We start from the raw sequence: 67686 nt of genomic DNA, 5'->3' as shown, positions 1-67686 counted from the left end.
TTAATGTTGTCGTTCAGCCACGGCTCTGTATATCATTGTGTCCTATGTCATATGTGTCAAATCATTCTGGTAGACAAAGAATAGAGTAACATGTGATCCATCTGTCCATAATGCATTATAAACATGATTTATATAGGCTGCTGTTAGCTACCATGAGCTGTTAACAAGCATAGAATGATAGAAGATACTTCCCTTCATATCATAATGTTGACACGCATTGCAACATAGTGAGTCTCAATCACAGGTCAAAGGTCAAGGGAATGGCGTTATGTTCAGTTCTCTTCAATGCATTTCACATGACAGCTCCAACACCAGTGTCACTACGGATATAAGCTGTGTAAATACCACCATGTAAATATGGATGCTCCTATCTATGTAAATGATGACCTGGGAATTCTGACTGGTGGTATCATTTTGATATAATTTTGACAGACCATATCACTTCCACAGTAAAACCTGTCCCCACAGCCTACAGCTTCCCAAGATAATATTACATGCAAACAGACATGACTCAAAGGAAAAGATGGTGAAACAACATTTTACAGTAAATAGAGTATGTTTTTACAGTGGATATAGTAAGTGGCTTTATTACTTTTACAATGGTGTATGTTTGATCTATGTGACCTGTCCTTCCACCTGGAGAAGAGAGGTGTGTGTATGTTTGAAAGTAAACTACATTTTCGGCAGATGTGAAGAAAGAGAGAGACACGCAGAGAGAGAGCGAGTGTGTGAGTGTGACTGTGACTGTGTGTGTGAGTGTCCCCAAACACTTGCATGTGTGGGGTGCATCAGCTAGAAAAACGAAACCGCAAGGGTATGTCTGCGCATGCAGCCAAGTGCGAAAGGCAATTTGGGGAAAGAACTATTACCTATTGTCAACTGTGCAGAAATTGAACTGGGTTATAGCTCAGTGGGTCCATCTTGAGGCAGAGAAATTACCTATTTTCGTGTGTAATTGCTGTAGAACAAGCTAAACCAAGCATGTCATTGAAAGCGTGCCTCTTCCACCAGGAAGCCAAACGAAAACACCCTCGAAAAGGCCTTGCTTTGTGAGTCAGAAGAACCGCAGAGCCACCGCTGTGTCTCTCTAAGCCACCAAAACATCTGTCAAGTGAATCAGCCACTTAACTCAGATAGGGGAGTGTGTGTGTGTGTGTGTGTGTGTGTGTGTGTGTGTGTGTGTGTGTGTGTGTGTGTGTGTGTGTGTGTGTGTGTGTGTGTGTGTGTGTGTGTGTGTGTGTGTGTGTGTGTGTGTGTGTGTGTGTGTGTGTGTGTGTGTGTGTGTGTGTGTGTGTGTGTGGAATGAAATGGACGGGAATATAGAGTTTATGTATGCTACTGGCACCTCAGCAAAAGCCATTATTTGTTCCATGTGATTAGCTTAATTCTTGTTTTTCCCTGCTGTTGTGCCTTCACCTATATTACACGTACCATGACAAGGTGCGTTTGATGGACACCTCTGCATGTTTCTACAAAGGGATTGGATACTTGTCGTGGTGTTAACCCCACGAAGGGTCCACGTCTTTAATCTGTTTTTTAGATGCTTCCATCTAAAAAGATTTGATGCATCACGCTTATACGTTTACACACACACAAAGACACACACACATCATCACCACCTCCATCACCACCACCATCACCACCATCGCCACCAACACCTCCACCAAGATACATAAAGAAAGCTAGCATACGTGGTAAGGACTATAGCCTGTAAGTACATTGGTTTTTATTACACTGATGGTTATTGTGGTATAAGACCCACCTTATGTAAAGTGTGACCAAACCAGCAAACCCCCTTCACCCCATCTCCTTTCCCCTCTTCTTCCTCTCTCTCCTCTTTCCCCTTCAACCCATTACACTCTCACCTTCATCCCCATTCCCCCGTCCCCCCGTTCCCCTCTCACCTCCAGTCCCCTTTCACCTTCATCCCCCATTCCTCCATTCTCCTCTCACCCCAGTTCCCCTCTCACCCCCGCCCTCACCTTCCCCTCTCACCCTCGTTCCCCTCTCACCCCGTTCCTCCAGCCTCCCCCCCATTCCCCTCTCACCTGTAGCAGTAGTTGACGCAGGCAGTGATGGAGAGTAGTGGAATGAGGACCAGCATGCCCAGGGCGAAAGCCATGTTTCTCCTGTTTGGCCTGCTGCAGCTCCCACCACTCCTGATAACTGAACTGACAGCGCTCGCACATGTAGCCAGAGACACAGCTGGGATCACCACGCACAAAACTCACTGTTAGTATAGCTCGCACAGTTTCACCTACTTGTGTAAACATAACACAACTTCTGAAAACAAGAAGCTCAAAACCAGTGTTGGCTGATTTATGAGAAAAGTCTACTGAGGACGTCCTGTATATCTTGCAGATCCATGCAGATTTAAACTTTAGAATCCTAAATATTACTGTTTTACCCTACAGCTCACGTTGTTACCATAGCTACCAAGGAAAGGCTTTACACATGGAACAATAGTGCCACCTACTGCCATTGTCTAGACTGGCTTACTTGAAAATCCCTATCCAGAAACAATATTCAACCCCAACTCCAAGGCACTGTATCTGGGTTAGTGTAATAAAAACAGCATTTTTGCCCCCTTAATGTTGTAGACTTGTCAGTCATTAATAGTGTTGATCTATGTACAAGGAGGTAGATAGGGGGACTTGGTTGCAGGTGTAGGACTCTATCTCTGGGAAGTAAAAGCAGAATCCCTCATAGAGACCGTAAGTATCATGAGATGAGGGGCAGCTCTCCGCTGTGTTGGAGTTCAGCCACCGGCTGGTGATGTCAATATGGCTACTGGTGGTCACAAACAAGGACATAGTTGTCAACTCTGCAAACACGCAGAGGGACGGAGAGTGGAGAAAGAGAGGGAGCAAGAGAGACAGAGAGAACTAGAAAGAGGGAGAGAGACAGAGAGAACTAGAGAGAGGGAGAGAGACAGAGAGACAGAGCGAACTAGAGAGAGGGAGAGAGACAGAGAGACAGAGAGAGAGACAGAGAGAGGGGGGGAGAGAAAGAGAGACGAAGGAGACACAACAAAAGAAGGGAGGAGAGACAAATGGGATTATGGTGATTTAAAAAACTTAAAGCAGAAATTGAACATAATTGTCTTTCTAGAGATTGTTGCAGTAGTAATGTTTGTTATGATACTTACTGTATGTAGCGCTGCACCTTCCCACTGTAGCCAGTTTGACACTTGCAGCGCTACCCCATAATATTCATGCATTCAGCTCGCTTGTCACATTTGTGTGTTCTCATTTTACACTCGTCAATATCTAGACGGGAGTGAAAACGGCATGAAAATTAAGAAACTCATATCCACCGGCTGTGTTGACACACTGAGCTCTGGCTACTACACATGGCCTTCCTCAACATGCACTCATCAAGGTCTAGAAACACAACACACAACATTACACATCAACATATACAACCTGACACTTACCTTTTCCCCTTTTCGAGTTCAGGAATTATCCTGAATAGGAATCGATCAAAACGAGTTCATAGATACACACACGTGCATGCAATCACCCACACACAGCTCTCTATCCCTAGTGAAGCCTTCCAGGCAGTGGCAGGTGGGGTTGCATCCATCCAGCAGACATTAGTCATCCTGGTCTGTAAGTGCAAGGATGTTGTCAACACTTTTTCAAAAGACTAGTTTCACTGGGACTATAATATGTACAGTATCTGGACAAAATCAGAGTGGCAGCCATTTTGTGCCAGTGGGTAATCCCCAGTATTGATGTTATAGAGGTGTGGTTTTTATCTGACACCATCTTTTCAGTGAAGAGTGTGGGCTCACACCCTTTGTCCATGTTGTCCTCTGCCTCCTCCCCATCAGAGGAGAGAACAGGCCCTACTACTAGCCTGTTCAACCTCTCTTTCGTAATCGTCTGAGATTCCAAAAGATTGGAAAGCAGCTGCTGTCATCCCCCTCTTCAAAGGAGGGGACACTCTTGACCCAAACTGCTACATACCTATATCTATCCTACCCTGCCTTTCTAAGGTCTTCGAAAGCCAAGTCAACAAACAAATTATCGACCATTTCAAATCCCACCGCACCTTCTCTGCTATGCAATCTGGTTTCAGAGCTGGTCATGGGTGCACCGCAGCCACGCTCAAGGTCCTAAACGATATCGTAACCACCATCGATAAGAAACAATACTGTGCTGCCGTATTCATTGACCTGGCCAAGGCTTACGACTCTGTCAATCACCACATCCTCATTGGCAGACTCAATAGCCTTGGCTTCTCAAATGATTGCCTCACCTGGTTCACCAACTACTTCTCTGATAGAGTTCAATGTGTCAAATCGGATGGCCTGTGGTCCGGGCCTCTGGTAGTCTCTATGGGGGTGCCACAGGGTTCAATTCTGTCGCTCTTGCTGTTGGTGAGTCTCTGATCCACCTCTACGCAGACGACACCATTCTGTATACTTGTGGCCCTTCTTTGGACACTGTGTTAACAACCCTCCAGACGGGCTTCAATGCCATACAACTCTCCTTCCATGGCCTCCAACTGCTCTTAAATACAAGTAAAACAAAATACTGTACATATTTATTTTGCTCCTTTGCACCCCATTATTTCTATTTCTACTTTGCACTTTCTTCCACTGCAAATCTACCATTCCAGTGTTTTACTTGCTATATTGTATTTACTTTGCCACCATGGCCTTTTTTGCCTTTACCTCCCTTATCTCACCTCATTTGCTCACATTGTATATAGACTTATTTTTCTACTGTATTATTGACTGTCTGTTTGTTTTACTCCATGTGTAACTCTGTGTTGTTGTATGTGTCGAACTGCTTTGCTTTATCTTGGCCAGGTCGCAGTTGTAAATGAGATCTTGTTCTCACCTTGCCTACCTAGTTAAATAAAGGTGAAATAAAAAAATAAAATAAAATAAAATGAAGAGCGGCATGCTCTCATCGTTCAACGGTTGGTTTTTCAGAGAGAACTGGTCTGCAGAATCACCATCTCAAGAGTCTGTAGGAAAAAGCATGAGCAGAGCAAACTTGTATCTCTTAATACCAAATGCCTGCTCTCACACACCTGCGCACAACCCTAATTTTGATAGACAAACATTTGCTCCTGTGGAAGAAATAAAAAAATAAAAAAAGTGTCATAAGTACAACTTAGGTCAAAGACTGTGATAAAACTAACATAGGTATTTAACAATATGGAGTCTCTCTCTCCCACTCTCTCTTGCCACCTGCCTTGGCAAGTGAGTTAACCACCACTATGGATGCCGGTTGGAACGCTCTGGGTCTGAAGAAGAGGAGCCTGGGAGACCCATACACACACAGGGAGAGATTTAGTGGCACAGCCTCCAATCAGTAACAGCAATAAACCATCCAATCAGTAACAGCAATAAATCCTCCACTCAGTAACAATGATTAACCCTCCACTCTGTAACAGCAATAAACCCTCCACTCAGTAACAACAATAAACCCTCCACTCAGCAACAACAATAAACCCTCCACCCTGCAACAACAATAAACCCTCCACTCAGTAACAGCAATAAACCCTCCACTCAGTAACAACAATAAACCCTCCACTCAGTAACAGCAATAAACCCTCCACTCAGTAACAGCAATAAACCCTCCACTCAGTAACAGCAATAACCCTCCACTCAGTAACAACAATAAACCCTCCACTCAGTAACAGCAATAAACCCTCCACTCAGTAACAACAATAAACCCTCCACTCAGTAACAACAATAAACCCTCCACTCAGTAACAGCAGTAAACCCTCCACTCAGTAACAGCAATAAACCCTCCACTCAGTAACAGCAATAAACCCTCCACTCTGTAACAGCAATAAACCCTCCACTCAGTAACAGCAATAAACCCTCCACTCAGTAACAGCAATAAACCCTCCACTCTGTAACAGCAATAAACCCTCCACTCTGTAACAGCAATAAACCCTCCACTCAGTAACAATGATTAACCCTCCACTCTATAACAGCAATAAACCCTCCACTCAGCAACAGCAATAAACCCTCCACTCAGCAACAACAATAAACCCTCCAATCAGGAACAGCAATAAACCCTCCACTCAGTAACAGCAATAAACCCTCCACTCAGTAACAGCAATAAACCCTCCACTCAGTAACAATGATTAACCCTCCACTCTGTAACAGCAATAAACCCTCCACTCAGTAACAATGATTAACCCTCCACCCAGTAACAGCAATAAACCCTCCACTCAGTAACAGCAATAAACCCTCCACCCTGCAACAGCAATAAACCCTCCACTCTGTAACAGCAATAAACCCTCCACTCTGTAACAATGATTAACCCTCCACTCTGTAACAGCAATAAACCCTCCACTCTGTAACAGCAATAAACCCTCCACTCTGTAACAGCAATAAACCCTCCACTCAGTAACAATGATTAACCCTCCACTCTGTAACAGCAATAAACCCTCCACTCTGTAACAGCAATAAACCCTCCACTCTGTAACGGCAATAAACCCTCCACTCAGTAACAATGATTAACCCTCCACCCAGTAACAGCAATAAACCCTCCACTCAGTAACAGCAATAAACCCTCCACTCAGTAACAGCAATAAACCCTCCACTCAGTAACAGCAATAAATCCTCCACTCAGTAACAGCAATAAACCCTCCAATCTGTAACAGCAATAAACTCTCCACTCAGTAACAATGATTAACCCTCCACTCAGTAACAGCAATAAACCCTCCACTCAGTAACAGCAATAAACCCTCCACTCAGTAACAGCAATAAACCCTCCACTCTGTAACAGCAATAAACCCTCCACTCAGTAACAATGATTAACCCTCCACCCAGTAACAGCAATAAACCCTCCACCCAGTAACAGCAAATAAACCCTCCATTCAGTAACAGCAATAAACCCTCCACTCAGTAACAGCAATAAACCCTCCACTCAGTAACAGCAATAAACCCTCCACTCTGTAACAATGATTAACCCTCCACTCAGTAACAGCAATAAACCCTCCAATCTGTAACAGCAATAAACCCTCCTCTCAGTAACAATGATTAACCCTCCACTCAGTAACAGCAATAAACCCTCCACTCAGTAACAGCAATAAACCCTCCACTCAGTAACAGCAATAAACCCTCCACACAGTAACAGCAATAAACCCTCCACTCAGTAACAATGATTAACCCTCCACTCAGTAACTGCAATAAACCATCCACTCAGTATGTCACATCCTGACCAGTAAAGGGGTTATTTGTTATTATAGTTTGGTCAGGACGTGGCAGGGGGTATTTGTTTTCTATGGTTTTGAGTTTGTGTTCATGAAGAGGGGCGTTTGATTTATGTATTCCGGGGTTTTTGGTTTAGTTCTATGTTGTATAGTTCTATGTCTGTTCTAGGGTATTTAGATCTATGTTTAGGTCATTGGGATTGGGGCCTTCAATTGGAGGCAGCTGGTTATCGTTGCCTCTGATTGAAGGTCCTATATTTAGGAGTATGTTTGTTATGGGTATTGTGGGAGGTTGTTCTTTGCACTGCTGTATTTAGCCTGCAAGACTGTTAGTTAGTTCGTTTCTTGTTTTGTTTAATAAGTGTTCACAAATAAAGTTAAGATGAGCACTTGACCCGCTGCGCCTTGGTCCACTTACTACGACGATCGTGACACAGTGATTAACCCTCCACTCATTAACAGCAATAAACCCTCCACTCAGTAACAATGATTAACCCTCCACTCAGTAACTGCAATAAACCATCCACTCAGTATGTCACATCCTGACCAGTAAAGGGGTTATTTGTTATTATAGTTTGGTCAGGACGTGGCAGGGGGTATTTGTTTTCTATGGTTTTGAGTTTGTGTTCATGAAGAGGGGCGTTTGATTTATGTATTCCGGGGTTTTTGGTTTAGTTCTATGTTGTATAGTTCTATGTCTGTTCTAGGGTATTTAGATCTATGTTTAGGTCATTGGGATTGGGGCCTTCAATTGGAGGCAGCTGGTTATCGTTGCCTCTGATTGAAGGTCCTATATTTAGGAGTATGTTTGTTATGGGTATTGTGGGAGGTTGTTCTTTGCACTGCTGTATTTAGCCTGCAAGACTGTTAGTTAGTTCGTTTCTTGTTTTGTTTAATAAGTGTTCACAAATAAAGTTAAGATGAGCACTTGACCCGCTGCGCCTTGGTCCACTTACTACGACGATCGTGACACAGTGATTAACCCTCCACTCATTAACAGCAAAAAATCCTCCACTCAGTAACAATGATTAACCCTGCGCTCAGTAACAATGATTAACCCTTTACTCAGTAACAGCGTTAAACCCGCCACTTAGTAACAGCAGTAAACCCTCTACTCAATAAGACTGATAAACCCTCCACTCAATAACAGCAATAAACCCTCCACTCAGTAACAGTTGGAGAGGACTGCCCAGAACAGTGGAGTGAGTTGGAGAGGACTGCTCAGGACAGTGGAATGAGTTGGAAAAGACTGCTCAGGACAGTGGAGTGATCTGTCAATGGCCTATGTTCCCTGAGTAGCTATGGGCCTAAGTAAGTAATGTATGGATGACAACATTACTCTCTTGCCTATTTTTGGCAACAACTTCGTCTTCTCTGGACAAAGCCAGATGGTTAGTGGACAAAAATGCTCCTAACCCCTACCCACCTCAAATCCCTTTTGAAGTCAGCTGTAATCCCATCCGAAAGGGTGAAAGCGTAATTAGAATGCTTTCCAAAACCAAAGCCAACCGCCACCAATAGTACAGGGGTCAATAGTCCAGGTGGCCATTTGATTAATTGTTCAGCAGTCTTATGGCTTGGGGGTAGAAGTTGTTAAGGAGCCTTTTGGTCCCAGACTTGGCACAATGGTACCGCTTTCCATGCAGTGACAGAGAGGACAGTCTATGACTTGGGTGACTGAAGTCTGACAATTTTTTGGTCCTTCCTCTGACACTGCCTAGTACATAGGTCCTGGATGGCAGGAAGCTTGGCCCCAGTGATGGACTGGGAAGTACGCAGTACCCTCTGTAGCGCCTTACAGTCAGATGCCGAGTAGTTGCCATACCAGGTCGGTGATGCAACCGGTCAGGATGCTCTCGATGCTGAAGCTGTAGAACTTTTTTGGGGGGGAAAAGTTGCTGTCATGCCCTCTTCACGACTGTCTTGGTGTGTTTAGACCATGATAGTTTGTTGGTGATGTGGACACCAAGGAACTTGAAACTTTCCACCCGCTTCACTACTGCCCTGTTGATGTTAATGGGGGCCTGTTCAGCTCTCCTTTTTCTGTAGTCTATGATCAGCTCCTTTGTCTTGCTCACATTGAGAGAGAGGTTGTTGTCCTTACACCACACTGCCAGGTCTCTGACCTCCTCCCTATAGGGTGTATCATCATTGTCGGTGATCAGGCCTACCACTGTTATGTTGTCAGCAAACTTAATGATGGTGTTGGAGTCATGCTTGGCCGCGCATTTGTGGGTGAACAGTGAGTAAAGAAGGGGACTATGCACGCACCCCTGAGGGGCCCCAGTGTTCAGGATCAGCATGTCAGATGTGTTGTTGCCTACCCTTACCACCTGGGGATGGCCTGTCAGGAAGTCCAGGATCCAGTTGCAGAGGGAGGTGTTTAGTCCCAGGGCCCTTAGCTTAGTGATGAGCTTCGTGGGCACTATGGTGTTGAACGCTGAGCTGTAGTCAATGAACAGCATTCTCACAAAGGTTTACCTTTGTCCAAGTAGTTAATGGCCGTGTGGAGTGCGATTGAGATTGTGTCATCTGTGGATCTGTTGGGGAGGTATGCGAATTGGAGTGGGTCTAGGGTTTCCTGGGATGATGGTGTTGATGTGAGCACTTCATGACTACCGACATGAGTGCTACGGGGCGGTAATCATTTAGGCAGGTTACCTTCGCTTTCTTGGGCATAGGGACAATGGTGGTCTGCTTGAAACATTTACAGTGGGGAGAACAAGTATTTCATACACTGCCGATTTTGCAGGTTTTCCTACTTACAAAGCATGTAGAGGTCTGTAATTTTTATCATAGGTACACTTCAACTGTGAGAGACGGAACCTAAAACAAAAATCCAGAAAATCACATTGGATGATTTTAAAGTAATTAATTTGCATCAATCTCCCTTAAACTGCTTCCAAATGCAAACGTTTTAGCCATTCATGTCATGTTACCGGTATTAGCATTTTTTGCGCAACATGTCCGAATGAACCCGAAATAATCTAAAATTGATTGTGAAGTTCAACAAAGTCCCTTACAGTATAGATAATTTGATAATTCGAAAAATGTAAATACTGGTACCATGACTTCAATGGGATTTGCGTCACAAATGTTTTAACTTCTGCATCTATGCCAAAATAATTAACGACTGGTCGCATCTGACTGTGACAGCCACATTTTGGACCAGACCATATCTTCTGGTGGAATAATTATATTTTATGAATAACATTTTCTAAATAACGGGTTTAATTAACATATGTAAATCATTGGTATTTAAAAACAAAATTGTAGCCGTTTTATAAAAGCAATAAGGCACGCAAGTCACTGCTGTATCATTCCAATTCATAAACTGGGTGGTTCGAGCCCTGAATGCTGACAGCCGTGGTATATCAGACCGTATACCACGGGTATGACAAAACACTAATTTTTACTGCTCTAATTCCATTGGTAAACAGTTTATAATGGCAATAAGGCACTGCTAATAAACTGCCAATATACCACTGCTAAGGGCTGTGTCCAGGCACTGGGCATTGTGTCGCGCTTAAGAACAGCCCTTAGCCATGGTATATTGGTCATATACCACATCCCCTTGGCCCTTATTGCTTAAATATAGCACTCTCTTGTGCCTTATTGCTTAATGGTTAGATTTCACTATTGTTATATATTCTAATGAGACCATGTTGAAAATTGTTACAGTCCCATTTCTCATTTTATTATCCCATTCTTAGATATGGACCTGGAATCGAAAAAAATATTTATGTTATTTTAAGACCCTTAAACGATGTAATTACAATGTAATTACACAAAGAGAGAAACACTGTAACCACTATGCAGGTTGACACAGTTACCAGGTGTAACGGCCGTCGAAAGGAGTAGACCAAGGCGCAGCGTGGTGAGTGCTCATCATTCACTTTTAATAGAACACTTTCAACAAAACGAACGACAGCTAAACAGTTCTGTCAGGAACATGAACTAAACAGAAAGTAACCACCCACAAAACCCAAAGGAAAACAGGCTGCCTAAGTATGGCTCCCAATCAGAGACAACGATATACAGCTGTCCTTGATTGAGAACCATACCCGGCCAAAACAAAGAAATACAAAACATAGAAAAAAGGACATAGAATGCCCACCCTAGTCACACCCTGGCCTAACCAAAATAGAGAACAAAACCCTCTCTATGGCCAGGGCGTGACACCAGGTACTTAACTGCTTTGCAGCTGACTGCAAACAAACTCTCACTGCAGTGCTTATACAGTACCTATACCCCTTCTTGTGTCGTCATAATTCTAGGAAGTAGGTTAAACCAATTAACTTGGGTTTGTTTGTAATCTAGTAATGCAATTTTCTCATGAGTAATTGAATGCATCGCTGAAGGTTTGAGCGTTGCCAAGCCATTGATGCAGAGTGCCTACATACACTAGCATTTAAAAGCTATTAAGCTACCATATACCCTACATGTAAATACACATCTACCACACAATAAGAATTCAATTTCTGAGTAGGAATCAGTCATCTCCATGATGATTAAGACCACTTTGGCACAAGGTCTCCTTGAAAACAACATATTCTGCATCATCTTAAAAACAAGGTACGGCCTACATTCAACATTTTGTACCTTGACCTTTCTTCCTCTCTTTTCTCTGTCTACCTTACACCTTACTCTCCAGTGACACCCCCCATACTCTTATTTACAGCCAGTCAAAAGTGATTTTACCTATATAACCTGAGTGAGAGTTGGCACCTAGCCTCTGTCTGTCTTTTCTCTTTTATTAGGCCTCAGGCCTAATAACAGGGCTTTGATTAGGCTTTTATTAGGCCCCAAACAGGGCTTTGATACCTATTACAAAGGGGACCCAAACAGGGCTCTGATACCTGTCACAAAGGGGCCCCAAACAGGGCTTTGATACATGTCACACAGGGGCCCCAAATACCACAAAAGGTTGTGTAAGGATGGATGTGTACAAATACCACACCATATGATGTGGAAACTACTGATGTTGGTTGGAACTAGTGATGAGTACTTCTATATGAAAACTCCCATTGCACACAATCTCAAAGTCTAAAAACACAACATGTACAACAAAGTGTTTGTCGCTTATGTGAATGAGTATAAATAACCACACTTTCCAAATCAACAAGACAATACCACTTTTGGTCAAGGAGCAGCACAGGATCATCAGTAGTTCAGCAGCACTGTCTTACCTTGGCAGGTCTTCCTATCAAGCAGCAGAACATAACCCTTGGGACATGTGCAGAAGTAGGAGCCTGGAATGTAGGAGCCGTTGACATCTAGGATGTGATTATTGTGTGTTTAGTCAAATGATTTATTAGTAATCCTAGGTAATCATCCATTCCACACTTAAAAATTTATAAAAAAAGTATGTTATACTGAAATTTCATAACATCATACAGCATAGCACAGCATAGGTGCTAAACTAATGGATATCATACCATCACAGTAGTTCCCATGTTTGCTAAGGGCAAAGCCTTCAGTGCACTGGCAGATCTCCTGCTCAAAAGGGTTGGAGCACACATTCACACATTCTCCTGTGCAACCAACGTACTCTGCATTGAAGTTCAATGTTTTATAATAGAGTTCAAGTGTTTGGAACTGAGTTGTAGAACAGAGTTCAGAGTTTTCGAACACAGTTTTTAAACGGAGTTCAAGGTTTTAGAACAGAGTTCAAGCATTTGGAACATATTTGTAGAACAGAGTTCAGTTTTAGAACATCATTTTTAAACAGAGTTCAGGATTTTAGGAGAGAGTTTTAGAACAGAGTTCAAGGTCAAAAGTGGGAGTGTCATTCACTTTAGGTTGACGTTCTCTGCCTCACCCCCTGAGTACTTATTGACTTGCCGTATGGTCTGTGATTTCACATGAGTGTAGTAGACTTGATCCAGGAACACAGACATCCCCAAACATTGAGACCTGGTAGGAAGAATATTGAGAGGTTAGCAATGATATACACCTGATCTACAAGTGATATCTAATTATATACTACTCTAGTGCCAAACACAGATAGCTGCCCTAATGCAACATGGTCTCAATAGAATATGTCAACACAGTGAACCATTGTGTTGATACCTTTGTTGAATCAATGTTGCTGGCTAAAAGCTTCTTCATATGGTTCTATTGGGGTGGAGTTCAAGGCAGCTCTGGCTTTCCCAATTAAACAGTCATCTCTTAGCAACATGTGCGTTCACACTCTCCTTTCACATGGTGAACATCCTCATATGTTAGTGAAGACAGTCTTGGACAGTCTGGCTTGTACGATTTCTTATGTGTGAGATCTTTTGTATCTTTCAAGCAGAGTAATATTGATTCAAATAGTCGAAAATTTAGATTTTTTTCTTTAGCATGTAATGTTATATTACACTAAAATATCAATATGTCATGTTGTTTGGAAGAGAAACTGTTAACTGGGTGATTCCAATATATTATTTTTAAGTGGCAAAAGAAAAGCTGAGACAACCGTTGTCTTGCCACCCAGTGAAACGGTCCAAAACATGAACACTAGTTGTGTTGTATTTTGGTGTGTTGTGTCAAATCAATCAAATCAAATCAAATTTATTTATATAGCCCTTCGTACATCAGCTGATATCTCAAAGTGCTGTACAGAAACCCAGCCTAAAACCGCAAACAGCAAGCAATGCATGTGAAAGAAGCACGGTGGCTAGGAAAAACTCCCTATGAAAAACTCCCTAGAAAGGCCAAAAACCTAGGAAGAAACCTAGAGAGGAACCAGGCTATGAGGGGTGGCCAGTCCTCTTCTGGCTGTGCCGGGTGGATATTATAACAGAACATGGTCAAGATGTTAAAATGTTCATAAATGACCAGCATGGTCAAATAATAATAATCATAGTAGTTGTCGAGGGTGCAACAAGCACGTCCGGTGAACAGGTCAGGGTTCCATAGCCGCAGGCAGAACAGTTGAAACTGGAGCAGCAGCATAGCCAGGTGGACTGGGGACAGCAAGGAGTCATCATGCCAGGTAGTCCTGAGGCATGGTCCTAGGGCTCAGGTCCTCCGAGAGAAAGAAAGAAAGAGAGAAAGAGAGAATTAGAGAGAGCATATTTAAATTCACACAGGACACCGGATAAGACAAGAGAAATACTCCAGATGTAACAGACTGACCCTAGCCCCCCGACACATAAACTACTGCAGCATAAATACTGGAGGCTGAGACAGGAGGGATCAGAAGACACTGTGGCCCCATCCGATGATACCCCCGGACAGGGCCAAACAGGCAGGATATAACCCCACCCACTTTGCCAAAGCACAGCCCCCACACCACTAGAGGGATGTCTCCAACCACCAACTTACCGTCCTAAGACAAGGCCGAGTATAGCCCACAAAGATCTCCGCCACGGCACAACCCAAGGGGGGGGCGCCAACCCAGACAGGAAGAACACGTCAGTGACTCAACCCACTCAAGTGACGCACCCCTCGCATGGACGGCATGGAAAAACACCAGTACGCCAGTGACTCAGCCCCTGTAATAGGGTTAGAGGCAGAGAATCCCAGTGGAGAGAGGGGAACCGGCAAGGCAGAGACAGCAAGGGCGGTTCGTTGCTCCAGCCTTTCCGTTCACATTCACACTCCTGGGCCAGACTATACTTAATCATAGGACCTACTGAAGAGATAAGTCTTCAGTAAAGACTTAAAGGTTGAGACTGAGTCTGCGTCTCTCACATGGGTAGGCAGACCATTCCATAAAATTGAATGGTCTGCGTCGTGTCGTGTTATCCACTTCCCTCCATTTTCTCCACCAGAGACAGTCATGTAACCTGTTGTCCAGATAGTGTGTGTATTCAGATTAGAATGTGTACCCTGTATGTATGTCTCTCTATCCTGTATAAGTGTCTTCCTCTCCCTGAGTGAAACAGGCTGGATGAGTAAGCGGGGGAACTTGGAAAAGTGGAGAAGACTTGTTTTCTGCTTACTCAGGAGAGCCATCATCAGACTCCACCAACCAAACCACTATTCATACCCAGGATGACTAGCATATTGTTAGCAGCAGTGTCACAAGTGGCTTTGTAAGTAGCTGTAGGAAGGCTAACAAGGCTTGGAAGGGCTCAGTGTCTCCAGCTGTAGTTGAGTTGAGTTAGAAATGTGCCTGCTCACTGGCTTTTGCCCCGTGATTTCACCCCTGTTGACAGCATTTGAAGGACGTATATCACTCCAGGTCACTCTAGGTCAATCTAGGTCAGTCTAGGTCAAATACTGCACACATTGAACTCTCGTTGTCATCGGAACACTATGATGTATTGGGAAATGTCATGGAGTGCACCTTGGAATACTGCGACACTGTTCACTGTTTTGTTTGTATGTAAACAATGTTTACATGTAGACCAAATTAATCATACATTAATCATCTACCTAAGATTTTTAAGTATGTATGTGGGACATGGTAACAAATGAACTAGGGTTCTTATTACTGTGTTACTATAACTACTGTTTAACTATAAATATTATATGTTACACGGATCCTTCAAGAATGCAGAAGTAATAACACAGTAAAGTGTTCAGGGGGGTTCAAGACTAGCAGGTCCCACTAACTCATCCCATCTGTTAGTCAAACAACTTGGGTGTTGTCATGTTAATAAAATAGCTGGTATGACGGGTAGCGCCCAGACACGTGCAGCGGGTGGCATAGGCCAGGGTATCCATGGGAATGGCTTTCCAGCTCCACACATGTTATCAGGATTTACGGCAACGCCTTTTCAGGCACACATTAGGCCTTGACCCATTGATTATGGTCCCGCTCTCTCACTGTGCAGCCAGCCAGTGGGGCTAAAGGATCGGAGAGGAACACCCATGGATCATAGCGGATACATTCTGAAATGTACATGATCAAATACACAGTCACATGCATGTTGGTGGATACACAGACATCCACATAATCACTAAGTAACAACTGTGAGACAGTGGAAGTGGAGATCAGGGTGGGATCGACAGAGAAGGCAGAGGAAGGGTTGTAATGTTGAGAAATACACTACCGTTCAAAAGTTTGGGGTCACTTAGAAAGGTCCTTGTTTCTTAAAGAAAGCACATTTTTGTCCATTAAAATAACATAAAATTGATCACAAATACAGTGTAGACATTGATAATGTTGTAAATGACTATTGTAGCTGGAAACAGCTGATTTTTAATGGAATATCTACATAGGTGTACAGGGGCCCATTATCAGCAAACATCACTCCTGTGTTCTAATGGCACGTTGTGTTAGCTAATCCAAGTTTAGCATTTTAAAAGTCTAATTGTTCATTAGAAAACCCTTTTGCAATTATGTTAGCAAAGCTGAAAACTGTTGTCCTAATTAAAGAAGCAATAAAACTGGCCTTCTTTAGACTAGTTGAGTATCTGGAGCATCAGCATTTGTTGGTTCGATTACAGGCTCAAAATGGCCAGAAACAAAGAACTTTCTTCTGAAACTCGTCAATCTATTATTTTTCTGAGAAATGAAGGCTATTCCATGCAAGAAATTGCCAAGAAACTGAAGATCTCATACAATGCTGTCTACTACTCCCTTCACAGAACAGAGCAAACTAGCTCTAACCAGAATAGAAAGAGGTGTGGGAGGCTCTGGTGCACAACTGAGCAAGAGGACAAGTATATTGGAGTGTCTAGTTTGAGAAACAGAAGCCTCACAAGTCCTCAACTGGCAGCTTCATTAAATAGTACCCGCAAAACACCATTCTCAACGTCAACAGTGAAGAGGCGACTCTTGGATGCAAAGAAAAATCCATATCTCAGACTGGCCAATAAAAAGAAAAGATTAAGATGGGCAAAAGAACACAGACACTGGATAGAGGAAGATTGGAAAAAAATGTTATGGACAGAAGAATCTAAGTTTGAGGCGATCGAATCACAAAGAAGAACATTCGTGAGATGCAGAAAAAAGGAAAAGATGCTGGAGGAGTGCTTGACGCCATCTGTCAAGCATGGAGGAGGCAATGTGATTGTCTGAGGATGCTTTGGTGGTGGTAAAGTAGGAGATTTGTACAGGGTAAAAGGGATCTTGAAGAAGGAAGGCTATCACTCCATTTTGCAACGCCATGCCATACCCTGCGGACGGTGCTTAATTGGAGCCAATTTCCTCCTACAACAGGCCAATGATCTAAAGCACAGCTCCAAACTATGCAAGAACTATTTAGGGAAGAAGCAGTCAGCTGGTATTCTGTCTATAATGGAGTGGCCAGCGCAGTCACCGGATCTCAACCCTATTGAGCTGTTGTGGGAGCAGCAGTACGTAAGAAGTGCCCATCAAGCCAATCCAACTTGTGGGAGGTGCTTCAGGAAGCATGGAGTGAAATCTCTTCAGATTACCTCAACAAATTGACAACTAGAATGCCAAAGGTCTGCGAGGCTGTAATTGCTGCAAATGGAGGATTCTTTAACGAAAGCAAAGTTTGAAGGACACAATTATTATTTCAATTAAAAATCATTATTTATAACCTTGTCAACGTCTTGACTATATTTGCTATTCATTTTGCAACTTTTTTCATGTATGTTTTCATGGAAAACAAGACATGAAAAGTGACCCCTAACTTTTGAACGGTAGTGTATATACACCTGTTGCTCAAGTGAGGAAAAGGCACAGAATCCTATTCCTCATGGCTAAAGACCAGAGATGATCACATTGGGAAATATCATAGATAATATTTGAGTTGTTGTACAGAGAGCTAATGACAGCACTGTAAGGGGTACTTCACATTGACCAACACCGCCATATATACCCAAATGCTTATACGAAATATGAGGACATGAAATACACAAAGATTTGTTTTATTAAAAAGAAGAATATAATACCATTGTATGTACAAGTAAAAACAATACATTACACAGAAACTGTTGCATTGTATGTAGGGCAGGTCAAATCCTCTAATATACTAGGGTTCGAGAAAACTTTTTTGAAAAGTAAGGCAACAATTAGCTTGAAGGTTTGACTTTTGAGTGAACCATTGCTAGCAGTTTAAATCAACGTGTTGTTGGACTAGGATAGTCGGCATGTCTATTTATACCATATTGAGATCAATGAATGTCTTATCTGTTTAATAAACCTGGTGTGGTGTATAGTGACAAAAAAGCAAGACATAGTGAACACTGTGGCAGATGATTTCATTATGGTATTATGGAAAATTGCATTAAACTGAGAATAAAGGTAAGTGCTGAGCTGCAAAGACAGCAATCATAAAATTGAGTTGTCATGATGCTGTTTGTTTCCAGCATTAGGGCTGTTTCCTCAAGAAATTAAAACGTTTTCTTTCTTGCCATGATACTTCTGAATTTTGCGATACTGGTATTGAGACAAACCAAATCTCAAAGTGTGATTAAAAAAAAGAAGAAATGAAGGCTTCAACAATCAGTGATGTTATGTAGAGTCTTCATCTAGTGCTAGCACAGAAATTCTGACCTGGAACTGTCACTCCTGTATGTCATGTGTGAGTCAATGCTGGACCTGGAGAAGAGGAGCATCCTCTCTTGGGACTCCTCGGTCTGCCTGTGGGCCCACAATTCACTGGGATTAGCGTTCAAGGTCCTCTGCTTCATCGACAGCGTCTCGAACTTCACATACGTGTCTTTAGACAGCTCGTCGTCCAAACCTGGCACACTGCTCTGGCAGTAGAGTGAGAGGATCTTGTAGACCAGCAGACCGATGACAGGTAAAGCCACGGCGCAGGCAATGCCGCTGATGATCATTAACAGCTGGTTCTCGGCATCGTCCTCAACAATGTCCAGGGTGAAGAAGTTGATGCAAGGGTCTATCCCTGCCGCACTTCCCTTGGCAACCAGACAAACCTGGTACCTCATTCCAGAAGTTAAGCCTTCAAGGAGGACCTTGCCACTCCCGGCATCGGTATCCATTGTCCTTTTGGAGTCATCCTCATCGTCGTAAGTAGAGTACACAACGGTGAGAGGGGCATCGCTCGGCAAACCATCGGCGGTCCAGAGTAGAACCGCGCTGTCCGCCGTTTCCTCCACGATCTCGAGATCTTGGACAGACTTGGAAGCGTCCTTCTTTTTGCTCTGATCCGCCGCCAGCATCCTGTCGCTGCCTTGCTGGATCTTGGATGGTTTGGGTGGGGCTTTCTGCTGCACATTGCTGGGCATGACTTTCTTCTTGGTGGGAACGGGTGGCAGTGTGGTCATGGCTGGGGTGGTGGTGGTGATCAGGGTGCTAGGGGAGTTGGGGAAGTCAGTTGCCGGAGCAGAGGACGTTGTGGATGGGCTATTCCCTCCAGCCTCTCCATTGAGCCTCTGTGGGGGCATGGTTGTAGTGACATAACCTGCCACAGACAGGCTGATGGCAGCCTCTGCATTACCGGCGAAGTTCTTAGCCTTGCAGCTGTACTCCCCATCGTCTTTGTACGAGATCCCATTTAGGCTGATGATGGACCATCGGACACCTTCACCCGGAGACTCCTGGACCACTGTAGGTAGATCATGAAAATGCCAAGACTTAATAATCACCAAGATGTAGACTTTCGTTAAATAAAACACAAAGATCAACTGTAGAGTAAAAGCAAATCCTATCAAATCAATTTTGAAATCTAAAACTATTTTTGATAACCATGTTGAATAAGACACTGTATGCCTTTTCTTATAATAAAATGTCTCACTGTTGATACCTGTGTTGTTGACAGGTAAGCCATCTGAAGTGGTCCAGATTAGGGTAGGTGTGGGGTAACCCGTGGCATCACAGCGCAGAAGCACATTGCTGCCCAACGAGGCAGTAATCTTGGTGGCTGACATCATGACAGACGGCTTGAGACATTGGTCCAGCTCCGCCCTTTGGAACATAACCCCGGCCAGGTTCTCAGGCCCACTGCAAGACAGGAACTTATCCATTAGTACTACTGATGTGTCAGACATTTTGGAGAGCTCGATCAGCTTGGAGATCCTGCAGTCGCAGATCCACGGGTTGTCCTGAAGACCTGGAGGGGACAAGAGAGGAAATGTTTGTGATAGTTATGCTAAATATAATGTACATGAATGTTTGTAAAAAGGTTAGGAATGTGCAGTGGTTCAGAGATGACGAACATGCTAACAATTATCAATGCTAATAGTAATGTGGCTGCGAATGTAAACAAACTCAAAGAGTGGATTCCAGTCTCTCCTAGCTGATACGCAAATTATACAAACGGTAGCACTTTATTATAACTCCATGTAACAAATCATTTAGAATGGATTAGTAAAAAGTGTATTCATAATTTACTAATCATTACTCCATTCATAACACGTTTAATAATGTCCCTTATAAACAATCATTAGTTAAGGCTTTTCGCATGGCAAAAAAAAGGGTGTCTGTCTGCCCTATAGTTGCACACGCATTTTGTTGCTAAACAACCAATGGCATGTCCGTCTTTTTGTGAGAAATTACACTGGTCACTCAAAAAATGTATTAAGTATTTATAAAGTATAAATAGAACACACAAAAGACTGGTAAATTGTTAATAAATGGTTTATAAGGACCTATATTTAACATGTCATAAATTATCTTATGAATCATTATTAAACACTTTGATAGTTGTTTGTAAATGTGTGAATAACTAGGTTACTGACGTTTACAAATGTGGGAGTAAAGATGAATAAACAGTGGTGTAAAGTACTTCAATAAAAATACATTAGTATTAGGGTATCTGTAGTATTAGGGTATCTGTACTTGACTTTACTATTTATATTTTTGACAACTTTTACTTTTACTCCACTACATTCCTAAAGACGTAATGTACATTTTACTCCCATACATTTTCTCTGATACCCAAAAGTACTCACTACATTTCAAATTCTCAGGCAGAACAGAAACATGGTCCAATTCATGCACCTATCAATATAATGTGCTGTCATCCCTACTGCCTCTGATCTGGCAGACTCACTAAATGCAAATACTGCATTTGTAAATTATATCTGAGTGTTGGAGTGTGCCCCTGGCTGTCCGTAAATAAACATTTTTTTAAAAATAAAATCCTGCCATCTGGTTTGCTTAATAATATAAGGATTTTGATGTATAGCATTTACTTGAACTTAATATTACTCAACTATGACAATTTAGTACTTTTTCCACCAATGCACTTAGGTACATTTAAAACCTGGTGACTTTCACTTTTACTTGAGTCATTTTCTATAAAGGTATCTTTACTTTTATGTATGACAATTTAGTACTTTTCCCACCATTGTTAATAAATGATGAATAAACTATTTACTGATCCATTATAAATGCTTTATTACATGAAGTTATTTTTAAAGTCCTACCTCCATATTTTGTATTTTAGTTGACGTATACCTCTAACATGATTTGTTCTCTTCTTTGCACATCTTGTACTTATCTAAAGTCAACAAAAGCCTTGACTGCATACTATGCTATGAATTCCATGTTCATCTATTGTCCAGCCAAAATTATAGAAAAAAAAACTATACACAGTTAATTTTTTGTACAGTTCTGTACAGCTAGCATGTGTAACTTAGTGTTCTCATTCAGTGGTGAGTGGCGCAGAGGTCTAAGCCACTGCATCCCAGTGCTAGAGGTGTCACTACAGACACCCTAGTTCGAATCCACGGTGTATCACAACCGGCCGTGATTGGGAGTCCCATAGGGCAGCGCACAATTGGCCCAGTGTCTTCCGGGTTTGGCTGGTGTAGACCATCATTGCAAATAAGAATTTGTTCTTAACTGACTTGCCTAGTTTAAAAAAAAAAATTCTAGGCATGGATACAGTAGAGTTACAACTGAGCCATCCTTCTATTACCCTAATAATGGGATTTCCCAGACCGAGGGTCAGACATGTTACTAGCATGTTACATGTGTGTGAAAGGAGGGTAGAGACGCTTCCCCAGAACACACACACAGACACACAAGCTAACAGAAACACAGCTACTGTACAAACACAGACTCAAACACATATACAATCTCTCTCTCTCTCGCTCTCTCTCCCTCTCCCTCTCTCTCTCTCTCTCTCTCACTCACTCATTCACTCACATGCACGCTCACACACATACACACACACTCACACACAAACACACACACACAAACACATACACACACGCATGTGGAAGTGCATGTGTATTGTGGAAACCCCTTATGCTAAACCAGATTAGTTGTACTTAACTGGGGACAACCCAAACGCAAACTCTAAACCTGGTGTTGACTTTCTTCCCAAAATACAAAAGTGTTGTATCCTGTTCTTTTAAAGGGGAATTCTGTAGTTGTTACATTTTTGCACTTTTCAATGAATGATGTACAGTATACCCATTGATTCTAGAATAATTTTACTTAGAAATACTCCATGAGCTTAGTTCAACTGTCTTACCCCATAAAACCCCCAAATATAAGCTTTTTTTGCTCAATAGTTTGTAAACACTTTAATTTTAAACAAACACTGTATTGCCTCAACATGGTTAAAACTATATTGTGACATCATGGATGGTCAGTCTTTCCATCCATAGCTCTGTCTATGAATTTGAGAGTGTTGACATTTCTCCAGCCCCATTCCTCAGCTTTTACCAAAACCATGGCGGGGTGTACACTTTGTTATTGTTTGAACTGCAGATCGAATGCTGATTGGCTGACAGAACCTCCAGTTTATAATAGCAAAAAGACACCTTGGGGGTTTGTGATGTATGGCCAATATACCACGGCTAAGGGCTGTATCCATAACAACAGCCGATAGCCGTGGTATATTGGCCGTATGCCACACCCCCTCATGCGTTTTTGTTTAATTCTATCATGTGATGGTACGGGAAGAGTCTATATTCTGTACATGGGACGTTATGTGTCTTCCTTAGGGATAGGCTAATCTTGTTTCTCCTTCCAGTAAACCAATGAATAGAACAAGCTTTTTCAGCATGGATAAGCTAGCTGGTCCTTAACATCCCATTAACATTATCTCACTCTTCAAGCTAGTTCTCAGACAGAGTGAAAGAGAGAGTATTTACTTTAAGATGGACAATCTTCACTTATAATCAATTCTATACTTCATTGATAAAGAACATTGTACATGTGATTTGTTTGAGAAATGTCCCTTAACAAGTCCCGGTTTATTTATTGATGTAATTATTTATTTGTCTTGTATCCGAATGCTCTCTACAATGTACTGTATATGTCAGTTTGTACATCAGCGTTCTATTCAGCATTTGGCATGCCAATGAAAACCTGGGTACATACATCTGAGGGCCTGCTTACACCTTCATACATTCTGTGAGATTCAGTGTGAAGCCCAAAATACATGGCATGTTTGTACAAATCAAAGCATGGGAAAATAACTAATTAGATTTCTCAAAGCCAAAGTTTAGAAAGGGACTATCATTGCATGATAACTTTAACTCCCTGCTGCTTATGAGGTGGATCTAAAATAGGTTGACCTGGTAACCTGCAGCTACAGCACATAGAAGTCCAAGCGTTGTGGACGTGTAGGTGATAGTCTATTGATAGTTTGTTGAGCATCTATAGATAGAGTTTCCAAATAAAGAGTAGCCCAAATAGGTTTGGAACCTCAATGTGAAGATGGAAATATACCTTTGGGTTAAACGTAACCGTCACTAAGTAAACACATTGCGTTACAGTCCAGGTGCCAGACAAAAAGTGACATCACGTTGAGGTGTTGTCATAACAATTGCCATGGATTTCATGTTTGTACAACTTCCTAATGTTCGTAGGGAGGTTCAGCAAACGCCCTTTACGGGCTACGTAACAACCCAAAACTCGATACACTCCTACGCAGACCAGTGCCATGTTCTGTTATCACCGAACACTGCTTTACTGCAGGGGTGGCCAACCCACCTCCTGGAGAGCCACTGGGCGTTCAGGGTTTTGCTCCAGCCCTGCTCTAACACGTGGGTCAGCTAATCTCAGGTGTGTCCTCCTGAAGAGTAGCTGATCAGTAGAAGCACATGTTGTAGTCAGGGCAAAAGCCTGCAAAATCAGTACAGATGTAGGATCTTAATTTGAGCCAATTTGCTACAGCAGGAAAATAATTCTGCAGCAACAGGAAATGTAAATTGTTATGTGAATTATTATTAATGGAGATTTTGTAGGGGTAAATCATTTTTTTGTAAAGAAAAATCAAGTCAGAAATTTCTAATGGAAAATTACAAACTTCAGAACCCTTTTTAAACCTCAAATACACTACAAGTTTGCATTGCAGGAAATCTGCAATGCAGGGTGATCAAATAAGCATCAGGGTGATCAAAATAAGATCCTACATCTGTAGCTCTTGAGGGTGGAGGGTTGTGCACCCCTGCCCAAAGTCCTAACCTGAAACCCTCATCCCCACATCACCCACTCACACTTCATTATCAGTTCTCTTACCGAGCACCACTTTCTGGGACAGGCTGGAGGAGACGGGCATTCCGTTGAACGGCGACCAGATATCCACGAGGTCCGAAGACAGAGTGGTCAACTTGTTGCTGGAGATATCCAGGTAGGTGATGTTGACCAGGTACGGGATAGCCTCCATGGCCATGCTGGTCAAGCGGTTGTTGTGAAGATCCAGCGTCCTCAGACTAGGCATCTCCTTTAGGGACTCCCAGGGGAAGGTGGAGATCAGGTTCCCGTCCAGCCGCAGTTCGTGGAGGACCTTGAGGTTGTAGAAGGCGGCGGCGTCCACAGAGGAGATAGAGTTGTAGGTGATCCACAGGTAGCGCAGGTCGTTCAGGTAGTAGAAGGCCTCGGTGGGGATGCGCCTCACGCCTGTCTTCTCTACCCGCAGTTTGACCGTATCCACAGGGACATTTACGGGGATGTCGGACATGTCTGGGTCATTACACAGCACAGATCTGAGAGGAACAGAATACATGGGCTCAGTTTAAATATATATATAAAAAATAATCTTTCCTTCTCCCTTTCATGGAGTTATTACTCTTCTGGACAGGTCAAAGCTAGAGTTCCATTACATAGCTTTCACCTATCCAGTCTAGTCAGATCACTGATTACCATTCAGAAGGGGTTGGAAGGTTCTTCAGTTCTTGTTCTTGAGAACCACAGGGTGTTGTTCCGGCCCAGTAGCCTTCTAAACCACCTGATTCATCTGATCATCTAGCCCTTAATAGCTTGAGTCATGTGTGTTAATGCTGGGCTGGGACAAAAGCCTAGAAAACGGACCAGGATTGAAGAGCTCTGCACTTTGTGTTTCCATCTCCACAATTCATGCCTTAAAAACTTATGGGAGTTAAGAAAAGTTGTTCTATGATACTTTTCACGACTCCATACTCTGTTCCCAAATCTTGAGACGCAGTCATCCTAAACATGGGATAGGTATTGAGAAAAAGTGCTCCTCTATTGAACTCATGATTCAAAGTCTAAGAGGTCTGACACAAGGTTCTAATACTAAGAGGGACAGGAGGTTCTAATACTAAGAGGGACAGGGGGTTATAATACTAAGAAGGACAGGAGGTTATAATACTAAGAGGGACAGGGGGTTATAATACTAAGAGGGACAGGGGGTTATAATACTAAGAGGGACAGGGGGTTATAATACTAAGAGGGAGAGGAGGTTCTAATACTAAGAGGGACAGGGAGTTATAATACTAAGAGGGGGAGGTTATAATAATAAGAGGGACAGGGAGTTATAATACTAAGAGGGACAGGGGGTTATAATACTAAGAGGGACAGGAGGTTCAAATACTAAGAGGGACAGGAGGTTCAAATACTAAGAGGGACAGGAGGTTCAAATACTAAGAGGGACAGGGGGTTATAATACTAAAAGGGACAGGGGGTTATAATACTAAGAGGGACAGGGGGTTATAATACTAAGAGGGACAGGAGGTTCAAATACTTTGAGGGACAGGAGGTTCAAATACTAAGAGGGACAGGGGGTTATAATACTAAAAGGGACAGGGGGTTATAATACTAAGAGGGACAGGGGGTTATAATACTAAGAGGGACAGGGGGTTATAATACTAAGAGGGACAGGGGGTTATAATACTAAGAGGGACAGGAGGTTCAAATACTAAGAGGGACAGGGGGTTATAATACTAAGAGGGACGGGGGTTATAATACTAAGAGGGACAGGGGGTTATAATACTAAGAGGGACAGGGGGTTATAATACTAAGAGGGACAGGTGGTTATAATACTAAGAGGTACAGGGGGTTATAATACTAAGAGGGACAGGGGGTTATAATACTAAGAGGGACAGGGGGTTATAATACTAAGAGGGACAGGAGGTTATAATACTAAGAGGGACAGGGAGTTATAATACTAAGAGGGACGGGGGAATACAAAACAAAGAGGGACAGGGGGTTATAATACTAAGAGGGACAGGAGGTTCCAATAGTAAGAGGGACGGGGGTTATAATACTAAGTGGGTGTCACATCCTGACCAGTAAAGGGGTTATTTGTTATATTAGTTTGGTCAGGACGTGGCAGGGGATATTTGTTTAGAGTGTTTCGGGGTTTGTTGGGCTATGTGTTTTGTAGAGGGGTGTTTGATTACAGTGTTCCGGGGTTTTGGCTTATGTTCTATGTTAGTATATTTCTATGTTCTAGTCTAGTCTTTCTAGTTCTATGTTTAGTTTATTGATTTGGCCTTCAATTGGAGGCAGCTGTTCCTCGTTGCCTCTGATTGAAGGTCCTATGTATAGGGATGTTTTGGTAATGGGAATTGTGGGTAGTTGTCTCCTGTTTAGTGTCTATGCACCTGATAGGACTGTTAGTGTCGTTCGTTGTTTTTGTATACGTGTTTTGTTTGTTTTTCCTTCTTTTCACAATTAAAGAAGATGAGTATACATTTTCCCGCTGCACCTTGGTCCACTCATTACGACGATCGTTACAGAACTACCCACCACAAACGGACCAAGCAGCGGAGGAAGGAGCAGCAAGAGGACTGGAAATGGGAGGACATCCTGGACGGCAAGGGATCCTACAGTTGGGAAGAGATCCTGGCCGGAAGGGATCACCTCTCATGGGAACAGTTGGAGGCAGCCAGGAGAGCGGAGATAAGAGAGGCTAAAGAAGACCGGGAACGCTACAGGGGAACACGGCTGGCAAGGAAGCCGGAGAGGCAGCCCCAATACATTTTTTTGGGGGGGCACACGGGTAGTTTGGCTAGGGCAGGCAGTAGACCTAAGCCAACTCCCCGTGCTTATTATGGGGAGTGTATGGAGTGGAGAGTGCCGGAGTATGCGGAAGTGCGCTCGATCTCGCCCATGCGCATGCACAGTCCGGTGCGAGCGATCCCAGCCCCTCGCAAGTGCCGTGCTAGAGTGAGTATCCAGCCTGGAAGGAGGATGCCTGCGCAGCGCATTTGGCCACCGGTGCGCCTCCTAGGCCCAGGCTACCCTACACCTGCTCTACGCACGGCAACCATCAGGCCTCTGCACAGCCCAGTTCGCCCTGCTCGTGCAGGGCTGCTATTACCATCCAGCCAGGACGGGTTGTGCAGGAGGTACGCTCCAGACCTCCAGTGCCTACTCATGGCCCGGTGTATCCAGTTCCCGCTCCTCGCACTAGCTCTGAGGTGCGTGTCTCCAGTCTGGCGTGTCCAAAGCCAGCACTACGCACCAGGCCTCCAGTGCATCAGCCCAGTCTAGTACGTCCTGTTTCCGCTCCTCGCACTAGCCTTGGGGTGCGTGTCTCCAGTCTGGTACCTCTTCTACCAGCCCCATGCACCAGGCCTCCAGTGCGTCAGCCCAGTCCAGCTCGTCCTGCTCCAGCTCCTCGCACTAGCCCTATGGTGCATGTCCCTAGTCTGGCGCATCCTAAGCCAGCCCCACGCATCAGGCCTTCAGTGCGCAGTACCTGTCCAGAGCTTCCGATGACAGTGCCTCGTCCAGAGCTTCCGGCAACAGTGCCTCGTCCAGAGCTTCCGGCAACAGTGCCCCGTCCAGAGTGTTCGACGACAGTGCCCCGTCCAGAGTGTTCGACGACAGTGCCCCGTCCAGAGTGTTCGACAACAGTGCCCCGTCCAGAGTGTTCGACGACAGTGCCCCGTCCAGAGTGTTCGACGACAGTGCCCCGTCCAGGGTGTTCGACGACAATGCCCCGTCCAGGGTGTTCGACGACAGTGCCCCGTCCAGGGTGTTCGACGACAGTGCCCCGTCCAGAGTGTTCGACGACAGTGCCCCGTCCAGAGTGTTCGACAACAGTGCCCCGTCCAGAGTGTTCGGTGACAGTGCCCCGTCCAGAGTGTCCGGCGACAGCACCCCGTAGAGAGACAGCCCACAGTCCGGAGCCGAGAGAGACGGCCCACAGTCCGGAGCCGAGAGAGATGGCCCACAGTCCGGAATTGGCGCAGCGAGAGTCACCCTACAATCCGTAATCGACGCAGCGAGAGTTGCTCTACAGTCCGGAATCGACGCAGCGAGAGTCACCTTACAGTCCGGAATCGGCGCAGCGAGAGTCGCCCTACAGTCCGGAATCGGCGCAGCGAGAGTCGCCCTACAGTCCGGAATCGGCGCAGCGAGAGTCGCCCTACAGTCCGGAATGGGCGCAGCGAGAGTCGCCCTACAGTCCGGAATGGGCGCAGCGAGAGTCGCCCTACAGTCCGGAATCGGCGCAGCGAGAGTCGCCCTACAGTCCAGAATCGGCGCAGCGAGAGTCGCCCTACAGTTCGGAATCGGCGCAGCCAGAGTTGCCCTTCAGCCCGAGGTCTCCAGCGACGCGCATCAGCCTGAGGTCTCCAGCAACGCACATCAGCCCGAGGTCTTCAGCGATGCGCCATAGCCCAGAGACTTCGTGAAGGGTAACAATTAATAAATATTTAGCGGGGGTGGACAGGTTAGGTTGGGGAGTAAGGCCGGAAACTGAGCCACCTCCATAGTAGGTGGGTTGGGGGGGGTGTAGCACAAGAACCGTCGGTGACGGTGGCCACCCTCCCTTCCCTCCCTTTAGTTGGGATTATTTTTTTTTTGGGGGGGGGGGTTATTTTTGTGTTTTTTGTGTGAGGTGCATCCGGGATCTGCACCTTTGGGGGGGGTACTGTCACATCCTGACCAGTAAAGGGGTTATTTGTTATATTAGTTAGGACGTGGCAGGGGATATTTGTTTAGAGTGTTTCGGGGTTTGTTGGGCTATGTGTTTTGTAGAGGGGTGTTTGATTAGAGTGTTCCGGGGTTTTGGGTTTTGGTTTATGTTCTATGTTAGTATATTTCTATGTTCTAGTTCTGTTTAGTTTATTGATTTGGCCTTCAATTGGAGGCAGCTGTTCATCGTTGCCTCTGATTGAAGGTCCTATGTAAAGGGGTGTTTTGGTAATGGGAATTGTGGGTAGTTGTCTCCTATTTAGTGTCTATGCACCTGATAGGACTGTTAGTGTCGTTCGTTGTGTTTGTATACGTGTTTTGTTTGTTTTTCCTTCTTTTCACAATTAAAGAAGATGAGTATACATTTTCCCGCTGCACCTTGGTCCACTCATTACGACGATCGTTACAGTGGGACAGGAGGTTCTTGTCAGGGATTTCTTCGTCGGTGGACGATATGGCGAAATCATCGTCGGAAAAAGATGACCAAAATGCAGCGTTGAGTTGAAAGAGTTGAGATGGTTCATTTTGAATTTTTAATAAATTCCAAAACGAACATACCAAATAACAAAAACGAACGCACGATACACTGACAGTCCTGTTAGGTTTACACACACTAAACACGGAACACGGAACAATCTCCCACAATTAAACAGACAAACACACCCAACTAATATAGGACTTCCAATCAAAGGCAACACCACACAGCTGCCTTCAATTGGAAGTCCACCCCAATTAACCAAACATAGACATACAACTAACTAGATCAACATAGAAATACGTGAATCTCAAACAGTGCCCAAAAACCCCGGAATACTAAATCAAATGCCCTTACTACAAAAACACCACCCTGAACCACATAAAACAAATACCCTCTGCCACGTCCTGACCAAACTACAATACCAATTAACCCTTATACTGGCCAGGACGTGACAGTTCTAATAGTAAGAGGGACGGGGGGTATAATACTAAGTGGGACAGGAGGTTCTAATACTAAGAGGGACAGGGGGTTATAATATTAAGAGGGACAGGGGGTTATAATATTAAGAGGGACAGGGGGTTATAATATTAAGAGGTACAGGGGGTTATAATACTAAGAGGGACAGGGGGTTATAATACTAAGTGGGACAGGAGGTTCTAATACTGAGAGGGACAGGGGGTTCTAATACTAAGAGGGACAGGAGGTTCTAATACTAAGAGGGACAGGAGGTTCTAATACTAAGAGGGACAGGAGGTTCTAATACTAAGAGGGACAGGAGGTTCTAATACTAAGAGGGACAGGAGGTTATAATAGTAAGAGGGACAGGGAGATATAATACTAAGAGGGACAGGGGGTTATAATACTAAGAGGGACAGGGGGATATAATACTAAGAAGGATGGGAGGTTATAATACTAAGAGGTACAGGGGGTTATAATACTAAGAGGGACGGGGGTTATAATACTAAGAGGGACAGGGGGTTATAATACTAAGAGGTACAGGGGGTTCTAATACTAAGAAGGACAGGGGGTTATAATACTAAGAGGGACAGGGGGTTATAATACTAAGAGGGACGGGGGGTTATAATACTAAGAGGTACAGGGGGTTATAATACTAAGAGGGACAGGGGTTTATAATACTAAGAGGGACAGGGGGTTATAATACTAAGAGGTACAGGGGGTTCTAATACTAAGAGGTACAGGGGGTTATAATACTAAGAGGGACAGGGGGTTATAGTACTAAGAGGGACGGGGGGTTATAATACTAAGAGGGAAATGTGGTTATAATACTAAGAAGGACAGGTGGTTCTAATTCTAAGTGGACAGGTGGTTATAATACTAAGTGGGACAGGAGGTTCTAATACTAAGAGGGACAAGGGGTTATAATACTAAGAGGGACAGGGGGTTATAATACTAAGAGGACAGTAGGTTCTAATCCTAAGAGTGACAGCGGGTTATAATACTAAGAGGGACAGGGGGTTATAATACTAAGAGAGACAGGAGGTTATACTACTAAGAGGGACGGGAGTTATAATACTATGAGGGACAGGGGGTTATAATACTATGAGGGACGGGTGGTTATAATACTAAGAGAGACAGGGGGTTATAATACTAAGAGGGACAGGGGGTTATAATACTAAGAGAGACAGGAGGTTATACTACTAAGAGGGACAGGGGGTTATAATACTATGAGGGACGGGTGGTTATAATACTAAGAGGACAGTAGGTTCTAATACTATGAGGGACAGGAGGTTCTAATACTAATACAAAATACATGGATAATTTAAATAAAGATAATGATACTGTATATCTGTGGAAAATGGTCCAGATTCAACTATAATAAAATGTGTAAAGACAACCTCCTATAAGAAACATGGCAAATACCTGGTCCCCGTTCCATCACTCCGTCCATGGTAGACACAGGTACACTGGGAAGGACAGAAGGAATGGGCCACACTGAAGCAGCACAGGAAGACATGGGCGTAGAGAAGAAGATGCATGGTTCACCAAATCAACCAAACACGACGATCACACCACAAGGTCAGGAGAAAGAGGAGAGGTAAAGACATCGGAACTCAAGTAGAAAGGTTGAAATAAATTCACCTCATCTTTTGTAGAGAGGAGAAAATATGAATAGTCCCAAAGTCCCGCATGCATAAGAAGTGCTTACAGGTGACCTATCGTTAGGATGGGAGAAGGGGGAGGGGAGGACAGTAAGGCCAGATTAGTGGAGGATTTCACGGGCTGACTAGGTCACGCAAGCCAGGACAGGGAGGATAGAAATCAGCCTTGGGGACACAGACACTAATCGGCTAGCACACTTGGCGGGGAGGTTTCCCCTTACCCGATCCCCTGGAAACCCTCACACACCCAGTCTTCATCACCCCAGACTTCTCATCCCTGACCCCCCTTAACACACACCCACAGCCTTCATCACCCCAGTTCACCCAGCCCTGACCCACCCTAACACACACCCACAGCCTTCATCAACACTGTCTACCCAGCCCTGAACCCCCCTAACACACACCCACAGCATTCATCAACCCAGTCTACCTAGCCCAGACCTCCCTCCCGCACACACACTCCCCCCACTGTTTTCTCCTCCCTTACCGCTCTTCTAACCCTCACTGTTATGACACTAGCCCTACCCGTGCTGACACTAGGCTGGGCCTTTTCCTAAGAGTTGTGTGAGGGATCTCCGAGTGACACAAGGGTGCAAGCTGTAGTCTGGGGCGTGATTTATCTCCTCATGGAGGGGACCGGAGTGGAGGGGGTGGGGTGTGACTGGGGTGGCGTGGGAAGAATGGCATTGAATGCTGTAGCGTAAAGATTTCCCTTCACTGGAACGAAGAGGCCTAGCCTGAACCATAAATAGCAGCCCCACATCATTATTCCTCCTCCACCAAACTTTACAGTTGGCACTATGAATTGGCACAGGTAGCGTTCTCCTGGCATCCACCAAACCCAGATTCGTCAGTCGGACTACCAGATGGTGAAGCGTGATTCATTACGCCAGAGAACGCGTTTCCACTGTTGCGGAGTCAAATGGCGGAGAGCTTTACACCACTCCACCCGACGCTTGGCATTGCGCCTGGTGATATTAGGCTTGGGTGCGGCTGCTCGGCCATGGAAACCCATTTCATGAAACTCCTGACGAACAGTGCTGACATTGCCTCTAGAAGCAGTTTGGAACTCGGTAGTGTTGCAACCGAGGACAGACGATTTTTACGCGCTATGCGCTTCAGCACTCTGCAGTCCCATGCTGTGAGCTTGTGTGGCCTACCACTTCGCAGCTGAGCCGTTGTTGCTCCTAGACGTTTCCATTTCACAATAACAGCACTTACAGTTGACCCGGGCATCTCTAGCAGGCCCGATATTTGATGAACTGACTTGTTGGAAAGGTGTCATCCTATTGAAAGCCACGTTGAAAGTCACTGAGATCTTCAATACGGGCCATTCTACTGCCAATATTTGTCTTTGGAGATTGCATGGCTGTGTGCTCGCATGTTATACACCTGTCAGCAACGGGTGTGGCTGAAATAGCCGAATCCACTAATTTGAATGGGTCTCCACATACGTTTGTGTTACGGCTGTCAAAGGATCGGACCAAAATGCAGCGTGTTCGTAGTTTCACATATTTTATTTAACGTGAAACTGAAATGCAATACACTAATACTTGAAACACAAAAACAACAAACCATGACGCAGAGAGAAAACACACTGCTCAAAATATAATCACCCACAAACACAGGTGGGACAAACATCAACATAAATATGACCTCCAATTAGAGGTCACAAGGATCAGCTGCCTCCAATTGGAGATCAACCCAAATAACACCAACATAGAAATACAAAACTAGAAACTGAACATAGAAATACAAAAACAGACAAACACCCCCTGTCACGCCCTGACCTACTCTACCATAGAAAATAACAACTTACTATGGTCAGGACGTGACAGTACCTCCCCCAAAGGTGCGGACTCCGACCGCACCTAAAAATATATATATTTTTTAAAACCCCAAAAACAAACCCCCCCAAACAACAACCCCCCCAACAACAAAACACAAAGGGAGGGTAGGGTGGGCGACTAATGTCTATGGCGGCTCATATGCAGTACCCAGAACCTTCTTATCTAGCGCCTCCCCCCATGGAGGTGGCTCGGGTTCGGGGCGTAACCCCCACCCCACCAACTGATCCCTCTGTTTCTTTACCACCTGACCGTGGATCGTCGTCGAAAGAACCGGACTGTAGATCATTGCTAGAGGCTCTGGGATGCAGACCGCCGCTGAAGACTCTGGGCTGCAGACCGCCGCTGAAGACTCCGGGCTGCAGACCGCCATCGAAGACTCCGGGCTGGGAGCATCGCTGGAGGCTCCGTACTTGTGAGCGTCACTGGAGGCTCTGGACTGAGGAGTGTCGCTGGAGGCTCTGGACTGAGGAGTGTCGCTGGAGGCTCTGGACTGAGGAGTGTCGCTGGAGGCTCTGGACTGAGGAGTGTCGCTGGAGGCTCTGGACTGAGGAGTGTCACTGGAGGCTCTGGACTGAGGAGTGTCGCTGGAGGCCTGATGCGTGGGGCTGGCATAGGAGGCGCCAGACTAGTAACACGCACCTCAGGGCGAGTGCGGGGAGCAGGAACAGAACACCCCGGACTGGGCAGGCGCACTGGAGGCCTGATGCGTGGGGCTGGCATAGGAGGCGCCAGACTAGTAACACCTCAGGGCGAGTGCGGGGAGCAGGAACAGGACACCCCGGACTGGGCAGGCGCACTGGAGGCCTGATGCGTGGGGCTGGCATAGGAGGCGCCAGACTAGTAACACCTCAGGGCGAGTGCGGGGAGCAGGAACAGGACACCCCGGACTGGGCAGGCGCACTGGAGGCCTGATGCGTGGGGCTGGTATAGGAGGCGCCAGACTAGTAACATGCACCTCAGGGCGAGTGCGGGGAGCAGGAACAGGACCAGGAACAGGACACCCCGGACTGGGCAGGCGCACTGGAGGCCTGATGCATGGGGCAGGCACAGGATATACTGGGCCGTGGAGGCACACTGCTCAACCTAGCTCAACCTAGCTCGACTAATGCAGGGCGCGGGCACAGATCACACCGGCCTGTGAATGAGCCCTGACGACACAGTGCGCATCATCGCATAACACGGTGCTTTCCCCGTCACTCACTCCCCACAGTAAGCACAGGGAGTTGGCTCAGGTCTTCATCCTGACTCTGCCAAACTTCCCGTGTGCCGATGCCTCTCGTGCTTCCTTCGTTGGGCTAGCTCCTCGTAATGTCGCCGTTCCTCCCTCGCTGTCTCCACCTGCTTCCATGACAGGGTCTTGTCCCCTGCCATTACCTCCTCCCATGTCCAGGACGTCCTCCATTCTCTCCTTTCCCTGGCCCAGGATCCCTGCTCCTCCTGGGCACGCTGCTTGGTCCATTTTTGGTGGGTGATTCTGTCACGGCTGTCAAAAGGATCGGACCAAAATGCAGCGTGTTTGTAGTTCCACATATTTTATTTAACGTGAATCTGAAATGCAATACATTAATACTTGCCACACAAAAACAACAAACCGTGACGCAGAGAGAAAACACACTACTCAAAATATAATCACCCACAAACACAGGTGGGACAAACATCAACATAAATATGACCTCCAATTAGAGGTAACGAGGATCAGCTGCCTTCAATTGGAGATCAACCCAAACAACACCAACATAGAAATACAAAACTAGAAACTGAACATAGAAATACAAAAACAGACAAACACCCCCTGTCACGCCCTGACCTACTCTACCATAGAAAATAACAACTTACTATGGTCAGGACGTGACAGTTTGTATTTATAGTATATCAAGCATATTACGCACTGCAATATGATATTTTACAGTAAGACTTTCTTCTGTGACGTACCAGATGAATATATATACACTGTTCAAAAAAATAAAGGGAACACTTAAACAACACAATGTAACTCCAAGTCAATCACACTTCTGTGAAATAAAACTGTCCACTTAGGAAGCAACACTGATTGACAATACATTTCACATGCTGTTGTGCAAATGGAATAGACAACAGGTGGAAATTATAGGCAATTAGCAAGACACCCCCAATAAAGGACTGGTTCTGCAGGTGGGGACCACAGACCACTTCTCAGTTCCTATGCTTCCTGGCTGATGTTTTGGTCACTTTTGAATGCTGGCGGTGCTTTCACTCTAGTGGTAGCATGAGACGGAGTCTACAACCCACACAAGTGGCTCAGGTAGTGCAGCTCATCCAGGATGGCACATCAATGCGAGTTGTGGAAAGAAGGTTTGCTGTGTCTGTCAGCGTAGTGTCCAGAGCATGGAGGCGCTACCAGGAGACAGGCCAGTACATCAGGAGACGTGGAGGAGGCCGTAGGAGGGCAACAACCCAGCAGCAGGACCGCTACCTCCGCCTTTGTGCAAGGAGGAGCAGGAGAAGCACTGCCAGAGCCCTGCAAAATGACCTCCAGCAGGCCACAAATGTGCATGTGTCTGCTCAAACGGTCAGAAACAGACTCCATGAGGGTGGTATGAGGGCCCGACGTCCACAGGTGGGGGTTGTGCTTACAGCCCAACACCGTGCAGGACGTTTGGCATTTGCCAGAGAACACCAAGATTGGCAAATTCGCCACTGGCGCCCTGTGCTCTTCACAGATGAAAGCACGTTCACACTGAGCACATGTGACAGACGTGACAGAGTCTGGAGACGCCGTGGAGAACGTTCTGCTGCCTGCAACATCCTCCAGCATGACCGGTTTGGCGGTGGGTCAGTCATCGTGTGGGGTGGCATTTCTTTGGGGGGCCGCACAGCCCTCCATGTGCTCGCCAGAGGTAGCCTGACTGCCATTAGGTACCGAGATGAGATCCTCAGACCCCTTGTGAGGCCATATGCTGGTGCGGTTGGCCCTGGGTTCCTCCTAATGCAAGACAATGCTAGACCTCATGTGGCTGGAGTGTGTCAGCAGTTCCTGCAAGAGGAAGGCATTGATGCTATGGACTGGCCCACCCGTTCCCCAGACCTGAATCCAATTGAGCACATCTGGGACATCATGTCTCGCTCCATCCACCAACGCCACATTGCACCACAGACTGTCCAGGAGTTGGTGGATGCTTTAGTCCAGGTCTGAGAGGAGATCCCTCAGGAGACCATCCGCCACCTCATCAGGAGCATGCCCAGGCGTTGTAGGGAGGTCATATAGGCATGTGGAGGCCACACTGAGCCTCCTACTGAGCCTCATTTTGACTTGTTTTAAGGACATTACATCAAAGTTGGATCAGCCTGTAGTGTGGTTTTCCACTTTAATTTTGAGTGTGACTCCAAATCCAGACCTCCATGGGTTGATACATTGGATTTCCATTGATTATTTTTGTGTGATTTTGTTGTCAGCACATTCAACTATGTAAAGAAAAAAGTATTTAATAAGATTATTTCTTATTTCTTTCATTCAGATCTAGGATGTGTTGTTTAAGTGTTCCCTTTATTTTTTTGATATATATATATATATATATATATATATATTTATGTAATATAAGATAAGTTGCCTTGAATGAGCTCCACCTGTAATCTAAAAGGTATAGAAATGGTTACTTTGTCACGTTCTGACCTGTAAAGGTGTTATTTGTTAGTGTTTAGTTTGGTCAGGATGTGGCAGGGGGTATTTGTTTTATGTGGTTTAGGGTGGTTTTGTGTATGTGTCCAGGTAGAGGGGTATTTGATTTATTAGGCCAGGGTTTTGGTTATTGTTCTATGTTAGTTTAGTCTAGTCGTTTGTATTTCTATGTTTAGCTAATTGGTGTTGGGGCCTTCAGTTGGAGGCAGCTGTCTATCGTTGCCTTTGATTGAAAGTCCTATAATTAGGGGTGTGTTTGTATTGTGGGTTGTGGGTAGTTGACAGAACGGTTAGTGTCGTTTCTGTTAATTGTATACGTGTTTATTTTGTTTCTCCTTCTTATATATTAAAAAGAGAAGATGAGTATACACTTCCCTGTTGAGTCTTGGTCCTCGACACGCGTTACATACTTAACACATATTTATTGTATGGAGAACACCAGAATACACATCTTTCTAGGAAAGATGGATTAATTAACCATTATACTCATAAAAAATAAGAGTTATTAATTTCATTATTAGTGATTTTTGTGTATTTACCCTTGAGTGGGTCAGAAACAGACTGCTGCTGGTCTTAGCTTGGTCCTGACTTAGTGAAAGAGGGACATCTGGTGTTAGAATGGTAGTTGGTTGAGGAGAGATATACTGGAGTACTTTTGCCTGTGTGGGAAATACATACATTGCATACATACATACGTACATACACAGTTGAAGTCGGAAGTTTACATACACTTGGGTTGGAGTCATTAAAACGTTGTTCAACCAATCCACACATTTCTTGTTAACGAACTATAGTTTTGGCAAGTCGGTTAGGACATCTAGTTTGTGCATGACACAAGTAATTTTTCCAACAATTGTTTAAAGACAGATTATTTCACTTATAATTCACTGTATCACAATTCCAGTGGGTCAGATGTTTACATAGACTAAGTTGACTGTGCCTTTAAACATCTTGGAAAATTCCAGAAAATTATGTCATGGCTTTAGAATCTTCTGATAGGCTAATTGACATAATTTGAGTCAATTAGAGGTGTACCTGTGGATGTATTTCAAGGCCTACCTTCAAACTCAGTGCCTCTTTGCTTGACATTATGGGAAAATCAAAACAAATCAGCCATGTACTTTGGTGTGAAAAGTGCAAATCAATCCCGAACAACAGCAAAGAACCTTGTGAAGATGCTGGAGGAAACAGGTACACAAGTATCTATATCCACAGTAAAACGAGTCCTATATTGACATAACCTGAAAAGCCGCTCAGCAAGGAAGAATCCACTGCTCCAAAACCACCATAAAAAAGCCAGACTACAGTTTGCAACTGCACATGGGGACAAAGATCGTACTTTTTGGAGAAATGTCCTCTGGTCTGATGGAAAAAAAATAGAACTGTTTGGCCATTATGTTTGGAGGAAAAAGGGGCAGGCTTGAACACCATCCCAACCGTGAAGCACGGGGGTGGCAGCATCATGTTGTGGGGGTGCTTTGCTGCAGGAGGGACTGGTGCTCTTCACAAAATAATTCGCATCATGAGGAAGGAAAATGATGTGGATATATTGAAGCAACATCTCAAGACATCAGTCAGGAAGTTAAAGCTTGGTCGCAAATGGGTGTTCCAAATGAACAATGACCCCAAGTATACTTCCAATGTTGTGGCAAAATAGCTTAAGGACAACACAGTCAAGGTATTGGAGTGGCCATCACAAAGCCCTGACCTCAATCCCATATAAAATTTGTGGGCAGAACTGGAAAAGCGTGTGCGAGCATGGAGGCCTACAAACCTGACTCCGTTACACCAGCTCTGTCAGAAGGAATGGGCCAAAATTCACCCAATTTATTGTGGGAAGCTTGTGGAAGGCTTCCCGAAACGTTTGACCACAATTTGAAGGCAATGCTACCAAATACTCATTGGTTGTCTGTAAACTTCTGACCCACTGGGAATGTGATGAAAGAAATAAAAGCTTAAATAAATCATTCTCTCTACTATTATTCTGACATTTCACATTCTTAAAATAAAGTGGTGATCCTAACTGACCTAAGACAGAGAATTTTTACTATGATTAAATGTCTGGAATTGTGAAAAACTGAGTTTGAATGTATTTGGCTAAGGTGTATGTAAACTTCCGACTTCAACTGTATATACAGGTAACTGCCAAAATAAAGGAAACCCCAACATAAAGTGCCTTTTTTAGGTCATTTGACCACCAGATTGTACACATATCTGAACTCTATTGGAGGGATGCGACACCGTTCATCCATGAGAAATTCCATAATTTGGTGTTTTGTTGATGTTGGTGGAAAACGCTGTCTCAGGTGCTGCTCCAGAATCTCCCATAAGTGTTCAATTGGGTTGAGATCTGGTGACTGACACACACACAAACTTTAAACCCCCTTATTCTTCTTTGAGACCCCTCTTTCAAAGTCACTGAGATCTCTTCTTCTAGCCATGGTAGCAAAAATAATAGGCAACTGGACATTTTTATGCATGACCCTAAGCATGATGGGATATAAATTGTTTAACTCAGGAACCACACATGTTAGAAGCTATGCTTTTGTAACTGTAACGGCTGTCTTCGTGAAGAGAGGACCAAGGCGCAGCAGGTTGCGTGCGCATCATTATTATTTATTAAACTGTGAACACGGAAAAACAATAAACAAAGAAACGACGACAGGAAACAGTTTCGCAGGCTATACACATAACAGCAGTGCTAAAACAACTACCCACAATAAACAAACAAAACACATCCCTATATATAGGACTCTCAATCAAAGGCAACTACAAACACCTGCCTTCAATTGAGAGTCCCAACACCCAATTATCTAACATAGAAAAGACTAAACTAGAAAGAACATAGAAATACAAAAACATAGAACATAACCCAAAACCAGGAAATAATAAATGAAACACCCGTCTAAACAAACCACCACCCCGAACCACATAAAACAAATACCCTCTGCCACGTCCTGACCAAACTACAATCACAAATAACCCCTATACTGGTCAGGACAGTATAGGTTCCATCCCTCTCTTCGACCCAACCCGTGCTCGAACCAGGGACCCTTGCACACATCAACAACTGACACCCACGAAGCATTGTTACCCATCGCGCCACAATAGCCATGCCTTTGAAACACAAGGGGAACAACCACTTCAGGTCTCAGAGCGAGTGACGTCACCGATTGAAACGCTATTAGCGCGCATCACCGCTAACTAACTAGCCATTTCACATCGGTTACACTTTCAATATACTTTGTATCCTGTCACACCCTGATCTGTTTCACCTGTCTTTGTGCTTGTCCACACCCCCCTCCATGTGTCGCCCATCTTCCCCATTATCCCTGTGTATTTATACCTGTGTTTTCTGTTTGGCTGTTGCAGGGTTCGTCTTGTTTGTCAAGCTTACCAGCATTTGTCCTGTCAGCACCTGTCTTTTCCCAGCCTCTCTTTTTCCTCATCCTCCTGGTGTTGCCTGTCCTGACCCTGTACCCGCCTGCCTGACCACTGCCTGTCTCTGACCCTGCCGTCCTGTACCTTTGCTCCATCTTTGGATTACCGATCTCTGCCTGACCTGACCCTGAGCCTGCCTGCCATCCTGTACCTTGGCCTCTGCTCTGGATTATCGACCCCTATCTACCTTGACCTGTCTTTTACCTGCCCCTGTGGCTACAATAAACATTGTTACTTCACACAGTCTGCACCTGGGTCTTACCTTGATTCCTGATAGTATCCCTCATTTACTCAAGTGTTTATTTTATTTTTGGCAGTTACCTGTACACAGTTACCCATGCAGACTATTATTATTTGACCCTGCTGGTCATCTATGAACATTTGAACATCTTGGCCATGTTCTGTTATAATCTCCACCCGGCACAGCCAGAAGAGGACTGGCCACCCCTCATAGCCTGGTTCCTCTCTAGGTTTCTTCCTAAATTCTGGCCTTTCTAGGGAGTTTTTCCTAGCCACCGTGCTTCTACACCTGCATTGCTTGCTGTTTGGGGTTTTAGGCTGGGTTTCTGTACAGCACTTTGAGATATCAGCTGATTTAAGAAGGGCTTTATAAATAAATTTGATTTGATACACACTATTTTCTGTTTGTAATTACTCAGTGTTACACTGTACTTACTGCAGTAACCCTAACTCTTACCCCAACCCAATTGGTCATTGGAAATTCAAATACTTGTTAAACTGTACTTAAAGGAACAGTTATTGTAATAAGAACACTGTGGAGTGTTTCACAGGGAATACAGTGATTTTTATTTATAAGCAAATTTTGATCCTACAAGCCAGAAAAGCCACTTCAACTGTTGGCACATGTATGTACAAAACAGATTCAATTAAGAGAATGTTACTATGTAACACTTAGAACGAACGACTGGCTCGCGTCCACAGATACAGAACAAAAAGACTGAATGAATGGGTTGCGTCTCTAGCAACCCTAGATAGCCTTCCCTGTAGCTCAGTTGGTAGAGCATGGTCTTTGCAACGCCAGGCTTGTGGGTTTGATTCCCACGGGGGGCCAGCACAGAAAAAAATTGTATGAAATGTATGCATTCACTACTGTAAGTCGCTCTGGATAAGAGCGTCTGCTAAATGACTAAAATGTAAATGTCTAGACAGTATCTTGTGGAGGGATGAAATAGTATTAATAAAGTTTTTAATTAAAATAAGTCAAACATAATTTAAATATGTTGGTAACCCTTTGTATAAAAGTGATAATGCCCTTGAAGCCGGTGTTTGGAGGATATTTTGGGACGGTTTGCCGACTTCGTCTCGGGACTAACAACACCCGTGCCAATATGTCCTCCGATATCACCGGCTAAAAGACAGGAGCTGACAGGACAAACGCTGGTAAGCTTGACAAACAAGACGAACTGGCAACAGACAAACAGAAAACACTGGTATATCCTCCGATAACACCACTAGTAACATCGGCTTCGAGGGCATTATCACATAAGTAAGCATTCTTTGTGAAAGTACAAAAGACTAATACGAGGAGAAAGCTGAAAACATTTTCAGGTCATTTACTGAATAAGCAACGTTGGTACAATAATCAGTTCAAGACATGGTTGAAAGCTCATTACAAACTAAACAGACACAACTCAAACACTACCGTCTAATATCAGTAGCATAATGCTGTTATCATGGGGGGGTTTAGTACTGCACATGTAAACAAAAGGTTGACCCAGCAAGACAGGCAAAGTGTTAAAATAAATTGTCCATGCCACGAAAACACATCTAAATTCACAGTTTTTACCTAACAGTACAGTGATCCAACTCTGAGTTGAACACCAATGAGCTTACACCTAGAGAGAGCACAGAAATGTTCAAATAAGTGCACAAAACTAGCTCTTAGAAATACTGACAAAACAAATATTGCCAGGCAATGAAATGGTAGGCCACCTTCGGAGTCCTATGGCATAATGATGTGTAGGCAATACAATCCAACTTTTACTGTCATAAACAAAATAACTTACTGTGACATACACTTTTCTTAAGTCTGATAAATCCACCAAAAAGTTCAATTTTACACTAAATACTTTTTTTTGCGTCAATATTTTTGAAAGACTGAGGGATTCATAGTGAAATAAACCACAGTAACTTATTTTTATTCTCTTATGAATTGTCCTGAATTTGAAGAGCTTAACATATAGGACCAAAGTATGCATTTATATCTCAATATATGCAGTGCAGAAATCTGCAAAAACTTTCATACTTGTATTTATAAAGTTACACTTTATGAAATAAAAATGGGGGTATGAGAACATGTGTCCGTGTGCTTGTGTGGCATATGATTAAAGACGATGGAATCATTCACAGTCCTTAGATACATAGCTTTAAATTGGCAAGATGCCTCATATTGTAATAAAATAATCCATTGTTTATCATATTGGCAACTAATTTCTTCTTTGATAAAGACCTAAGTGTTTCCTGTTTAACAGGCTTCCCGCTGGGCACACATTGGTTAAATCAATGTTGTTTCCACGTCATTTCAATGAAATTACATTGAACCAATGTGGAATAGACGTTTAATTGACATCTGTGCCCAGTGGGTTGGTACATCTAGTAAATCATGTTTTTGTATTATTATAATTTGGTAATGCTATTGTGTAACCGCAGGTAGAAAACAAAGCTTTTCACTTCAAAGTTATTATTTAGATCCCTGGCAGTACTGGTATTTAAAGCTTCAGAAGCTTTAAAAGTTCCCCTGTGTGATTGAAAATATTGTAGTCTTCAACACCGATCACCCATCCATGTACATAGTGCTTTAAAATGAGATCTATACAGACACACACACATGAGAAATGTGCTTGAAACCCTTTAAGCCCTAACTGATCACCTAAAAAATGAATAGAAATAAATTATAAAGGGGGGAAATGTGACACTTGATAAAACTACAAACTCATAAAAATCCAAAGAAATTCTCCAAAGTAAAAAAGTAAATGAAAAAAACTTCTGCTAGATACTTCCAATTCTACTACGTACTGAACTACCAACTACTATAGAAGCCATAATAATACAGGTAATACTAATAATCATCATCATAATCATAATACAGTCCATAAGAGAGGTAATAGGGCTCATCATCTGAAATGCTGTTTGGAGGGGTTGTGAGGGTCCCCTGGACCACTTTGTCATATGACGCACCAGTGACATCAGCGGTGGCGAGGACCCCGGGCGCCACCCACCCCCCTCTTTAAAGGGGATGGTGGAGATGGAGGGGCAGGGTGGCAGGGCCAGGTGTCACGCTGGCCTTATGTGTAGGCGTTGAGACGCTCCTTGGAGCGGGTGGAGTGGATGTCGTGGAGCTCCTGCTCCTCCTTGGACTTGGTGTCCTCGTACTTCTGCATCCTGCACGCGTCCTTCACGTAGGCCCAGTTGGCTGACAGCACCATCAGGTAGTGGATCTAACAGAGATGAGTCACAAACAAGTTCAGTCAGGGAGAAAAATCTAACAAAATTATTGGTCTTTCACTTTTCCACTGACATCCATTAGGGAAAGATGAATGCCTGTCAGGAAATGGAAGAAAGTGTACCATATTTATATATTGTATTATCACTACAGATTTCATGATACTGTCTTAACGGAGCACATAGAATGAGGAATTAGAATATAGTAATTTAATAGGATCTCTATGGATTTTCACATAATCACATCATCAGCAGAAATATAAAGTGCTATTATGTGGCCCACAGCTTTAATTAAACCTAGAAAATGAGTCAAATTAAGTATTCTACAGCTGAAAAACAATGTCTCAAATTCTGAATTATTTTATTTTCAATTCACAATGGTGTGTTTTGCTGATGTGCCAGCAGGTGGCAGTACAGTAGAAGCAGTCGGTAGTACCCAGCTCATGGAGACGCACAGCCATTGTGAATGTATTTTGCTTAAATTACTCTGGTTGTTACTTTGCCACACCTTTCAGACTGAATCAGATCAATATAAGAAACTAATAGATTTGAATCAACACAAAGACCAAATTACTGGTCTCTTAAGGATTCCAACAAAAGCTGCAGTCTCAGCTGCGAGGACTTGGAATAGTGAAAATACTGCATCCATTTCATTTAACATCTCATCTCATATTTGATGTTGATAATTAGTAATTTGTTTCAGTAATCAGTTAAATAATCAGATAAAATGGAAGGACCATGCATTTTTTACTGTATTAATACCTTTTCAGTTCATCATGAGATAGAAGTCAGACTTGCATTGATTCTTTTTTAACATTGTAGTTTCCTTTTTTTACTGCCACCCTTCTGTTGGTGGGTGTCTGTCGCGTACCACCATTGTTTCCCAGCCATTTGTTTTGTTAAAATGGGAGGCAATGTCTCACTGCAATTTGCACCATCATCTTTGACTAACGATGACCACATTCTCTTTCTTAGAAAATGGCTCCTCACAAATTACTGAGAGATGTTTTCAACAAGCTCCGGGCCTTTCTTCTCCCAGTTTCCATGACAACGCTGTGAAATGCCTAGCATCTCTGAGCCAAAGAAAAACCTTGTCTCTCCACTGCGCCAAAATACTGCCTCCCCAGCCATTCCCATAGACTTACAGCAAAACAGAGATTTCAGCTACAGAAATCAACTGAGCCCATTAAAACACGACATTTGGTTTACCCCGTTACCACTTGTATTTGACCTATTACTGTCATTTTCAAAATGGCCATGTCAAATCAGAACCTTGTGTTACAATTGTTTACCTATGGACTAGTTAAATAAAACTAGTGCAGGGGAAAATTACTGACATGTCTGATTCCTATTTTGTCATATGAGGAACATGAGATATAATCGATGCAGCGACCTGCACAGATCTCAGCCGTTCATATACAGATTACATGGTCCATGTATCCATTGCCCTCATATGGATATAAATCAAAGCTGTAATATCAGCTATATCAACAGAGATAGAAAAGTAATAGGTTTTTGTGTCTCACCATAGCAATGACAGCAGCTCCAGCACCAGCCAGGGAACAAACGAACAGGTGGAATGTCATGTCCAGCTGTATCAAAGACAAAGGAAAGGAAAAAATGAGTCAGGCTTCCCCATAAAAACCCTAGTGAACCTGTCAAAGACCCACACACATTTTATTATATGCATTATTTACAACCTTCATAGATGTTGCACGTAAATGTTCATTTTGCAAAAGCTTTTGAACTTTGAAACCAAGTATCACATTATTTATTAAACATATGTTATTCACATTCAATGTATTTGAAGTTATGTTATTTGTATCAGCTACCTCATTTGATTCACACATTTTGTAAAACTTGTCAGATCCAGTACATACAGTCTTCCCCTCCCCAATTGGCACAATACCTGAAAAGAGAGGAGAACATTTCAATTGGCCATTCCGACATTTTCATATTAGTTTTGATTTATCTCAGAATATCTATACCACAGATGTCTATGCAACATTCATGGGTAATACGTTAGAAACTACCCAGAGAGAAGCAGTAAACCCAACTACTGTATATCATGAATCCTTACCATACTGGCGTGGGTCCAGGCACAGAGTGACTCCCTCCAGGATGGTGGCGTTTTGGCAAATGGTCCAGATGTTGAAGTAGATGAAGACGGGGAGGGAGGTGAACGCAGTCACCCCGAGCCAAGCCAGCATGAAGATGTACGTCAGCATGATGAACTAAGACATAGGATAGCGGAGACTCAGTAGATTCCAGATTCCAGGTATACCTCGTGTCAAGTGAATTAGCAATAACATTAAGAGCTGTTAGTATCTCCCATCAGGATTTATTGTGACTGAGTCTATATCAGTGTTTCCCAAATGTCTCCTCACATACCCCACATTCCACTTTTTGATCTATTCCAGTACTAGCACACTTAATTCCACTTAAACTTGATGATTGGCCACTTGAAACAGTTGTGCCAGTATAGAAAGTGGAACGGATGGGGGTACTCAGAGAGAGGCCTAAATTCTGCCCTTTACACAGAATAGTCACATTTTAGCCACAATATTGTGATTGATGGCACTGCCATTTTAAAAGCTACTTTGTCCCTTAGGGCCATTGCATTACACACAGGTTGTTCATAGAAAACGTTACCAGCTACTCTTGAAGATCACTAAACCTCATCATTCAGTGATGAATTACCCCTTACCCAAGCACTGACGCAACGTCCACAGGTGGTGATCTTGAAGTCTCCATAAAGGTCCTTAATGGCTCCGCTGGTAAAGAAGCCCTCCACCATCAACAGAATGCCGTAGACAAAGAACGCTGAGGCGATGCCATAGATCACATATTTAATGATGTCAATCCTAGATGGAAAAAGTGAAAAGTGTGTGAAAACAACTGTAATGTACAGTTATTACATTGTTGTTTCATTGTTATTGTGCATTAAAAACAAATTGTTACATCTTCTGTAACTCTGTTTGGTCAAACGTATCAAGTTACATTGAATAGTGTATTTACACGGTAACTATACAAGTGACTAATTTGAAACCCATTTTAAATCGAGACAGTGTTCTTTCACCAGAATACAATGTCGGTCTTATCTAGCCCATCTGCAATGCAGGTTCTTCTAAAGTACAGAGAGCTACTCGGTATAGGGGTAACTTTCAGGTAATACACAACAGTGTATCTGGAATGTTTACAGTGTAGGTCATAGGTGTGTAGCCTGCTCACATGGTGAACACGTCAAGGGAATCCACGGGTCCTCTGACCACCTCAAAGTAGTTCTGCAGGATGGTGACGGTCCCAGAGAGGGCCTCGTGCCCGCAGCCGCAGAACAGCGCCACCCCGGCGTACAACAGGATGGTAGCGATAAGCGACGGGTACGGGATGCCACCCAGGCATTTGATGCAGCACTCCAGGCATCCTGAGAACACAGAGAGAAGAGAGACAGAGAAGGTCAGACTTCATGAAAGACAGGAGGGAATGTTCACTATATACAGTAAATCACAGGACAACAGAGGGAGAAACACTGGATTGAGAGTACTGGTTGAGAATGCAGGAAGATATCTTGAGAGGAATCAATCAGACTAAGCTGTGGTCAGTACAAGGCCTTTATATCACCACCACAACCACTAAAATTATGTTGTTACATGAGGTGCATAGCAATCATAGTAGTAGGTACCATAATCAACATGGTAACTGTTTCTAAAAATGGATATTATGTGATTGCGTGGCACACTTCATGGGGTTTTGACACAGCAGCCTTCACCTAAGAACAATATGGTACCGTATGGTATTTCACATACAGTGGTCATCCTCTACACACTGGTGGTTAAATGCAGTCGGAGGTGAAGCAGTGAGAGAGTGACTCCCCTCTTTGCTACAGATATTCTAGTATGAGGAATGAGGTGAACCCAACTTAAACCCTACTGAACCCAGCAGAGCCCTGGTGTGGTTGACCCTTTCAGCCTGAGCCCTAGGTGAACTGACCCATAGGCGTCCCGGGCATCCACTCTATCTGGCCACACATGGGTCAGGGATCAGGGTGAATAATCCTTGTTACGAGAAGTATGTGTGTGTGTCTGTCTGTGTGTGTGTGTGTGTGTGTGTGTGTGTGTGGTGTGTGTGTGTGTGTGTGTGTGTGTGTGTGTGTGTGTGTGTGTGTGTGTGTGTGTGTGTGTGTGTGTGTGTGTGCGTGTGTGAGTGTGAGACTGTGCCTCAGTCTAAGTGTCTGTGGGCGGGATGTCTGGGTGTATTTGACTGGATTGGTGTGTTTCTAAATGTTGTGGCCATATTATAACAGAATCACAATCCCATGGAAGTGTTACTGTATGTTAGGGTTTGTGTATGTGTTTGATGGAAGCAGTCTGGACAGTGAGTTCATCCATCATCCTAACGGCAGCTATGCCTACATACTCTACAAATGCATGTCATACATGCACAACTTTGTTTCAGACTAATGTCAAATGCATCAAGTTTGTCCCATTCCAATTTCATTAGTGAACCCCACTCTTTTTCATGGCCAGATATGAGCTGATATGCTCCCCAAATCAATGCGCAGCACTAATGAAATGCACAAATGTAATTTCACGCTCATACGACTGGAGAATTTCCTCCAGTGCCTCTACATCACCATTAGAACCATTGATTAATTCTTCCCCATTCAATCCCCGCTCATGTTTCCCATTTTAAAAAAAAGTCTGAAAAACCGAGCTGACTCTATTTTATTTGCAATTCTCAGAGATACCAATCAATGACATCTCCCTCATCTCAGCCAAGCAGTCATTTATTTGCCATCTCCTCTATCACGCCTCGTGTCGATTTTCCATCGCACTTCATTGCGAAAGCAATAGCCCTCTTTCTCCTCCCTCCTCCATGCTCTGCATCTGTTTCTATACAGATTGTGACTGGAATAGCAAGTAAGCTAGCTATCTACCTCCGCCTCAGTCTGCTAGGTTGGGGATCCTTTATTGAAAAAACACATGAATTTCACATGTGAACACATGTTTAGTGTTCCAAAAACACATGTGATCACATGTGATCTTATGTTACATTATTGTGATAACGTGACAACATATAAAGCAACATAACATGAAACGATACATTTGAAAACATCCGATCACGTGAAGTGTTCCAAAAACACATTTTCACATGATTTCACATTTTCATAAAATCATGTGATTTTCCACATGCGAAATCATGTGTTTTCCTCATCCGAGCCTATCTCCAGATGTAATCCACCGCCAGTGTTGTCACGTCATCAAGCCCGATTCCCATCGTTTCCCAGCTATGATATTTCCATTTGCGGGGCTCTTGTCCCTTTCAGTGGGAATGGGTGACAAAAAGTGTCATGTCCGTTATGAAGGTTTAATTAGACATACCTATGCATTATTTAGATACAGTATGACTGCTAAATGGAGGACCCATTTATTTGAGGTGTATTATGAAAGTTGTGTTTAATTATTATTACAAAGCAATTGCTATCTCATAGCACATTGAAATAATAAATAAGGAAAATATATTTCCAAAAATATATATGTCAATATTTACCCCCAAAATATATGGGGTATTGGAAATGATGCAGACAATTACTTGATGGAACCCACAATTTATCTACAATATTAAAGCTGATATAATATCCCTGGGACCTGACTATGAGAACTAAAGCTATAATGGGATAGAGTTGCCATGGCATTCGTGCTGGATATGGGTGTGATCAAGGTGAACACAGAGCAATAAGGAAAGGCTGCAAAAAGAATTGTGTTTTTTATTGATTATGGGTTTTTGTGGAGGGACGCTATTGGTGAAATTTTTTTGGGGGTCTATCAACAATGAAAAGGCACTGGGGTCTGACAACTAGGATGGAAAATTACTGAGAATAATAGCAGACGATATTGCCACTCATATTTGCCATATTTTCAATCTAAGACTGCTGGAAAGTGGTGTCCTCAGACTTGGAGGGAAGCAAAAGTAATTCTTTCTGCTAACCAAGAATAGCTCAAATAGCTGACCAATCAGCCGGTTACCAACCCTTAGTAAACTTTTGAAAAAAATTGTGTTTGACCAGATACAATGCTATTTTACTGTAAACAAATTGACAACAGACTTTCAGGATGCTTATAGGGAAGTGCATTCAACAAGCACGGCACCTACACAAATGACTGATGATTAGCTCAGAGAAATTGATGATAAAAAGATTGTGGGAACTGTTTTGTTAGACTTCAATGCGGCTTTTGACATTATCAATCATAGTCTGCTGATGGAAAAATGTATGTGTTACAGCTTTACACCCCCTGTTATACTGTGGATAAAGAGTTACCTGTCTAACAGAACACAGAGGGTGTTCTCTAATGGAAGCCTCTCCAACATAATCCACGTAGATTCAGGAATTCCCCAGGGCAGCTGTCTAGGCCCCTTACTTTTTTCAACCTTTACTAATGACATGCCACTGGCTTTGAGTAAAGTTAGCGTGTCTATGTATGCGGATGACTCATCACTATACACGTCATGTACTACAGTTAGTGAAATCACTGCAACACTTAACAAAGAGCTGCAGTTAGTTTCAGAATGGGTGGCAATGAATAATTTAGTCCTAAATATTTCAAAAGCTAAAAGCATTGTATTTGGGACAAATCATTCATTAGACCCTAAACCTCAACTAAATCTTGTAAAAAATGATGTGGAAATTGAGCAAGTTGAGGTGACTAAACTGTTTGGAGTAACCCTGGATTGTAAACTGTCATGTCAAAACATGTTGATATAACTTCAGTCGTGTAGTTAGGTGCCACAAAGAGGGACCTTGGAAAATTACAATTGGCTCAGAACAGGGCAGCACGGCTGGCCCTTAAATGTAAACAGAGAGCTAACATTAATAATATGCATGTACATCTCTCATGGCTACATGGAACTCTATATTTTTTATTTTTTAATTTCACCTTTATTTAACCAGGTAGGCCAGTTGAGACGTGCAGAAGATGAATGTGCAAGTAGAGATACTGGGGTGCAAAGGAGAAAAAAAATATATATATCAATATGAGGATGAGGTAGTTGGGTGGGCTATTTACAGATGGGCTGTGTACAGGTGCAATGATCGGTAAACTGCTCTGACAGCTGATGCTTAAAGTTAGTGAGGGAGATATAAGACTCCAGCTTCAGTGATATTTGCAATTCGTTCCAGTCATTGGCAGCAGAGAACTGGAAGGAAAGGCGGCCAAAGGAGGAGTTGGCTTTGGGGATGACCAGTGAAATATACCTGCTGGAGCACGTGCTACGGGTGGGTGCTGCTATGTGACTGGGACTGGGAGACTAGTCAGAATCGAGGAAAATATGAACGAAGCAAAGTACAGGAAGATCCTTGATGAAAACCTGCACTAGAGCACTCTGAGCGCTCAGGAACTCAGACTGTGGCGAAGGTTCACCTTCCAACAGGACAACGACCCTAAGTACACAGCCAAGACAACGCAGGAGTGGCTTCGGGACAAGTCTCCAAATGTCTTTGAGTGGTCCAGCCAGAGCCCGAATTTGAACCTGATCGAACATCTCTGGAAAGACCTTAAAAAAGCTGTGCAGCGACACTCCCCATCCAACCTGACAGAGCTTGAGAGGATCTGTAGGGAAGAATGGGAAAAATCTGGAGGACAGATAGTTTCCGTCCTCGTCTGGGTACATTGACTTCAATACAAAACCAAGGAGGCTCATGGTTCTCACCCCCTTCCATAATCTTACACAGTAATTATGACAACTTCCGGAGAACGTCCTCCAACCTATCAGAACTCCTGCAGCATGAACTGACATGTTGTCCACCCAATCAAAGGATCAGAGAATGAATCTAGTACTGAAAGCATAAGCTACAGCTACAGTGAGGGAAAAAGTATTTGATCCCCTGCTGATTTTCTATGTTTGCCCACTGACAAAGAAATTATCAGACTATAATTTTAATGGTAGGTTTATTTGAACAGTGAGAGACAGAATAACAACAACAAAAAATCCTGAAAAAAGCATGTCAAAAAAGTTATAAATTGATTTGCATTTTAATGAGGGAAATAAGTATTTGACCCCCTCTCAATCAGAAAGATTTCTGGCTCCCAGGTGTCTTTTATACAGGTAACGAGCTGAGATTAGGAGCACACTCTTAAAGGGAGTGCTCCTAATCTCAGCTTGTTACCTATATAAAAGACACCTGTCCACAGAAGCAATCAATCAATCAGATTCCAAACTCTCCACCATGGCCAAGACCAAAGAGCTCTCAAAGAATGTCAGGGACAAGATTGTAGACCTACACAAGGCTGGAATGGGCTACAAGACCATCGCCAAGCAGCTTGGTGAGAAGGTGACAACATTTGGTGCGATTATTCGCAAATGGAAGAAACACAAAAGAACTGTCAATATCCTTCGGCCTGGGGCTACATGCAAGATCTCACCTCGTGGAGTTGCAATGATCATGAGAACGGTGAGGAATCAGCCCAGAACTACACAGGGAGGATCTTGTCAATGATCTCAAGGCAGCTGGGACCATAGTCACCAAGAAAACAATTGGTAACACACTACACCGTGAAGGACTGAAATCCTGCAGCGCCCGCAAGGTCCCCCTGCTCAAGAAAGCACATATACATGCCCGTCTGAAGATTGCCAATGAATATCTGAATGATTCAGAGGACAACTGGGTGAAAGTGTTGTGGTCAGATGAGACCAAAATGGAGCTCTTTGGCATCAACTCAACTCGCCATGTTTGGAGGAGGAGGAATGCTGCCTATGACCCCAAGAACACCATCCCCACCGTCAAACATGGAGGTGGAAACATTATGCTTTGGGGGTGTTTTTCTGCTAAGGGGACAGGACAACTTCACCGCATCAAAGGGACGATGGACGGGGCCATGTACCGTCAAATCTTGGGTGAGAACCTCCTTCCCTCAGCCAGGGCATTGAAAATGGGTCGTGGATGGGTATTCCAGCATGGCAATGACCCAAAACACACGGCCAAGGCAACAAAGGAGTGGCTCAAGAAGAAGCACATTAAGGTCCTGGAGTGGCCTAGCCAGTCTCCAGACCTTAATCCCATAGAGAATCTGTGGAGGGAGCTGAAGGTTCGAGTTGCCAAACGTCAGCCTCGAAACCTTAATGACTGAGAAGATCTGCAAAGAGGAGTGGGACAAAATCCCTCCTGAGATGTGTGCAAACCTGGTAGCCAACTACAAGAAACGTCTGACCTCTGTGATTGCCAACAAGGGTTTTGCCACCAAGTACTAAGTCATGTTTTGCAGAGGGGTCAAATACTTATTTCCCTCATTAAAATGCAAATCATTTTATACCATTTTTGACATGCGTTTTTCTGGATTTTTTTGTTGTTATTGTTGTCTGTCTCTCACTGTTCAAATTAACCTACCATTAAAACTATAGAATGATCATTTCTTTGTCAGTGGGGAAACATACAAAATCAGCAGGGGATCAAATACTTTTTTCCCTCACTGTAGCTAGCACTGCAGTACATTACATTTGGTGAGTAGTTGACTCAAAGAGAGAGAAAGACAATAGTTGAACAGTTTTGAACAAATTAATTAAAAAAATTAAGGAGAAGCCAGAGAGAGAGATAGCTATATTTCCTTTTATTTTTCACTTTCTCTTATTTAGCTAGCAAATGCAGCTAGATAGTTTAGCCTATTCAAACACCATGACTCAAACAGAGAGGGATCGTATGTTAGCTAGCTGGCTATGGCTGTCCAACACTGGAACTCTTCCAAGTCAAAGTAAGCTTTTGGTTTTATTAATTTATTTCCACCTTGGCCCGCAAGTGTAACTACTAAACTGCTTGCTGACTGTACACTGTACTGCATGATTGTAGCGGGTTCTATTAGCTATGTTGACTATGACGTTAGCTAATATGATGACAACGATGTAGGCTGTGTGTAGAGTTTAGCGGTAATTTTCGCCTGGTCACAGACAGATGATGTGTTGTGCACTGACATCCACAAGCGAAGGGAAAAGGTGAGAGGAGGATAGCATGTAGATGCAAGAAGGAATTATACAACATGCAAAGTGATCATGCTGTTTGTATGTGGCTACTATGAAAGTGAACTGTGTTTGCATGTGATCAGAGGTGTATACATTCCGTCGATTTTGTTGAAAAACTTTTCTTAAACGGAATCAAACGGAACAAAATGGGGATAAACATACCTGAATTTGTCCAGTAGAAACTCTCGTTAGCAAATGTTGAACTAATGATAACATCCTAGATCAGCTAGATGCAGGCAAGACTGTGCAAGGCGGTATTGAATGCATTACTGTCTGTCACGTTGATTACAAAAAAATGATCAAGACCTGTGCACCTATGTTGTAAACTTTCATTCATAGGCCTCATGATGGGTATAGGGAAAATGTGAGTATCATGTGGTAATCTAAACCTGTCGATGTTACATTGAGCTGGGTGAATGGAATATGAAGGACAGTCATCCAATATGCTGTAATAGAAATAAGGCCATGCTGATTCAAAAAATTATCTTCCTCCCTCATCTTAAACTGCACCGACCGCCACTGGTGCGTTTTGAAAATGTTTTGTGGACTTCATGAATCATTATAAAAAGTTTGGGGAAAAAATAGAAATATTTGACAATATTAGAATTGTTCAAAACTCATACGGTTCTTCATTGCAAGGGCATTGGGCGGTAGTACTGGTGGCCATATTGCCATTTAATGTTATACGTATGAAGTCTTAAGGATTCATTGGGAACCAGATATGGTTATAATCAGACATTTGCATGGCACTATTGTTTTCTAACAAGTTCAACAATTCTCCACTGGAAAACAACAGCAACTCCTCCCATCATAAGTCTAATTACCAGCCTTTTTACAGACTTACATTGAACTTGAGATTCCTGACTCAATCTGTCTGAGTGTTGGCGCTATGCTACTGAAAATGACAACTAGTGTGAATTGACTGAAAGAGCCACTGGATGCTTGATCCATAATTTAGCACCAGCAGCACAGTAACAGCACAGTGCCAGCCACTTCCATCCATTATTTACGGCAGCTGCTTTACTGTTACATTACCTGGGATGAGAAAGATGCCTGTTTAATGAGCTGCCACTGGGGTTCCAATTGATCATGTTCACAGTGGAATAGGGTTGAGTGTGTTGTGGAACTTGTTGGGTATCAACTGGCCCAGTTTAGGTGGGTATATGTTATGAAAGGGACCATTCACTCTCTCTAGCAATGTATTTAACAACAAGACCAGTTTTTCTAGCCTGGGCACCAGTCTGTTTGTGTCATCATGACTAAGATGACAAGGAGCTGTCATGATAGCACAAACAGATCTGAGACTAGGCTACAGTTGTTCTTGGAGACAAGCATAACAGAAAAGTTAAATGAATTGTTGTTTTTACAGATTGGCATTAGTAAACCATTCCTCCAATAGTGGCTAATGGTCAACAATGACATGTAATTACAAAATATAAAACAACTAGTTCCGCATCTCGAAATGGATGGTGGTAAATTGTTGTTCTGGATTAGTAGAAAAGTCACACCAGAATTCAACAGTCTTTTAGAGTTCCAGTTGCAGAGAACTGTGGGACTTGCAGTCCTTTATGCCTGGATTATATTTATCTCATGATGACCACACTTTGTTCTTGAACTTTATTCATATGAAACCTTCAAATTAGGGAGGCCATTAAATATTACTTGTAATCACTACAGTATGTGAAAACATGGCTACATGTGGATTATCTCTAAACTGCCAATAAATGCTGAATCAAGAGGCAGGCTCCAGCTCCACCTTCAATTGTACTCCACACAAACAACCCCTCTTCAAAAAGTAAAGTCTGTAATTCGGCTGTGACCCCAAACATGTCTCTCCAGTTCAACCAACAGAAGCCGTCTCTCTCTCTAACACAAAGAGAAAGGACAGGCCCCTCCCATGCCACCTCCTCACTACCACTGTCACCACTCTCCCATCTGTCAGCGTCATGTCCGACAGGCAAAAGGGATACACACACACACACCCTCAGCACCCAATGGCTCATTAAAAGGTTGAGGTTACCATCATGTAATGGTCACCTCTCAGAAAACATTGATAATGCATCTTGAAGACAACAGCACTCCTAAGGATCATTCAGAAAATAATCTATATAGTATCAGCCGCACAATCACAAGATCTATAGTGGCATTAGTTTCATTAAAACAGGGAAGGGGGGAGCGAGAGACGGAGAAGGGGTGGAGGGAAACAGAGGGGGAGAGTGAGAGAGAAGGAGATAGATTCAAAGAGAAAAAGCTAATTAGTTTCTGGTTAGAATGGCTTGTGGTGTACACAAGGCACATTTTCACATTTAATAACGTTCATTTGATCTGGTGGCCTGGAGACATCCATGGGGGGCGGAGTACGGGAAAATAAGCCTACACTAAGCAGTGGGGATGTTTCAGTCTGTGAATGTCGGAAGAGTAGGTGTCTCAACGTTCGCTTTCCCTATACCCCCCCCACCCCCCACCCCAACATTTGTTATGCTGCATCTTGACACACATGTCCAGTTTATGGGGTAAAATAGTCTACTTTTATCTGATCAATGGGTTGTATTACCCCTTCTCGCGCACTTGCAAATTGCATCTTTTATTATATGACATTGAATATATGACAGCCATTATTATTATTATTATTATTATTATGTATTATGGCCTCCCTACTTGAATTAATGTTTTTTGTAATAATCTGATAGATTCCAAGAATTCCAATTCCAGTTTCTAGAATGAAAGTTTTCCTTGTCACGTCCTGACCAGTAAAAGGGGTTATTTGTCATTGTAGTTTGGTCAGGGCGTGGCAGGGGGTGTTTGTTTTGTGTGTTTCGGTGTTTTTGGTTTATGCTCTATGTTATCTATTTCTATGTGTTTATCTAGTTTTCTATTTCTATGTTGGGTTTTTAGCAATGACCTCCAATTAGAGGCAGCTGGTTGTCGTTGTCTCTAATTGGAGGCCATATTTAGTTGGGTTTGTTTTCACTTGTGTTTTGTGGGTGGTTATTTTCTGTATAGCCTGTGTGCCTTATGGAACTGTTTCATCGTTTTGTTATTTTTGTTTAAGTGTTCACGTTACTTCTAATAAATTAAGTATAGGCACTTTACCCGCTGCGCCTTGGTCCTATCTTAACGACGCCCATGACATTCCTGACCAAGAGGGATGATTTTTTTTGTCATGTTACCTGGATGCCAACGGCCACTCTAGTGAATTATAAGATCTCTATGGTATGGACACTATCATAATGCAATACACCTCAGGCTATGGGATGATTGTGAATCCAATTTGGTTGATTTTGGTTGCTGAAAAAGCTTAGCCTCTTCCATTTGACAGCCAAAATAGATCTGCAGCACTAGTAGCAATACAACAGAAAATCAAAACTAAGATGATAAATACCTGTCAAAAAACGACTTAAATAGATTTTGTAACTCTTTGTTAACGGTGAAACTAAATGTGATGTAAACTATTTGGGGGTGTTTATTGTTATTTTGAGGATTTACAAAGCAACCATGAGAGGTATAAAATGCACAGTTTTAAATTTGCATGTACAGTCATGTTGTGTCTGGAAACCATACAGTGTGATGTTCTGTACAGTAGGTGCATTCCATTTTTACTATTTTTGCATGGTAGCCCCCTGGCTGGTCCATGGTGCCCCTAAGGTCAGGACAGGGCTACAGACGATCTATAGAGCTCTGGTCCACACATAACGGATGTCCTCATAGGAGGTGACAGGGGGGCAGTTGCTAGAGGAATGGCCCAGAGAAAGAGCACTTACATCTGCTTGTCCTCTTAAAGATGTCATGAACTCAGGGTTCTCTGAGGTGGGGGGTCAGACTGTGACCAGTCACCCCAAAATGATAGGTCACATACTGTAGATTATAATATAACTACTAGATAAAAGCATAACTGTTTGATGCTGCTTCTCCCTGAGAGTTGCTCAGATGTATATATAATGCATGGTTAAAGCAAGGTGGCCTGACAACTAAAAGATCAACGACTTCAGCTCAGACTAAAAACAATACTACAGGAGCAATGTTACCATACAAGTTATACTAAAATGTATTACATAATCTCCACAACTCCACGGAAATGAAAACTGAAATGAATTTGTCATCTAAGAAAACATAAAAAACACATTGAACATTAAATATAAGCATTATAAAGCCATTTGAGAGGCCCTCAAGGCGGAGGCCCAAAGTCATTAATTGGCCTAACTCCCAGGAGGGTGTTAAATCTCCCCTTTCATGTGCTCTTAAACCAGCCTTTCAGCTCAGTAGATTTACAGTGGTCATGTGAATAATTGTCTCAAACAAGCGACAAGAGACTTAGAACCCTTAATATAACAGTAAGGTGTAATCTATAACTTGGTATTACTTTACATTAATAGAAGTACTGTTTATGACTGGTTGTGGTTACATAAGTAGTTTATAGATCATCATTAGATAATATGTAGTTTATGAATCATTATTAAATAGTTACAATTTTGGTCGTTGCCAAATAATAGGTTTATTTATGGCTGCACTGAGGATTTTATTACTGTTATTAAAAGATGAATAACATAAACCACATTACCTCACTAAACGCGGAAGACGCATTTCAGATGAATGCATTCAGTTGTACAACTATGTATCCCACTTTCCCTTTCCCTTTCCCTCACTGTGAGGGTAATACTGTGAGAGCATACCCAAGTCCCCCTCAATATGGCTACTCTAGCTTTGTAAAGTGAAATGTATTTTCCTTGTGTCAATACTATGAATGTCATGAACATTTTGGGGCAATTTCATGTTTGTTTGAGGTTGATGCCTTTTCTGTTTAGGGGGTGGTTTTAGGGCTAAGGTTTGCATGGAGGAACCAAATGGCCAATATCAACAGAGAACCAAAATTCCATTATTTGCTAGTGGGCAAGACACACTGCACATACTGTAGTGGGCCTAGAAGCATGTAGGCCAACCTATTACATGGCATTTACACTATGCATTCATTCAGACTTCATAATTGGAAACAGGAGGGTCAAATCATCTTGTTTCAAGCACTAGACTTCTAAGTGTCCCTAGCTGAACTTCAGTGGCCTGGTCCCAGACCTGTTTGTGCTGTATCCGACTCCTATGATCATTGTTATGGTTTAGCATGTTGTAGAACCATAGGACTTGGCTATACAGCACAAACAGTTCTGGGACCAGGCAACTGAAGTTCATCAGTCAGTGTGTTGATTCGGAGAGGAAGCACTATAGAAGAAGAGTGTTAATGTGGAGCAGCACTCAGCCAAGCTGCTTTAGCACCCTGTTTTATTTATAACTTTACAAATTTGATAGAGAAGAGATGTGCCAGTTAGCCACCTTTGGGCCAGTGGGGCCACAGCGCTAGTAGTGTAAAGAGTGCTTGGATAAGTATTATAGAAAGACTAACAAGGCCTTCACTCAAATGAATGGGCATGGTGTACTAGAGACACGCATGCACAGTCTGGGTGCTGGTGTCTTTCAGTATGGTGAACATTGATGGAGATGGCCAACTGTATGATGTGACAGATTGGCCTTCCAGGATGTATAATTCACACAGAGAGAGCGAGTACAATACCCATCAGTCTCTATTATGGAGACGGATGGGTATTCAATCAAAACTGCTATCAATAAGTTTCCGGTAGTCATCCCACAGGTTGGAGACATCTTAGTGTCAAAGAGGCATGGATCATAGTGTGAAAACAGAATTCCTGATCCAATGTTATATTGCAGCCACCAATGGTTTTAACATCTTACCAGACAATAATGGCCTATCACTTTGTAGTACATGCAATTATTCAGCTGTCCCCATAGCAGAACCCTTTTTGGTTCCAGGTAAAAAAAACTTTTTGGTTCCAGGTAGAATAATTTTGGGTTCCATGTAGAACCCTCTGTGGAAAGGGTTTTACATGGAACCCAAAGCGGTTCTACTTGGAACCAAAAGGGTTCTACCTTGAACCAACAAGGGTTCTTCAAGGGCTTCTCCTATGGGGACAGCAGAAAAACCTATCTAGAACTTTCAGGTTCTAGATAGCACCATTTGTTTTACGAGTGACCATCCATGACACTCACACAAACACGCACACAAACACACGCACACAGACAGTGTGCAAACTGTGTGTCCAGGATACCAAAATGTCATCTGCAGGAACAGAACAGAGAGCAGAGAGTGGCTGCAGGGATAATGACCAGACTTGGCCAGTGCCATGGCAACTGTTACAGCACTCATGCCTGTGAAGGACTGGTTTTCAGGAAGGAGGGAAGAAAAGAAGCACAGACATACGAAGCCCTGTCACATGCACAGAACCTGGGAAGAAGGGGAAAAGGAAGGAAGGAAGGGAGGAGGAGGAGTGGAGGGGGAGAATTACACCTCAGAGTGGAGAGAACGACAGCATTTTTATTCATCCAGTGAGCATTTGAATTAATATGGAAGAAGGCTCATTCAAACAAACCGTTTGTAAACATCAATGTATTTATACATCATGTATTTATAGACTGCTATTTTCGGCTCAAGCCTACACTTCTGCAACACTGGCGAAGGGGTGGATTTGCATTTTAAATGGCAACCCCTTTGCACAATGCAAACAACATACCCTGCATGCATATGCACAAGAAAGGAATCTTCACATGCGTCAAAAAAATGTCTGCTGAAAGCATGAAAGCGCTTTGATTTGAATACAATAGCTGGACATGCATATGGTCTGGATGCAATGGTTTTATTAGCGAAAGCGGACTGGCTCGATGTCTCTTGTCTTCAAAGTTCCCCTGAGCCATCTTGACAGGCATGGGAGAGCCTTACCGAGACACCCGTGAACAAAGACAATCCTCCCTGTGCTTTCACAGTCAACGCTCACAGAGGCAGGTCACACCCCTCTGACTGTTTCGACAGCAGACAACACCCACACCACACACACACACTTTAGTCAATCAGACAATCAATGGACAAAGGAACAACCCAAACAGATGCTCTTTTATACCCAGAGTATTAACCAAATATTTTCTCAAACCTTTCTGCATAAGTACTTCACTGACAACAGACAAATAAATTAGTGCAGGATTTCACTCAAATGGAATCTCAATCCATCCACCTAAAAATAAAATACACTTCTCTTTCCTTACCTTTCTGAGTCTGCCCCTCATCCATATCTTCTTCCATCTGGGCTATTCTAGATGTAGAGCAACTGATGTGACAAAAGCTCAGAACTCTGTTTCTGTGTGTATTGTCGGCTGAGGGATACACAGAAGTCTCTCTCTTTCTCTCTCTCTCTCTCTCTCTACTCTGTGTTCAGACTGCTTGTCAGCAGAGATTTAATTCAAGTAGTCGTGCCGTTGATTTATGAGAGAGATCAGTGCGTCTTCACAGCGCTGTCCATCGCGAGCCGCTCTGGCAAGTGCCGAAAACCTGGTCTCAACAGTGGAGAATACAGGGGGTGGTGAGGGAAAAGGGTGGTCTCAGTATGCAGGAATAAGTATGTTTGCAGGAAGGCGCAGGTGGTCAGAAAACAGAAAGCTTAGAGAGGCAATGGTAGAAACACCGGCTCAGCCTTGAAAACAGCCCCTTACCCTGAGACCAGGAGGAGGGGTGTTTCTTTAGAGGTGTCGAACACTCTCCCACCCAGCCCACCCAGATAACCCCTTTTTTCAGAGAGAATGGTTAAGCCTGTCAGCCCCCTTGGCTATGTTCTGCTGCATTAAGTGAACCTTCTCCTTAACTGAAAAAAACATTTTTCAGAAATCCAAAAGGGAATTCTCATAATCATATTAATCATCCAGGTTCAATTTGTTTATCACAAGGAGTTGTCATGGGGACCCTTATCATATATACTGAGCAAAAATATAAAAGCAACATGCAACAATTTCAAAATGTTTACTGAGTTCCAGTTCATACAAGGAAATCAGTCAATTGAAATAAATTCATTATGCCCTAATCTATGGATTTCACATGACTGGGCAGGGGTGCAGCCATGGGTGAGCCTGGGAGGGCACACTTCTTTATGCATTTCTGTTTAACTCACCTGTAAGAAAACCTGTCCCTTTAAGAGTGACTGATGATCTCACTGCAAGCGCGAGCTCACAGTGTTAATTAGTCTAACTCCCAAGTTCAGAATATACGGTTTTCTAACATTATTATTCTAACTGTTGTATCCTTCACTGTGTGTGAATGCAAGAACTGTGAGTACAGTATTTGTTTCCTTATGTTTCCTGACATAGTTGCCAATATTTTAGTCATATTTTAGTCATTGTACAGCATTTTATGCACTTGTTTTTTGCCAGCTAAGAAACTACTGTTAGCCATATTTTGCCTGACTAGCTAGCTATGTTGTAGCCATTTTAATGTAATTTCTGAGTCACTTTATTGTTATAGCAGATGAGAAATGTTTATTCTTGTTTGTTATCGCTAAATACACTACTTAACCAAAAGTATGTGGACACCTGCTCGTCGAACATCTCATTCCAAAATCATGGTCATTAATATGGAGTTGGTCACCCCTTTGCTGCTTTAACAGCCTCCACTCTTCTCGGAAGGCTTTCCACTAGATGTTGGAACATTGCTGTGGAGACTTGCTTCCATTCAGCAACAAGAGCATTAGTGAGGTCGGGCACTGATGTTGGGCGATTAGGCCTGGCTCACAGCCATCGTTCCAAGTCATACCAAAGGTGATCGATGGGGTTGAAGTCTGGGCTCTGTGCAGGCCAGTCAAGTTCTTCCACACCAATCTCGCAAATCATTTCTGTATGGACCTCGCTTTGTGCACAGGGGCATTGTCTTGCTGAAACAGGAAAGGGTCTTCTCCAAACTGTTGCCACAAAGTTGGAAGCACATCATCGTCTAGAATGTCGTTATATGCTGTAACGTTAAGATTTCCCTTCACTGGAACTAAGGGGCCTTGCCCGAACCATGAAAAACAGCCCCAGACCATTGTTCCTCTTCCATCAAACTTTACAGGTGGCACAATGCATTTGGGCAGGTAGCGTTCTCCTGGCATCCGCCAAACCCACATTCATCCATCGGACTGCCAGATTGTGAAGTGTGATTCATCACTCCAGAAAACGCGTTTCCACTGCTCCAGAGTCCAATGGCGCCACTCCGGCCAATGCTTGGCATTGCGTATGGTGATCTTAGGCTTGTGTGTGGCTGCTCGGCCATGGAAACCCATTTCATGAAGCTCCCGATGAACAGTTATTGTGCTGAAGTTGCTTCCAGAGTCAGTTTGGAAATGAGTGTTGCAACCGTGGACAGATCTTTGTACGCGCTACGCGTTTCAGCTCTCAATTTTATATATCTGTCAGCAACGGGTGTGGCTGAAAGAGCAGAATCCACTAATTTCAAGGGGTGTCCACATGCTTTTGTATATATAGTGTATATGTGCCTTATTATAGACAAGTCAACGCTGTTTTCATGATTTCTGGTAGATCCCTAGTAGAAAAATCTGATCAGATTTTGGAACCAGTCCTATTAGGATTCTACCCTATAGGATTTTATCCTATAGGAGCCTATAAGAATCCAATAGAAAAATCCTATCAAATATTGGAACCAGTCATATTGGACTCCTATAGAATTTGATCCTGTAGGATATAGGATAAAATCCTATAAAATAAATCCTGCAGGATTATATCCTACAGGATAAAACAAGTATCATCTGATAGGATTTTCTATAGGATTTTTATACTAAGGTGCACATTGACTCGGTACCAGTACCCCTTGTATATAGCCTCGTCATTGTTCTTTTATTGAGTTACTATTTGTCCTTTAGTTTATTTAGCACATTTTTCTTACTTACTATTTAAAACTCTGCATTGTCAGGGCTCTTAAGTAAGCATTTCACAGTAAGGTCTACACCGGTTGCATTCTGTGCAAGTGACAAATAAAATTTGATTTGAAAAGACATTAGCAGAACCCTGCACGTAACCCAAAAGGGTTCTACTTGGAACCAAAAAGGATTCTCCGATGGGGACATCTAACAGTGTACTCTGACACTGACAAAATGAGATCAATAAAAACAATCTGGTCTTGAATTCAAACAATAGCCCAGGCCAATAAAGCGACACACAGAGAGTACAATATTAGGAGGAAATACAGACAGGTTAGTCAGCAGTAAGAATTTGCTTTCCAAACTGTACGTTTTCCCGTGATTGTATTTTGAAATTTGTAAAATGACAACTGCAACCAACCATAAAAATATAATCCAAAAATAGCAGTTCCCATTCAAATCAGGACTGGCAGTAGTGTACCCATGAGTTTAAGTTTAACAGTTGAATTGCCAGGGTAAGAGGTTCCAAAACTCTTCTATGGATTATACGTCTATGGCCACAACACAATAAGCTGTTCTATATTTGGTTCGCATATTGCCCAAATTGCAGCATTCCCGACTGTAGGCATATCGGTAACTGCCAAAAGAAAGGAAACACTTGAGTAAATGAGGGATACAAAGTATATGTTATGGTGTGATGTGTTCATTTTCATGGCATGGTTTAAGTCAACTTGTAGAATCCATTCCAAGGCGCATTGAAGCTGTTCGTGGTGGCCCAACACCCTATTAAGAGACTTTATGTGGGTGCTTCCATTATTTTGACGTAGAACGCATTGCTGTTACTAGTAAAACGACAGTGTGTCTGAAGTAATCGTCAAGGAATCACTTGACAAGCAATAATTATGCAAATTTTTATGTAACATCACATTACATCATAGGCGGAACTAGAAGTCTGTGCTGAAGATGATTCTTAGCACTAGGGTGATAACAGAGTAATTACCACAGAGTCACACCTGATATCAGTTCACTTAATTTCATGCATTTGCGAGTGTGCCCGTGCCTCAACCTCCGGCCCTATTCCCACTACAAGAGATGAAGGAGAGTCTGAGGAGTGGAGTGGTGAAAGAGATTTCTACTTTTCAATTCACATTACATCCTTGCCTTACCTTTTATTGTGGCTGGCAACGTGACATTCTTGGTCCGCAGCTCAAATTGACCGTAAATATCACAGTAGCCACTAGCCGGTAAGCACAAACTATTTAACCATCCAAGCAGCTTTTCTTCTAAAACATATTATACTATTTAATAATGTAACGAAACCATATTACACTCTTGAATAATGCAACAATCCACAATGTTGTTTCCACGTCATTTCAATGAAATTATGTTGAATGAATGTGGAATAGATGTTGAATTGACATCGGTGCCTTGTGGGAAGGGTGTATTATCCATATGAATATAAAGGTACAGTAACATTATCATAGTGTCATTCATATTAGAACATAAGCTACACATCTAGGTAACATTAGCTAGCTAGCTAAACAAAATAATTTCTGCATCCTCTCATAAACATGCTGGCTGTAACTGAATGCTGATGTTTAGCTGAGCCATTGTTAGGATCATTGTTGGACGGATTGGACCAAGGTGCAGCGTGGTAAGCGCACGTCTTACTTTATTAAAATGAACACCGAAAACAAAACAAATACAAACTAACCGTAATGTTCAGTAGGGCTAACAGCACAGTACCAAAAACAAGATCCCACAAACTAAGGTGGGAAAAAGGCTGCCTAAGTATGATCCCCAATCAGAGACAACGATAGACAGCTGCCTCTGATTGGGAACCATACCCGGCAAACAAAGAAATAGAAAACTAGAATGCCCACCCAAATCACACCCTGACCTAACCAAATAGAGAAATAAAAAGGTTCTCTAAGGTCAGGGCGTGACAGCCATAGCTAGGTGTTCTTAGGCTTACACTAGCTACCGAATTAACGTTACCTTTGAACAAACCAGGCTTCATTTTATCAATATTGTGGAAGTCAGTTTATGAGGTAAACACAAATTGAAAACGTGGCTCAGTGCAATCAAGCAAAAAAAAATGATACACTGACCACGTTTCCATCCACAGTTTTTATGCGAATAAAGTCATACCATATTTAAAAAATCACAATAGTTGTGATGGAAACAGGACTTTTCGGTACAATTTTATAAATGTAGACAGATCATTTGTTCGTTCAAAATGGTGGGATCTTGGTTAAATGTATTATGTGAGAAATGGTGGTGGAACGGCTTGATGCGCAAATATTGATATAATAACCATCATATCGATGTAAACTTGGAGTCACATGATGATATGGTGTGTGGTCCTCCCACTACTACTTGGAAAACTATGCAGTTTATAAGGCTAGATTAAATAAATGATGAACTTCACAATGTGGTGAAAGTGCACAGTGATATTTATGCACCTTTACAATAAATATCAAAGGTCTTATTCTGGTGACATGATAATAGATGCTTGACTGCCGTTTGACAAATAAACACATTCTCGCTCTTATCCATAATAATCTTACCATGTAGACTAGCCTACCCGCACTGTATCTGCGAGCTATTGGCTAGAGTGCAAGTGACAAGACCAGAGTAGCCAAATTTGCTATTTAACGCAACAGTTTTTGTGACAGCAGAGTTGAAAATGCAATGAAAACACAGTGAACTTTAGATTTTTATTAGGTACATGAAAACTTAAGCGAGAAAGTACATTTTGTGTGCTCTATGTCATCACTCACTGACATTTATCCGCAACAAGTATGTTTGATGGAAACACACCCCTGGTGAGAAAATGTGCATATTTTCTTTACACAGATTTAAGAATATTCACATGAAAACCTGTCACCAATTGGATGGATACCTAGCTATTGTTGAGATGTAAAGCTATAGTAACAATTTAAGAATGTAACAGGCTGTTACTGCAACTACACATAAAAACTCAATAAAACAAGTCTCAAAAATAAAGAAAATGTCTGTACATTTCAGCTATTTCAAAAATATGACTATGCTATTACAATTTTTACTGTAAAAGTTCTGGCTCAACAAGATATTTCTGTTTACACTGCCCTGCTTAGAGGGGGGCAAATGTTCTACAGCTGCACCATCAAGAGCATCCTGACTGGTTGCATCACCACCTCGTATGGCAACTGCTTGGCATCCAACCGTAAGACGCTTGTACATCACTGGGGCCAAGCTTGAAGTGGGAAGTTTACATACACTTAGGTTGGAGTCATTAAAACTCGTTTTTCAACCACTCCACACATTTCTTGTTAACAAACCATAGTTTTGGCAAGTCGGTTCATGACACAACTGTTTACAGACAGATTATTTCACTTATAATTCACTGTATCACAATTACAGTTGGTCAGAAGTTTACATATACTAAGTTGACTGTGCCTTTAAACAGCTTGGAAAATTCATGAAAAGGATGTCATGGCTTTAGAAGCTTCTGATAGGCTAATTGACATCATTTGAGTCAATTGGAGGTGTACCTGTGGATGTATTTCAGGGCCTACCTCCAAAATCAGTGCCTCTTTGCTTGACATCATGGGAAAATCAAAACAAATCAGCCAAGACCTCAGAAAAAGATTTGTGGACCTCCACAAGTCTGGTTCATCCTTGGGAGAAATTTCCAAACAACTAAAGGTACCACGTTCATCTGTACAAACAATAGTACGCAAGTATAAACACCATGGGACCACGCAGCCGTCTTACCGCTCAGAAAGGAGACGCGTTCTGTCTCCTAGAGATTAACATACT

The 67686-nt window shown here is 43.1% G+C and overlaps 2 protein-coding genes across 2 annotated transcripts; both read right to left on the bottom strand.

The window, feature by feature from the left end:
• Positions 1-18474: 18474 nt before the first annotated feature.
• On the bottom strand, positions 18475-31683 carry lrit3a (info leucine-rich repeat, immunoglobulin-like and transmembrane domains 3a). The gene is made up of 4 exons (XM_014199307.3): positions 31494-31683; positions 24485-24951; positions 19809-20114; positions 18475-19610 (listed from the first exon to the last, which is right to left on the bottom strand). The coding sequence occupies exons 1-4, from the start codon at positions 31607-31609 to the stop codon at positions 18574-18576; spliced, it is 1926 nt and encodes a 641-aa protein (XP_014054782.1). The 5' UTR covers positions 31610-31683; the 3' UTR covers positions 18475-18573.
• Positions 31684-42236: 10553 nt separating this feature from the next.
• On the bottom strand, positions 42237-61689 carry gpm6aa (glycoprotein M6Aa). The gene is made up of 7 exons (XM_014199192.3): positions 61250-61689; positions 47372-47564; positions 46848-47004; positions 46221-46374; positions 45973-46049; positions 45667-45732; positions 42237-44136 (listed from the first exon to the last, which is right to left on the bottom strand). Exons 1-7 carry the CDS (start codon positions 61284-61286, stop codon positions 43984-43986), a joined length of 837 nt encoding a protein of 278 aa, XP_014054667.1. The 5' UTR covers positions 61287-61689; the 3' UTR covers positions 42237-43983.
• Positions 61690-67686: the final 5997 nt, after the last annotated feature.

This window comes from Salmo salar, chromosome 05, assembly GCF_965601325.2.
Source record: "Salmo salar chromosome 05, fSalSal1, whole genome shotgun sequence".
Classification (NCBI taxonomy): domain Eukaryota; kingdom Metazoa; phylum Chordata; class Actinopteri; order Salmoniformes; family Salmonidae; genus Salmo; species Salmo salar.
Note: the sequence above shows the minus strand (reverse complement) of the source record. Positions and strands in the feature narration are given on the sequence as shown.

Bases quoted from the DNA above. Each gene is read 5' to 3' on its own strand.
- gpm6aa (XM_014199192.3), bottom strand. From the start codon at position 61,286: ATGGAAGAAGATATGGATGAGGGGCAGACTCAGAAAG. The intron at 47,565-61,249 runs GTAAGGAAAGAG...CTGTGTTCTCAG, and splicing joins TGAGGGGCAGACTCAGAAAG to GATGCCTGGAGTGCTGCATC. The intron at 45,733-45,972 runs GTAGCTGATACA...TCTTTGATACAG, and splicing joins AAATGTGTGAATCAAATGAG to CTGGACATGACATTCCACCT.
- lrit3a (XM_014199307.3), bottom strand. From the start codon at position 31,609: ATGCATCTTCTTCTCTACGCCCATGTCTTCCTGTGCTGCTTCAGTGTG. The intron at 24,952-31,493 runs GTATTTGCCATG...TGTTCCTCTCAG, and splicing joins AGTGATGGAACGGGGACCAG to ATCTGTGCTGTGTAATGACC. The intron at 20,115-24,484 runs GTAAGAGAACTG...TGTCCCCTCCAG, and splicing joins GTCCCAGAAAGTGGTGCTCG to GTCTTCAGGACAACCCGTGG.